The sequence below is a fragment of the Cynocephalus volans genome, chromosome 1, assembly GCF_027409185.1.
Source record: "Cynocephalus volans isolate mCynVol1 chromosome 1, mCynVol1.pri, whole genome shotgun sequence".
Taxonomy (NCBI): domain Eukaryota; kingdom Metazoa; phylum Chordata; class Mammalia; order Dermoptera; family Cynocephalidae; genus Cynocephalus; species Cynocephalus volans.
Genome location: NC_084460.1, coordinates 282,115,347 through 282,167,395, shown reverse-complemented (window position 1 = coordinate 282,167,395; position 52,049 = coordinate 282,115,347). Strand labels below are relative to the sequence as shown.

The following is a 52,049-nucleotide window of genomic DNA, read 5'->3' as shown; positions in this document are numbered from 1 at the left end:
AGTCATGATAGAGAGAAACCTGGGGTGATGTTTCAGTACTCTAATGTTCCATGGAGTGTTTGGTGCTCTTCTGAGAAAGCTCTAGAACAGGATGGTTAAAAGTGATGCAACACCTGAATAGAAGCAATCCAGCCACCTTCTTGAGAGCTCAAATTGGGACCACAGGCTCCTTGTAGAGGCATCATCTTTCTGAACAGATTAGTAAACAAAAGTGGCATTCCAACAGACTGCTGCTCACAGGTATAACTAAAATTTCACTTCAGTTGGCATAAGACTAATACCAGTAATAAAAACAAAACAACCCTGCAAGCAGAATAGGGTTCTGCTTTACAACCACAGCCACTCTTGCTTCTCAAAATAGTCCTTTTTCTTTCTTGAGGTTTTGTTGCTTCCATCGAGGCAGGGCAGAGAAGGCAGCTGGAGTCATCCCCAAGGCCTTGGTGAAATCTTCAATAGACAGGTGCTCCTAGAAGAGAGAGACCAGAGAGCAAAAGTCACATTCTTTCCCAGCATCTGATATAGATGTAGCACATAAATGAAGAGCAAAAACAAGCAATGTCATGAGATCCAAGAAAGGGATAGAGAAACAGGTGGCATTTGGGGGTTCCCATGGCTTGATCCCTGAATGTATAACAATGAAAAGGATGGTAACATGGTAAGTTAAGCTCATTTTTTCCTACTGGTGTCAAGTTCACATTAACCCTGAAATAAGAATTAGGACATTTGACTTGGTTAAGGAGTTGCTTCTCTTTCCAGGCCTTAGTTTTCCTCTATAAAATGGGAGACATTTGTAGGCCTTGGGTATATTCAGCCATAAGATGAGGGAATTGACTGAAATGACCTTTGTTCCCAGCTCTAAGATGATGTGATAGTGATACTGTTTAAGGCATGCTAAATATCCTCAATGCACACTCAATTAAGAGCCCCAAATTAAAAAGTCACTAAAAACAGTATCTTCCAGCCTTCGTCTCTGCTCCCCAAGGCAGCAAGAGGTGGCCAGAGTGGGGGTGAGAGCAGTGGGTTTCCTTTCATTAAGCTGCTCTGCTACAGAGGAATTGCCTGGGCAGAGAGCCTTGAATGGAACAGCTTCTTGGTAAACACCTGTAGGTGGATTTCAAGCTCAGGTGGCTCTGATGCTCTAGTTCCATAATCTGTCATTAGATTGCCTCTCACACCTGGGCATTCTCTCCTCAAAGCTCCTGGGAGCTGGATGCTGGGAGCCATCCCCACTCACCCAGGCAGGGCAGCAGAGTGCCTTGTTCCAGAGGAAGAGAGTAAATATAAATGGTTTGAGCATCATTGGCTGGTGCAGAGCTGCCATACACCAAGTCTGTTTATAGCATCCTCCTGTCAGGTACCTCCCATGGCTGTGGCTGCTGTGTCCTAGATCTCTGCAAGTGGCTCCACAGTGCTTTCTCTTGTCCAGTCAGTCTGATTCCTCAGTTTATCAAGACTGCTAGACCCTGACCCCGCAGGCTAGCTAGCAGAGACTGCCTATCCCAGTGGACTTATATCTTCCCACTGGTCCTGTTCTTGAACACTGCAGCCCTGCCAGCTGATTACCAGCCTCACCCATCCCACATCCACCTTCCTGTGGTTTACTCATCAGTGCTCAAGCACTTAGATTACCCTTATGCTACTGCCTACAGCCAGACCCATCATCCCACTCCTGTTACTGGCTCACCTTCCCAGTTTGGAGCATATAGGTCTGAAAACCTCACCTACCCTCCCCACTTGGCATTGAAGTCTCAGCTCTCCCGCAAGAATGTGCACTACACTAACAACAACAACAAAATCAGCAACAGAAAACTGATCTTTAAAAAGAATCTAAGCCTTACACTGCTTCTACCATGGTGGGGTTGTCTTGATTCTGTCTCTTCCATTCAAAATTAGCAATCCTTAGCCCCTATCAGTCCTCTGCTTCAATAACATTGGCTGCCCTTCCTTTTAATACTCTCTTTATGCCACATGATATGATGGTAACAGTGGGATTCAGAAGACCTGGTTCTTCTTGCTCTGGCTTTGCAAGCAGCTGCTTAAGTAACATTGAGCAAGTCACTTCTGGACCTCACTTCAGGTGAGGTGGTAACAGCTTTCAGGTGATGATGGTAACAGCTTTCACTGTAGAGTACTTTCTATGTACCAGGGTCTGGGCTAAGCTTGTCACTTGTACTGGGATCATACCAATGTTACAGTGAGGACACAGCTGCCTCCTAGCCTTCCAGCCACCTCACAGATGGGAGAATCTAGGAGAGAATCCATGCCTGCTCTAGAAGGCAGGATTGAAATGCTCTGGCAACAATATGTTTATATCAAGCTCATACCCTTAACAGACTTCAATGTTCTGGGAGAAATTAGGTATCTCTCTTCTGTAGATACCGTAATTTGTAAGACTTTTTTTTTTTTTTTTTTTGTCTTTTTCGTGACCAGTAAGGGGATCACAACCCTTGGCTTGGTGTCATCTGCACCGCACTCAGCCAGTGAGCACACCGGCCATTCCTATATAGGATCCAAACCCGTGGCCATTCCTATATAGGATCCAAACCTGAGTGCGCCACGGGGTCAGCCCAGACTTCTTTATTACTATACACAGTAAATTTTCTCTCCTCTCAATACCCCAAAGCTAGCCTATTGTGGATCTTCATGAAGTGGGAATGAATATTACAAATGTGTTTTTAACAAGCTCTTCTTGCTGTACTCTCTCCCTCCAAGTGATCCATATAGGCACCCCACTTCAGTTACCAAAGGACCATGTGCTGATGAGTCTTGGATTCGGATCTCTGCCCCAGTGTTCCTCTGAATTGCCTGCCCACCGAACATGTATCTAAACCTGGATGTCTCCCAGGTGCCTCAAACTACAGGGCAACTACTAAATTCATGCTGGCCCCACTCTAACCTCAGTCTCACCCAGGGTTTTCTATCTCACAGAATGACACAATTTCTTCTCTTTCATTCTTTATCCAGTAATTACCAAGTGTCATTGACTCCACCTCCTAAATATTTCTCTAAGCCTTCTCCTCTCCACTTCCTCAGCCACCACCTGTCCTAGGCTCCCACCTACCTCTCAGCCTGGCAGCAGCAACACTCTTCTAACTGGTCTCTTTATGGCTGCTTTTGCGACCTTCAAATGTATTCTTCACTGAGCAGCTATAGTGGTCTTTTGAAAATGTAAATCTGACCATCACTCCCCCGTTTCAACCATAATGGCTCCCCTCCAGTTTTAGGATGGACAACGTAACCCTTAATGTGGGGTAAAAGGCGCTGCCCAGTTCAGTCCCTGCCTCCCTCACCAGCTGCCTCTCCCAGCTCTCCACACAGCAGCCACTTTGGCCACCTTGCAGTTTTGCCCCACTGTACTTATTCCCTGCCTCTGGATTCCATGTTTGCTGTTCCTGTGCCAGCACTAACTCACTTTGCCTCAGTAATTCCTATTCACCTTTCAGAACAAAATCTTCTCTAACTCAAGCTCCTTTTTGTAATACTCTTCATTACACCTGTATTTCACCTTTGCATCACTTATCATCACTGAAACTAAATAATAGTGTAATCAGGCTTCTCCGATCTCTCCCCAGAATATAAGCTGCCATGAAGGTGGGACTAGGTCTGTCTTGTTCATCAGGGCATTCCCAGCACCTTATCACCTGTAGGGCACAATCTGGGGGTCAATTAGGGTTGTCCAACAAATGGGCGAGCCATATCTTCTTTGTCCTTCCAAAGTCTGACCCACCTCCTTCCTGCTAGGGTCCACACCCTGGGGGAGCTCCTCCACAGGCTTGTTCACCAGCTGCTCCAGGGGGAAGATGGGCAGAGGCCCAGAACTGAGGTTGGTGTTAGCACTGAACACATCCACTTTGGGCCTTGTGACCTCCTAGGGAAGAAAAGGAAACCACTGGCTACTTCAACAGGTATGTGGCTACTTCCAGACCACCTTTCTCTCTGAAGTCAACATTGGTTCTAGGGCACCACCTTCAAGAAGCCTTCCATGATCTGCCCCCCACCCCCACCCTGACACACACACACACACACACACACACTCATAAGGACACAACGCTCTAGACTAGACCCATGAGATAATAGCTTATCAATCTGTATCTGACCAAAGTCAATTGGTGCAAGATGACTATTTTGTTCAATAACTTATTAACTTCTCCATGGCTTCCCCCAGAGTTCAAGATCTACCATGGATATTTAACCCTCTCTCTCTTATCTGTTATGAAATTGTCATCCATGAATTCTCTTAGCCTTGACCTATCTATACTTGCCAGTCTACACTGTCAGTTCACCAAGCACCACGGGGTTCTCAACCATTGTGGCTGGAGGAGCCATGTGAGTCATCTGTTGATTACCTCAATAAGCTTGTGAAATTGCTGTTGGGTACTGGACACATTTCTGCAGTGTTAGCTCTGTCTTATTTCCCCTGTAAGCCTGTGAACTTCTAGAAGAAAAGGCTTTGATTTCATATTCTCCTGTCCTAAGCATACAGGCTAAATACATTTCTGTTAACTGATTGAAAGATAGAAGGAGTTGTAGTTATTCTACCTAGAGAAGGGATCCCATCACCTGCACTCCTATGCATGATAAAATTTGGGAAACATTTTCACTAGGAAATGGAAGAGAGAAAACAGCTACAGGCGTCGGAGTTAAACAGCAAGAACTTCCATGAGAAGTGAAGAGAAATGGGAAGGAAAGCACAGGACACTGGCATCTTCTCTGGAACATTCTCAGCTCCCATGGGTCTGACCAGCAGCTGGCTACTGGAAGGGCCAGCCATGCTGCCCTGTACTCACAGCAGTGATCTGACTCCAGTCCTCACAGCTTACAAGCTCCGCCTTCAGATCTTCATAGGATTTAGAGTTCTGCATATAAAGTAAGTAACAGATTAGACCTGGGTCTCAGTGGAGAGGACAAAAGGCCATTTTCCTTCAGGAGCTGAAAGAAGTCTGGTCTAGGACCTGGTGGGGAGAAGAGAAAGAGGAAGCTCAGGCTGAGGTTGGAGGAGGGGCCCTGAAAAAGGAGGTTAGATAGTAAGGATGGTGAGCAAAGGTGCTGCCTGATCAGAAAAGGGCAGAGTTGACTGTTTATCTGTCCCAGCATTGAAAACCCTGCTGCGCTATGTGGGCTCTGGGGAATCAGGGGTCCTGGGAAACTGGAGAGGGCTCTTCCCATGCCTGGAGGGGAGCACTGCCACAGAGGAGTGAAGGGAGCAGAAGGGACCATGGCTACCTGAGGAGACCCATCTCCATAGCCCCAGAACCTGGCACCGATCATGACACATCAGGAGCTCAATGATGTTATAATGAATGAATGAATGAGTGAATGAATAAATGGGGTTGAGAGAGAAAGCAGCACATACCTGAGGGAGGGAAGGGCTGCCAGAGTTGACTCGGGGCACTGAAGTGAATTTGAAAAGATCTGGCATCTAGATTTGCTGTCTTGAGATTAGTTTGAATCCATTCTCAAGACTAAACACAGCTCATCAACCACAGAATTTAAAAAACAACCACAACTTGAGGAAATTAATCTAAGCTCTCTGCTTCCTTATCCTCAACTGCTGTGCCCATTTAGAGCCACTAAGCCAGCCTTCACTCTACCCTGGCTTTTCTCCTTCCTGCAGAAAACCTGCACTGCAGTTCCATTCTAAGGACCTGCCCTCTGCTTCTATCGGGGCCAGTTTAGGATGCACATCCTTCAGGCAAGGACCTCATATATGACCCATTCTGCTTGCAATTTAGTGCCAGGAAGACATTTTTCTGTTCTTTAGAATTGACACGTTTCCTTTCAACTGGCCCCGAGGATTTACCAACACTGTCCTGCGGTGATGAGAATGTTCTCTGTCTGTGGTGTCCACATGTGTCTATTGAGCACTAAAATCGTGGCTAGTGAGGAACTGAATTATGAATTGTGTTTAATTAATTTAAATTTAAATAGTATAGCTCTTACCTATAATATCCTGCTTCTTCAAGCTAAATATAGCCCACAAACAAGGCACTGTAATTAGCCTTGGTTTTTGACAGACTTCCTTCCCTCTCCCTCACCAGGGACCTTAATGGTCTTACTGCAGCCTTATTTTTTATTCCAAGCCCCCTCTAACCCCTTTACAAATAAGCAGGTCATATGTCCTAAAGAAACAGAAAGGCATCTGGGAGTCAGCCCTGTCATGAAGAAGCCACACAAGGAAGGATGTACAGGGCTGTAAGGACCAGGGTGGGCTAGAGCCACTCACACTCCACTTGAAGGGGTCCCAAGCCAGGAACCAGCCTGTGAAGGTGGGAGGCTCATGTCCCTGCTTCACCACAATGATGGGAGTCTCAGGGTCACGCCCACCAGGGTGGGTCTTGAGGTATTCCTGCGCAGTGATGGCTGCAGCCTTCTTCTCCTCCTCATTGGCGTGCTTCCCAATCCAGAAGAAGACCTGTTAAGAATCCCAGGAGCTCAATCAGTCTCTCCTGTTCTCCCTGGCCTACAGAATTCTGCCTCAATGTCCAACAGTGGAGTCCTGACCCTGCACTACCCAGCCACATGATCTTGGGTAGGCCCCATCTGGCTTTGATTTTGCATCTGGGAAATGAGAAGGTTGGACAGTTGTCCTCTACTTGGAATATTCTGCAAATGTGTGACTCCCACCCTCTTCAGAGCCCAAGATTCTCAAAAACATTCCTGCTGCCACATGACATAAATAGAGAAGAATCCATCCTGCCCAGCAGCCCCTCTAAGCACATTTCTCCCACCTTCCTGTTTCTTTCCTAGGCTTCTGGTGATCATAATGCCATTCCCAGGGGGAAAGTACATGGAGGCCAAGAAAACGTTGACACTTACCTCGACCTAAAGCCACTCTTTCTTGGCCCTGGAGAGTGAGATGGGTGGGAAGGGAGTCGCCCAGGACCTTGGTCCTACCTGGTCCCAGACATCTAGCAGGAACACATCATCCTCTTCCAAGTCATCCTGAATGAAGTCGGGGATCTCTGTGGCCAGGAAGCGCCCTGTCTTGTTGGAACATTCAAAGAGCCGGGGGGCGGTGACCAGGTTTTCTTCTTGCAGTCTGCGGAAGATCACATTGGCAAGAGGAAGATGTGGGGAAAGAATTGAGGACACAGAATTTGGAGGGACTCTGACATAAAAAGCCATCTCCTAACAAAATGTCTTATCTTCTGATATACAAATGGGTCTCCCCTCATCCTGAATACTCCGAGGGAGAAATTCCCACTGCTTTTCTGGATATATAGTCCAGTGGCTCTCCCATAGCCCTGTTAGAAAGTTCTTTCTGGGCTGGCCCGGAGCTCACTTGGGAGAGCGTGGTGCTGACACCACCAAGTCAAGGGTTAAGATCCCCTTACCAGTCATCTTTCTTTTTTTCTTTTTTTCTTTTTTAAAGGATCTGAACCCGTGGCCTTGGTGTTATCAACACCGCACTCTCCCGAGTGAGCCACAGGCTGGCCCAACCAGTCATCTTTAAAAAAAAAAAAGTTCTTTCTTATATCTTCTTTCTATCCCTCCTACTGCTACTGCAGTATATGCCCTTTTGCTTTTGAACTGGGGAATAGTGGATCATGGATATTCTTTAGAAAAAAATTTGAAAGAGGGTTTGCAGCTGGTGCACCTCAGCATTCCAGGCTTATATCAGCACCTAAGCGCAGGGACTGGGCTCTGGCACCTTCATCCTGAAGGGCAAACATATAGCCCTGCCCCTCTCTTGCAGCTATGAATTCCCTTTGCCAGGCAACACCCTACCAGGCCCTGGGAATACCATAGTGAGAAGCACAGACACAGCCCCTGTGCCCAAGAGGCTCCAAGGGTACCTTCTAGGCCTGGGGGCCTGGTACATGGAGTCCTCAATCCATGCCTGCTGTAGGCTTTGGCTATGGGGGTGGAGGTACTGGGAGGCTCTCCAGCCTCAGGAGGTGAGCAGGAGGCAGAGGAACCCAATAGTTACCTCTTGGTGTTGGCATAGGGGGCCTTCCCACCCAGGGCCATCCAGAAGTTGGCTGGCTCCTGCCCTTCCACCACCACTTGCTTCTCTGTCCGGGAGATGATGTCTGCAACCGTCTTAGCCATCTCCCTCTCATCCCCACTACAGCCCTGGAAAAAAGGGAAGTAGGCCATTCTGGGCGAGACCATCTCTGGTGCCACCCCTGCCCGCACCCTTGTACTGCGTTCACCGCCCAAATCTCCAGGACCTGAGAGGGCTCTCCTGGACCAGTATTCCTTGCACACAGCCCATGCAGGGACAGTTCTCCTATCCTGTTCTCTGTCCTTGACACCCCAACAAATAGCAGAGGAGAAAAGGGAGTCTCCCCCACCCCTTAGAGGGTGGGAAAGGACTCTGAGAGGCTAAGAGTCCTGGTTACAAGGGCAGAGGCAGTGACAGGCACAGGGTAGTGAGAGAGAGCCCAAGACATAAAGACAGACCAGCATTGGGACAGACAGGGGTGGCCAGAGACAAGCAGAACGAGAAACACTGATTCAGACATAGAGGCAGAGAATCTGAGGTAGGTCAGAGATAGGGCAGAAAGACAGACCCAGGGCTATAGAGGAGGGCAGAGACTGCTACAGCTGGGAGCCAAGAGAACAAGATCTAGTTGGCTAAGGGCTCCCGCCTGAGGATGGGGGGCTCCTGGGACCCAATTGGGGATGGGGAGGGCTCTAGGTCTTGCACACACCTTTCCACACCACAGGTAGCAGCAGGACTGGGTCTTGAGGATGAAGACGTCATTGGAGTTGAGAAAGGTGGCCCGGGCTGGGACCTCAAAGGCTTTAGTGTTGTTGGCACTGGTTCCCCGGACCTGGAACAGCCGTGTGGAAGGCATAGGCTCCACGTTGTTAGCTCGGGAGGTGCCTCCCTGCAGGTGTGGAGAGAAGGCAGGGAGGGAGGGGCAGGAATAACTCAGTAAAGACAGTGTGGGAATAGAGAGGCAGACAGAGAATCAGGGAGGGAGAGGGTTGGAGTGGTGTCTGCCCCACCCCACCCCCTGGTTCCTCTGATGCACCACCACCAACCTAATCTTTCCAAAATAATGCTTTCATCATGGCACTCCTCTGCTCAAAACCTGTCAGTGGCTCCCCACTGCTTGTAGGCTAAAACCCAGCTCCTCAGAGAAGACTTTTTTTTTTTTGGTGGCTGGCTGGTATGGGGATCTGAACCCATGACCTTGGTGTTGTAAGACTGTGCACCTGGCCCTCAGCCAGGCCTTTGAAAGACCCACATGATGAAGATGCAACCTGTTTTTGCAGACTTATGCACTGCCCTCTCCAAACCCACCAGTGTAGCTTGGTGAGGCTTCTCGCTATTCCCCCAATTCTCTACCCTGGGCCTTTCTCCTTGCTGTGCCCCCTGCATTGCATGCACTCATTTAACCTCTGCTAAGCCCTTCAACTCTGACCCAAAAGGCGAGACCTCCTCCAAATCACCTTTCCACCATGAACTCTATAGGCAAGCCCAGGTGATTGTGCTCATGCTCCCCTTTGAACCTAATTTTTATTTCTGGCATTTAACCAATTGGTGCCTCAGACTGTTAGTTCACTGCTCAGGCATAATGACATGACTTTCCTTTCCCAACAAGATGGTAAACCATATTAGCATGCCATTCTTCTCCTTGCTTGGGGAATTACAGAGGACTGTGCAGATTATTCCTTAAATAATTGCATGTGATGTCTATTTCATTATGTTTAGAAGACACCAATGCTATCTGAACAGGTGCATCATTCTAGCAAATCTCGCCAAAATAACTCCCTTTTTCATGTAGAGGATTTAAGGAGTTGGGGTGTGGAGAGTAGGCAGTACTTGCACATGGCAAGTGCTCAATACATGTGTTTCTTCTTTTTTGGCAGCTGGCTACTATGGGGATCCGAACCCTTGACCTTGGTTTTATCAGCACCACCCTCTCCCAAGTGAGCTAACGGGCCATCCCTATATAGGGATCCGAACCTGTGGCCTTGGTGTTATTAGCACCACACTCTCCCAAGTGAGCCACGGGCCGGCCCCTCCAACATGAGTTTCTAAAGTGACCAAATAGTGATTTCTATGACCAGTTCCTCATAGGTGATGGAGCCCCAAACAGTCTTCTCCTGTGAAAAATGGGCTTCACCCTGAGCCCTACCTTACCCCCACAGCTCCTTCCCCATCTCCTGGACACCCACCCCACCTCAGTGGGTACTACCAGGCTCCTCAGTCCAGCAGCCGTACCTGGTAGACCACCATCTGTCCCTTGAAGATGGATAAGAGGTGGGTTGGCTCCCTGCCCATAGGGACCCGGATCTGGACCAGCTCATCATTGTACTTCTGGTCCAGGATGACAGCTTGATAGGCTGAGGCTGTGATTTCATCCTGGCTGGCCTGGCTACCCTGGGGAAAAGCAGAAGGAAAGGGGTGGGGTGGGGTGGGGTGGGGTGGGGTCAGAACTGGGGACTGACCCTATCCTCAGTCTCAGTGACAACTTCATCCCCAGTTCTCACCTAGCCCCAAACCCAACTGTCTTCCCCAACAAGCCTTACCCTGGACACAGCCAAAAACCACGCCTGACCCAGACCTCAATTCTGACCCCAGCCCCAACACTAATCCAGCCCACCCCCAACCCATCTGCAACCTCAGCCTTGATCTGAACCTCCTCTCCTTACTGCTGCACCTTGCCACTCACCCCACACGCAAGTGTTTCCCTGCTCCCTCACACCTGGACACAGAAACCCACAGGCAGAGCTGGACAGAGCAGAGGAGAGAATGTGCAGAAGGTAATAGAAATTGGAAGGGACACTTGGAGACCCAAAAGGAAAAGTATTGTGAATGGGGGTACTCAGGGGGATCTCACAGCCAAAGCAGTCCCAAGATGGAACAGGCTGCCTTTTGAAGGAGTGAGTTCCCCATCCCCAGATATTAAAATCAAGGGAGATGGCCACTTGGCAGGAGTATGGTGGCAAGGGGGAGCTGAGCTGGCTGTGCTCTGGGTGGGACGGGGCAGGCCTGACCTGCCAGATGTAGAGCAGGTAGTGCTGCTTCTCGCCGATGAGGTAGGTGTAGAGCAGCAGGTAGCAGTCGCCCCCGTAGAAGTGGCCTAGCCACTTGGAATCCACAGGCACCAGCTCAAGGTTCTCAATGCGCCACACCTGGGGCCGGTATCAGGCCAGTGTGAGGTCCAGGATGGACTTCACCATTCCTTCCATACCTGGTGCAGGCCTCCCTCCCCTCACATACCTGCACCTCCCCACTCCCGTCGTCAACCATCTTCTGCTGGGCAGCCACCTGAGGCTGGACATGCATGGACGTGGCATCAAACTTTACCTGCTCCACCTTGGCTGCAGTGGGGAGAATCATGACACAAACTGTCACCAGCTGAGGTCCACCAGGTCCTCAAAATAGCCCTGAATGGTGGCTACAACTCTGAGCCATACTTTATAGATGAGGAAACTGAAGCCAGAGGGATTCAGTAGCATGCCCAAGGTGGCACAGACAGAGAGTGGCAGAGCTGTAATACAGAATCCTATCTTCCTGTCCTAAGACTCCTGCTTCACCAATGCCTCTCAGGGAAGCCGGGAGATGAACAAGAGTGAGGCATTAGCTTTTTGGATCTACCCTGTCCTGACCCCCTGCAGTATCCAGACTTTAAGCATCAAACTTGTCTTCCGGCTCAACAGGGAGCTCTGCAATGATGGGGCTGAACGTTATCTTACTTTCTACCCAGGTGCCCAGCACCAAGCTTGCCCTCAGCAAATATTATCTGGAGACAGACCGAAGCCATTCAGTTCCCAAGGAGACCCAGCCTTATTCCAAATGAAAGGCAGGTCATTCTCAGCTCCCTTTTTGTGACCACCCTTGAATTTATCCATGTTCCCTCATGTCTCCTCCCCACCAGGGTAACCCAGAGCCAGGGTGAAAGTTCCTGAAAGAGGCAGTCAGGGAAGGAGGGTGTGAGACAGACCAAGTCATGATCCCAGCCCAGCTCCCTCACTGCCCTGGCCTGGCCCTCACCCACGGAGCCCACAGTGTGTGTTTTGCCCAGGCCTGAGGTCTGGTTGGGCACTGTCCACTTCTGGAAGAGCTGCTGAAAGACAGCTGACTCGGCCCCATCATTCTGCACCTCCACCTGTGTGCTCAGTGGGTACTGCTTGGCTTTGATAAAGTTCTGGGAAGAGAAGAGGATGGCTGATGGTTATGTCCCTATCTCAGCATCCACCCCCAATGCAAGCCAAAGACTGGTTCTGACCCCAACCTGATCCACTGTCAAACCTACCCCTGGTCCCAGACCTGAACCCAACCCCAATCCCAATACCCTAAACCTAACCCTACTCTGACCCCAACCTCAAGGTCAGTTAGGGTTACTGACTCCAGCCCCAACAATGAACCCAAACTCTACTTGGCTTATTCCCTTTTGTAGAAAGGCCAACTCCATTTCTCCCTCCCTTCTTTAAACCAAGCTTGAGTGCAGGGAGGTGAGAGCCCACATCCCAAGGAGGCCCCAGGCTTGCCTGGTGGTTGGCCACCTGGTGTGTAGAGAACCTCCAAGATATCTATAGAACGGCCCCTCAGACCCTCACAGCTGGGCTGGACTGGGATCTGCCCCTACCCAGCCCCTCCCAGAACCCTCCCTGGCCTCAGCCTGGCGCTGTGCCCTGTCTGAGTCTGCCCGCCCTCACCCCTCTGCTGTCTGTTTCTCTCACTCTCATGGCCTTGACCCTCCTCTCTGACCCCCATCCCTACCAGCGCCTGGTTCATGGCTCCTTTCTTCTCCTGTTCATTGGCATTCTTCCCCCTCCACACATAGATCCTCAAGCTCCCCTGGTCCAGGATGTAACAGTCCTAGAGTAGGAAAGAAAGATCCAGGTGAGAGCCTGGTGGTGCCAGAGGTACCAGGCTGGGGCAGCTTCAAGCACGCCCACCCCAGCATCCTATAGTTCCTCCTGTTTGGTGGGGGCTTGGGGGGAGGGAGGTGGGCCAGGCTGCAGTGGGCTGGAGACCCTCAGACCTCTCACCTCATGACTGAGCAGGTCCTGTGTGAGTGGCCGTGTGGCGACTTCCCTAACCACGAGTTTTCCCTCCAAGTCAGACACGCTGTGGGACAGAGGCAAGACACAGATGAGAAGTACTCCCTAGCCAGGGCGTCCTGCCCCCAGGAAGACCCCAGCTGGCACTCACTGGTACAACTTGAGGGCGGCCTTGAGTGCCGGCTCCACCACTGAGTCAGGTATGGCTGCCTTCAGCTCCCTGCGCTGGCCCAGCACATGGTACATCACCTGCATCAGCTGCGGGGACTCTGATTCCTTCTCCCCATCCACCACGCCCACATAGGTGCGCCCGCCCCGCTCCTGGTCTCGAATCTCCTTGGCCAGGGTCATGCCCTACAGGAAGGCCCCATGTGACCCATGAAGGCTGGCAGGGACAAGGCAGTGTCTGCCATCCCAAACCCTGCTAGGGGAGCCCCAGCCCACCCCATAGTAGCCTCAGGGGCTGAGGCACCTGCCCTGCTTTTCCCATGGAAGGGGCCAGGCTTTCTAGGGGTGTGTGATGAAACCAGGTGAGAAGCAGTTGGGAAAGCAGGTTTCCTTATTGGCAGGAGAGTGTCTGGGGTGGATTTGCTGGGCCTTCAGGTTTGACACTGAAATCTGTGGTTTGACTTCACAGTTTTGGGTAAGAGCTGAGCCCCAAGCATCCCAGGATTCAGTGTCTCTGCCCCAAAGCATGCTTGCACACTCACAGACACACACATGCAGCCTCACATGTGCTTACTCACATATGCACAAACAAGCACACGCCCAGGCAGCACAGTCTCTCAGGTGCTCACACTCAAACACACTTGCACACACTGCAGTTCACCCTTCTCAGGGCATCCTGGATTAATGTTAATCCTGGCGCCCTCTCTGCACACTCCCTCCCCGGGCATCTCTCTGAGTCCCAGCACCTTTGTAGACTGCTGACGTCCATGTTTCTGTCCCCAGCCCAGCTCTCTGCTCTCATTTATCCAACTGCCAAGAAGACAGCCCCATTTTAAGACATCTAAAATGAAGACTGGCCAATTAGAGCACAGTGTTATAACACCAAGGTCAAGGATCTGTAGCTTCCCATCCTTCCCATCTCAGGAAGCGGTACTCCACCCATTCCCATGGTTTGAGTTTTGCTTCATTCCTCTCTCCCTTCAACCCTCAGCCAACACACAAGAAGTCCAGTGGGTTCCACTGTCCAAGGCTCCTCAACGGACCTCTGCTTCCCCTGGATGGCCACAGGGGCTTCCTGCCCCATCTCCACTCAGAGGTCAGAATGACCTTCATCAGCCTCCCAGCACCCTGAGAATAAACCCCCCGACCCTCTTACACAGCCTTTTGGCCACATGACCTATGAAACCTGCCTGCGCTGCTCTCCAAGCTCCTCAGTGCCTTTTCCTCCCCACCCACACCAAGTCCCAGAAGGCTTCCCTGAGCCCCCAGCTCTGTTATTCTCTGCATGTCTGTCTCCCCCACTGGGTGGCTAGCTGGATGCCAGAGCAAGGGAGGGTTCTGCCCATTTCATACACCACTGGATCCCCAAGGCTTGGCCTGGGGTCTACACACCGCAGGGATTCAGTCCATCCTAGCAGATTAGCCACACGTATACACTCACAACTCCAAGAGGCATACCTTTCCCATACACATGGAGACTTGGATCCACCTTCAAGCCCACCATCCCCCATAGTCTGGAAAGAGAGGCCTGGGGGAACGGGAACCAGGCAGGAGGGAGGGGCAGGTGCTGGGTCTGCAGGAGCAGTGCGGGCAGGCTGGGCTTTGGGGGGAGGGGTGACACGTGGGAAGGTTTACCCTGAGTCTCTCCATGCGGTTACTCTCCGGCCCATTCCACTGGATGATAAGCTTCCCAAGGTCCAGGAGGAAAACATCCCCTAGGTTGAAACTATCCCAAGACATCTCCACCTAGGGAGCCACAAGAGAGGAACAGACCCTCTCAGAACCCAATACCTCTTGGCCACCCCACCCCTCTCTGTCCCTCACTCCTCCTCAGCCCCTGACCTCCACCCTGGGCCTCAAAGCCTTGGCCAATGTCCCAGAGGGGCCAGCCCACCTCTCCGGCCACGACATTCCTCTTGCCCTTGACGTGCAGCAGCCGCTGGATGTTATAGGAGTTGGTCTCCACCCGTTTCATGCCGGAAGCCACACCTCCTTTCTGGATCCTGAGAAGGGAGGTGAGCTGACCCAGGGAGTGAGCTGGAAGGTGTGCCAGGCCCCTGCCCTCCCATGCCCTGGGCTGCCTGGCTGCTGCTGGTCCATCTGAGGTCCAGGTTCAGACTAGGCCAGGTGATTGAGGCACTTAAAGTGCAGGCTTTAAGGAGGCACTTACTGTCAGGCTCCTGCAAGTGCAAAGTTGCCTTTGCACGACCCTGACAGGAGAGTCTCCTTAAAGTCTGCACCCTAGATGTTCACTCACCTCACGCAAGTCCCTGCCCTGCAGAGGGGACTGCATAGATGGGGGCATGGTATGTGGAAGGTAGGAAATGTGAATAAAGTCAGGGCCCGGAAAGCAGGGGATTGAAGTAGAGGAAAAAGCAGGGAGAGGTGGTGTTCAAATGCCCACAGGAGTGAACTGCAGCTGTACTGTGGGAAGAGGGGAGCAAAACAATAGGGAGGGGTGGGGATTATGGCTAACTGAAGAGCTCCTGGCCTGTCCTACAGGTCAGCAGCAACTCTACTCCAGAGTGTATGTTTCCATGAGGAAGGCCAGGAGACCAGAACTTCAGACTTTTTAAGAAAAGCTGGCAGTCTGGGGTTTTAGTGTGAAAGGCTTGCTTTAGAGAAGAGGGAGCAGCCATTTGCCCAGTGGCCAGAGTGGGGGGGCTTCATGTGATGAAAGGGGACTCCTTAGGCACTGAGCTCTCCAGGACTCACAAACAGAAGCTGGTTTACAGAAATTCAGTAGAGTTAGAGAATTTCAGAACGACCTCTGGGGACAGCCCAAGGCATACTCACAGGGACAGGACCAAGGACAGGGCAGTGGCAGAAATAAGGGTGGGGGGACTAGAAAGGTGAAGAAAAAAATCACCAAAAGCCCATGAGGGTTCCCTGTGCTCCCCCACAGCTTCACACTCTCTTCCTGGCCCCAGGTCACCCTCCACTGCCCAGGATCTTCTCCCCCACGGCAGGTCTGGGAATCTCTGCCTCTTCATCTCAGGCTTAATCCCCCCATCCCCACCTCTGATCCCCATTCTCCCTCTCCCCCAGCCAGCAGCACGCCCCTCCCTACACAAGGCCCTGCTTGAAGTAGCCTCGGAAGGTCTCGCTCTCATTGCCCTGGACCTCACGGTGCTGCACAGCCCGGCCCTTCAGGAAGTCATCCATCTGCGTGGTGTAGATGGCAGCTGCCCCCTGCTCATCCTGGGATGAGGCCTGGCCGATCCAGTAGTGGATGTCATAGGACAGGTTGCTGCCCGTCTTGTGGATCTAGGGAGAGGGGACATCCTGTGTACCCAAGGCTCTGGGCTTCCACAGTCCCCTGCCCACCTCCCCCTGCTCTGATGGTCTCCCACACACATGGGTCCTTGACCCCAGGTGAGCTTGGCACTGGGCTGGCCATCAGGGTCCCCGAGGTGTGGCCCAGCTCTGCCACTGACTCTCTGAGACATGGACAAGTGGCCTCCCCAAGGGCTCTGCTCACCTCATCTCGGCCTCATGGAGACACTGGTTGGACTGTATAGGAACGTGTCCCAAAGCAATGTGTGTGGACCATCAGAGGCCTGTGAGGTGATTAGGTGGTGTACAAACAAATGTATGATATGAAATGATTATCCAAATACTTTACAGCTACTCTCTATTTGTTACACATGATGCTGCTTTCCATTTACAGTAATGATGTAGAGTTACATTGTTAAATGTATTTAAAATTCAAAAGTGAGTCAATATAAAGAAAAATACAAATGCCTTAACAGTACCAGTGGTACCAGAGTGTTGGGAAAATCAAGAAGGCGATGTGAAGGTGACTATGGGTTTTGGAAATGTGGACCCGTTAGGATGACATCACACTAGCTTAGAAGGTCTCCCAAGACTGCAGATCCACAGAAGTTTGCCTTGGCTGGCAGCTCAGCGCTCAAGGGCAGGGAGAGCCTCTTACATTACGTCTCTGTAGAACACCATGAGGCTGGGCACCTGGGCATACCCAGCGAACACTGTCTTGGGTGAAGCCAGGCCAGCTCTCCCCACTGCCCCCGGCCTTGGTTCCTCCCTGTCACCACAGTGGCTTTGCACTCTGCTCAGCCCCCTCCCTGGCCCACCTCCCACTCACAGCCAGGACTACGTAGCAGTCACCATCAAAGAAGTTCCCAAACGTGCTGGAAGGAACAGGCACCATCTGCATGGCCTAAGGAGAGAAAAGAGGTCAGAGGGGCTGCCCCGGACCAGCCAGGGAGGAGGAAGGAGGACGTGAGGAAGCTGAGAAGTGTGAGGAGGGGTGGGAGAGAAAGAGCAGGGCCCAGGACAGAAAGGAGAGAAAAGGGAGATGGAAGAAGGAGCATCTGCATGGGGGGCAGAGGGAGGGAAAGGAAGAGACACTGGGCAGAGGAAGGGTGAAAGACAGATGAGGAAGAAATGGGGAAAGGGAAGAGGAGAGGGAGGAGCAGGGCTGAGGGGTGGGACCAGCAGGTGGGCGGCATCAAGGGCTCCAGGCACCCAGCAGGGCAGGACTGGAGGAAGATGAGGACAATCCCAGGCCTGTGAGCCCCCCACCCCCACGTCCCGGCAGGGCCTCACCTCGATCCTCCATATCTGCAGCCCCGGGGTGGTGATGTTGAGAGAGCCTTTGACTTGAGTGCTCAGATTGGTCATGGTGGATGAGCCTAGGGGAGAAGGTGCCTGGCAGCAAGGGCCAAGGAGCTAGGAGTGCCCTTCTAGCCAGGTTCTAAGGGCACCCTAATGTGCCAGGAGGAGGCAGGCTCAGGGGCCTGGGGGAAGGAAGGGGCGTGGCTCCCACTCTGGGTCCTGATGGCTGAGGACCCAGCCCCCGGCTTTCCCACCCTGACTTCCTATCACCTGCTGAGGAAAGCCCCCACTCCTTAGCCTGGCATTCAAGGCCCTTTTTTATCTTGATCCAAGCGATTTTTCTTTTTGAAAACTTTTTATTAAAGTCATGCTTGGCTAAAAAGAAATCATGCAGAGTTTTTTAAAAAATTGAAAAGAATAAAGGCTTGAAAGTGTATGCACCCAAAAGAATCGAGAACAGGTGTTCCAACAAAAACTTGCACCTGAAGTTGATTGCAGCTCTATTCACAATAGCCAAAAGGTGGAGACAACCCAAATGTCGGTCAACAGATGCATGGATGACCAGTGGAATATTATTCAGCCATAGAAAGGAATGAGGTACTGCTAAATGCTACAACGTAGATGAACCTTGAACACATGACGCTGAGTGAAAGAAGCCAGGCACAAAAGGCCACGCTATATTATGTCTCCATTTATATGAAATATCTCAAATAGGCAAATTTGTAGAGAGAAAAAGCAGATGAGTGGTTGTCAGAGGCTGGGGGAAGGGGTATGAGGAGTGGCTGCTAATGGATTTAAAGTTTCCACTTGGGATGATGAAAAGGTTCTGGAACTAGATAGTGGTGATGGTTGCACAACTTTGTGAATGTACCGAATGCCGTGGAATTGTATGCTTGAAAATGAGCTAAAAGGTAAATCTTATGTGTATTTTGCCATAATAAAGAAAAGTGTATGCAACAATTTCCTGTTCCTTCCCAGCTACTCCTAAACACCCCTCTGTCACGGTGCTGGTGGTGTACAAAATGTAGACCCCACAAGGGTGGGGATTATTTCTGCTCGTTTGGTACTGAATGCCCAGTGTCTAGCACAGTGCCAGCACTTTGCAGGATGAATGAGTGGAGGAAGAGAAGGAATGAGACAATGAGGGAGGGAGGAATGAATGAACCATTAATGAGTGAACCCTCCCGCTGTGAACCACGCTCCACCCACTGAGCTGGAAGAAATCTCCCTCCCAAGCTCCTCTTTCTGTTTGACCTGTAGCTCTATTCTTCACTGCAGCTACTCATCAGAATCACCTGGGAGACTTAAAAATACTGACGCTCCCATGCTCAGGCCTCATCCCCAGGGATTCTGATTTAATTAGGCCCGGACAGGCACGGCACTGGTATTTCATTTTCTGCCTTTTGGGAAATGGGGCATGGGTGCTTTGAAAACACTCCAGTGACTCTGATATGAGCTAAGATGGAGAGGCACTTGTCCCCAGTTATTTTCGTCCCTGATTTCGCAAACCCTCCCCACCTGGCTGGAGGCCACCCTGTTCTTCATGAGTCGCCCTCCATCAATGCTCCTTGAACTGATAAATAATGAATGAGAGGTCATGTGGCCCCCACAGATCAGGCCTCCATGCACTGACAGCTGAAATCTTTCTATCTAATCTCTCCTGGCACCTTGACTGTGAGTCACCTCTTTGAATAATTAATGACCTGGGATTTTACTACTTGGCAACTCCCTTTTCTGAGCCCTGAGGGGTGGCTGCTCTCCTTGGCACTCTGGAAACTGGAGACAAGGCCCTGCTCTACCTCTGATCAGTGCCACTTGCTGATCATTTAGCAGCTTGCTGTGTGTTTGTAGAAGCGCCTTGTGCCTGGAGCCTGTCTGATGACCCTGTTGGCCATAGCCTCCTCCATCAGGTATTTTCCAATCCACAGCGTCCCCTAGGCTCCAGGACTCCTGGTTCACCAGAACCAATGTGGGTACAAAGGAGGAGAATATTCTGTTTTATTCAATCACCACCTTTGTCTCCATCCCCCTTTCTCCAAGACAGATTCTTTGACACTCACTAGCTGTACAAATGCAGACCCCCATTCTCCATCTATGAGCTGTGGGGGTTGACTAGATAGATGATCTCTAAAGTCCCACCAAGGGACGTACTCTAATTCTAGGAGTGAACCAGCAGCAAGAGGAATCGACGGCAGACATGAGGAGGCACTTCTTGCCCGTCAGAGAGGGGATTCAGGGTTCACTCTCCCTCCCTGGAGAGAAATCAGGATTGGGGGCCTGCAGCAGCCTAAACAAGGTGGGGGCCAGCCTCCTTAGGGCCAAGGGTGGGCTAGGGGAGTCTGAGGAGGAGTGGCTCTAAGAGGGGGCCTGCCCCACCCCATGGATATCCTCCAGCTGCTCCTGCCCCCAACCCATGGTCAGAGCAGACATTTGTCCCACACCCCTCAGTGGGGACTTCTCAGCTCTCCTGTCTTCCCTAAACTGCTGAGAGGACTATGGGCCCCTCCCCTTCCTTCCCCCTGCCAGCATGGACCTTGGTTTAGATAGGTGCTGTCTTCTGCCTCAACTTAAATTCCTGGTCCCCTCCCTCCCACATCCCCAGACTGGGGAAGGGCACCATCACCCCGAAACCCCAAAGTCAGCCCTCTGGGCAACATCCTGGACTTCCCCCGCTCCTGCCCTTCTTTCCGTCTAAGCTCTCTTGAGTCTCCCCCCACACTGACACACTCCTGCCTCTTTGCTGGCACCATGCCTTCTAGAAATGCCAGACTGCTGGCTGGCCTGGCCTCCCATGCGGCCTCTCACCTGTGCCTGCCCTAGCAAGAATGCCCTTCCCGCCTGATTCAGTTGCCTAACACTTATCTGCCCTCTGGACTCAGTTTAGGTCTCCTTTCCTCCAGGATACCTTCCCAGAATCCTCAGGCTGGACGAGGGGCCCCTCCTCGGGGGCCCCAGGGCATCACAGACAGAGGCCTCTCTTGGCCCCCTAACCACATGGCAATGGGAGAACCTGTTTGTAAGTCTGAGGTCCCCGAGCTCCAAAACCTAGACATGTTTGTCATTGTAGCCCCAGCTCCTAGCTCTTAGTAGGTGCTCCACAAATACTCATGAGGCCAACAGACTGAACTATGGAGTGGCATGAGGACCTTCTCAGGGCCCTGGAGCGGGTTAGGGCTCCTGCTCTCCCAGGTCTCTTCTCACCTTTCTTATCTGCTCCCTGCTGTCCCGGGAGCAGTTCCCAGTCACCGCAGCTCTGAGCTGGACGGTGGGGCAGTGGTGAGGCAGTGGAGGCGAGGTCCCTCCCTTCAGACAAAGGACACCCTCCTGCATCCCCTGGCCTGTAATGGCACAGGGAGTGGACACCCACTCAGCCCCTCCAGCCCTGGAGGATGCCTGAGCAAATGCTTTCCTGAGAAGACAGTGGCCAGCGTGTCCCCAGACCCTGGTCTGGACTTGGCTCCCACCCCAACTTCAGCTGAACAGGGACACAGTGGCTGGGGAGGCCCAGGGGCAGGTGCTGGTGGAGTTGACGCAGTAGCGCATGCTAGGGGCGTCAGGTGTGGACCAGGACCCAAGCCCTGCCTCTGTCTCTGCCACTGTCTTTACCATTCAGTTCCTTATGGCTGTCACTCATACCCTAGGACCCAGGAGGTGAGGCCCCAAGACACAAAGAAAGAAACCATTTTCGATGAGGAAGAAATGGGCAGAGATGGGCTGGGGATTGGGGAGAGGGCAGGCGGAGTGAGGTCAACTAGTTCCAGTTTGCCCAGGACTATCTCGGTTTTAACTCTACAAGTTCTGTGTCCCAGGATCCTCCTCAGTCCAGGGAGTAGGGGATGGTTGACCCCCGAAGTTGGGTGGGGGCGAGTCACAGGTGGAGAGACTGAAGGAGCGGTTGTCCAGGGTGGGGCCTGCAAAATGCCTTGCGTGGAGGCCTAGCACAGACACACCAGCCTCCTTGCTCTTCCCAGACTCTGAGTGCCAAGCCTCTCCCCCAAGCCCTCACCAAGATGCTACAGGAGGCCCCGGGCTGCCGGCAAGAGGCAGGGGACCCTGCCCCCTCCCACCACCTATGGTCCCCATGGGTCCCCACTGGGTTGCCTTACCTGTCTAGGGGAGGCGGCTGCCACCTGGGAGATCTTGGGGAGTTGTGGCCAGCGAGCTGCCGAAGAGCGACCTTTGTCCTCACCACCAGCCCCCCCTCTAGGAACTGCCTTCACCATATAAGGGAAGATAGGGCCCCAGAGAGAGAGAGAATGGGCAAGGGGGTGGGGAGACAGGTGCCCGCCAGGTCCCTGTGAGCCCGGTGCCCAGCGACAGCCTGACAGCCGGAGCTGATGCGCCCCACCCTCGGCTCCTGAGCAAGCACCGAGGGATGGGGTGCGTTTCTGCCCAGGGCCCAGGCTCTCACTGCAGGTGGACAGCTCCAGCCAGGGAGGCTGAGGGGCACTTGGACCCTTCCTCCTAACCAGCAAAGAGGAAGAGGCCCACCTGTCCACCCTCCTCTCTGGGGAAATGGTTCATGGGGAAGGAGAGGTGGAACTCCTTGGTTCTAGGAGACCCAAACCTGGGGATGCAGTGCCAGGGATTCAAATTTGGGTCCCCCAGAACAGATGAAACACTGGCACCCCTAGAGGTCTCTTCTGCTCAGTATAACCCTCTCTAAGAGAGGGCCCCAGCAGCCAGCCACAAGTGCTCTTCCTGTCCCCACCTTCACCCCCCAAGGGCACTGGCTCCACCTGGAGTTTTATGAGTTGCCATAAACCAGTGCCCTTGGACTCTGCTCTGCCACCCTCTCCCAGAAGCCCAGCTTCCATTTCCAACCCCTGACCCTAGGGGACCATCTCCTTCAGGACAGGAAAGGAGTGCAGCCCTCTTTGGTGTGGGTGTTCCTCAGAGACTGACTCAGCACCTTGGGCAGCTGCCCTCCAGCCTGCAGAAATTCTCCTGTCACCTTCGAACCCTGGTCCTTAGGAGGGTGAGATGAAGTGGGCTGGGTGAGGGCAGCCCCTCCTCCTGTCCACACCCTCCCAAGAGTTCAAGAGATCAAGTGACTGTGGATACTTCAAAAAGTTTGAGGAAAAATAGAATTAAAAGATAATACAAATCTTTCCATGAACTTTTTGAAGTACCTTCGTATATGTGTTTGCGTGCACATGTGTGCATGTATGTGGCGTGTGTGTGTGTGAGCATGCTCTTGCATATTCTGGTAAGAGAAGTAAACCCACTGCAGACGCTATTTTGCTTTTAAAATAGTGTAACACCTTTTCTTATGAATGAAAAGGAGTATATGTTCACACAATTACACAGACAAGCAAAGAGGAAAGAAAAACTCATCTGTGATTCAAATACAGATATCATCTAAAGATAAATCACTGTGAGTGATTTATTTTGGAGTATTTCTTTTCAAGTCATTGCCCAGTACATATGCTGTGTATGTGTATTATGTGTATATAATGTCTGTCTCTCTGCTGTATATATACTTTTAACTGTCACATTTATATATTATTTTGCAACTTCATTTTCAATGGTCTCATAGTAATCCACTAGATAAATAGCACAGTTTATGTAACCAATGCTCATTATTAAACTTCCGTATTGGATCCAGTTATTTGATACTATAAAGAATGCTGTGCTAAGTATTCTCATTGCTACATAGTTGCCGTTGGATTACAATTATTATTATTTCTTTAAGATAAACTCCAAAAGGTGAGATTGCTGGGTCAAAGATGTGAGCAGAAAAACTGCCTTCCAGAAAAGTTGCATTAATTGATAGTCTCACCTGTGGTACTAACATTCATATGCCTCTTTCTCCACACTGTCCCCCAAACTGGTCTCCAGCCTTTAAGAAAATCTCCATCAGTTTGATTGTCGAAAAAGAAAATAGAAATTAATAAAGACGATTGGATGTGAAAAAAAATAAAGAAAATAGTCATTGTGTTGATTTATGTTTCTTTGACTACCAGTGAGATAGACCATTTTAAAATAGATTTACTGGCTATGTCTTCTTTTGTGAGCTTTTAATTAATTCCATTGGAATTGTTTACATATTTAATATATTGAGGTTGGTAACTTGCTGTTATTCATGTTGTGCTTCTGTCTAGTTTGTAGCTTGCCTTCTAATTTAGCCTAAGGAATTTTTTGGAAAACATATTTTTTTTTTTGTAAATTATTTCCAATTTCTTTGTTATAATAAATGTCAAACCCATAGAAAAGTAGAACTAATAGTTCAGGGACTCAAGAATTAATATTTGTCGTGTGTGTATGTGTGTATATTTGAAGTAAGCTGCAGACATCATGATACTTCAGCCCAAATATTTAATTTATTACATATCTCCTAAGACTGAGGAATTCTCCTCTATATCTATAATATCATTTTCACACCTGAGAATATTATCAATTACTTTTAATATTATCTTCTATCCAATCTATGATCAAATTTCCCCAATTATTTCCACAGCTGGTTTTACTGATATAGGACCAAAAAAAGATCATGCATTTCCTTTGACTGTTATATTTCTTCAGTTTTTTTTTTTTTTTTTTTTTTTTTACTGGTAGAGGATCTTAACCCTTGACTTGGTGTTGTCAGCACCACACTCTCCCAAGTGAGCCAGGGGCTGGTCCATATTTCCTCAGTATTTTTTAATCTAGAAAATTCCCTTCACTTTTTTTCTATGACATTCAGTTACCTGAATCAAAGTTATCTTGTAGATTGTTCTCATTGTGAATCTAAGTTTTTCCTTATGGTTGTTATTTAATTTGTTCCTCTTCTTCTGTACTTCCCACAAACTGAAAGTACATCTAGTAGGTTGAGGTTAAACACTTTTTTCAAGAATACTGTATAGGCCAGTGCTTCTCAAACTGTAATATTGTAAAAACCACCTGGGAATCTTTGTAAAGTGCAGATTCTGATTCAATAGGGCTGGGGTGGGGACTGAGATTCCACATGACTAACAAGTTCCCAGGAGATTCTGATATGCTGTCCTTGGACCATATTTTCAGTGGCATAGTCAAAAGTGATGACATTGCATTGCATCAGGAGGTATATGCAGTCGGGCCTCCATAGCCACGGGTTCCGCAACCATGGAATCAACCAACCGCAGATCGAAAATATTTGGGCAAAAGACATTGTGTCTGTATTGAACATGTGCAGACTTTTTTCCTTGTCATTGTTTCCTAACAATACAGTATAACACCTATTTACATAGCATTTACATTGTATTATAAGAAATCTAGAGATGATTTAAAGTATACAGGAGGATCGCATAGATTACATACACATACTGTGACATTTTATATCATGGACTTGAGCATTGGCAGATTTTGTTATTTGCAGAAAGTCCTGGAACCAATCCCCCACAAAGACTGAGGGATGACTATAACATGGAGTCGTCCCAGCATGAGTGATGCAAAGTTTGATCCCTTGGTTACAAAGGTGACTGCCAGATATCCCACTGTAAAAGCACATTTCCCCCTTTGCAATTAGAAATCATCTTGGGTTGACAGTTTGGCACTGGTAGCACATTTTAAAATTTTATTTTTTATTTTTGGTGGCTGACTGGTAAAGGGATCAAACTCTGGAACTCCGTGTTATCAGCACCTTGCTCTAACCAATTGAGCTAACCGGCCAACCCTAATTTTTTTTATTTACCACTTTCTACTTCTCCTTCTGTAGTACTCATTTTGTAATTACTTTTTTTAAAGTCTGTTTTCCCCCCAGTGTTTTGCTAACTGCTATACCCAAGCACTTAGTGTATAGTAGGCACGCAATGAATGCTTGGAGGAAAGAAACAGAGTTTTTGGTTTCTATCTTTGATATTTTATTTCGGAAGCTGAGTGTGTGTTTTTAATTTCAAACTGATTTTTATTTTATTTTATTTATTTTTTATTTTTTTATTTTTTATTTTACTTTATTTATTTATTTTTCTTAATTTTATTTAAACTGATTTTTATTTTAAAAAATTAATAAATGTACTTGGTAAAATAATTTAAAATACAAATAGAAGGGCCGGCCCGTGGCTCACTCGGGAGAGTGCAGTGCTGATAACACCAAGGCCACGGGTTCGGATCCCATATAGGGATGGCTGGTTCGCTCACTGGCTGAGCGTCATGCTGACAACACCAAGCCAAGGGTTGAGATCCCCTTACTGGTCATCTTTAAAAAAAAAAAAAAAAAAAATACAAATGGAGGTATAATAAAATGTGTCTCTACGATCTTAGATGACTCTCAGTTCCCCAGCCCCATTCCCCAGGATTAGCCGCAATTACTTCATCAGATTATACAAAACTATATAGGTATATTTGTGTCTATTTTTATATTTCTCCTTAGTAGGAATACACTATCACCATTGTTATGAATCTTGCTTTGTTTCATTTACCAGTATATCCTGGAGATTATTCTATATTAATTTGTATAGTTCCACCTCATTGTTTTTCATGACTACATGATATTCTCTGGTATAGCTATAACATGATTTACTTAACCAGTCCCTTATTGGTGGGCACTTAGGTTATTTCAAGTGTTTTGCTCTTAAGAACAAAGATACAATGAATATCCTTATACATACAAGTGTTAACTGGAAAAAAAAATAGAGAAAAATATCTCCAAATATATTACGTTTATTTGGGAATAGAAAATAGGATTATAATCTGCAATGCACACCATGGTAAGCCACAATGCATTTGGTGAGGGAAGGGTGAGAGAAAGCTTTTATCAACAAAAAGGGAGAGGTTCATATAAGCTGATTGGAAACAGAGTTCTTTGGTTTTGGAGGCTCAGAGCCAGATTTGTCATAAGTTCATTGGCTGAAATGCTGTTATGGGGCAAGTTTCTCTCAGAACATCCAATTACTGCAGTTGTATTGGATGACTGATGATAAACCTCGTCACAGAAATATGTGCATACATGCAAAGCAGGAGACGTGTGAAGGACGTGAAAGAATTTCTGATAGGTTTTGGAAAGTCCTTGGAAACAATTCTTATCTCAAGCCGGCAAACATGAGCCCCACTCTTGCATGTCTTTCCCAGCCCTATTTTGTCTGGGTCTGACGGAAAGCAATTTCATCAACTTTCACATTTCTGCCTTTTAATTAAGATTTTTCTCCAAAAGCATCACTGATCAATTAACCTGTTGTTAGGTTTTAAGCGTCCCTCAATGCTGCAATGGACATGTCTGGTTAGTCTGGTCCAACATCAGAAGGGAGGTGATAAAGAGCTGGAAGTCAGTGTTAAGACACGTTTAGCCACGTCTGAGCCACAGGGAGGCCGGAAGGAGAAGCTCTCAGGCATGGGTTGTCTGGTTTTCATCACTGTTTGGTTATTTTTCTGTTCCATAGGTAATGGTTATCATCTCAAAATACTGGGCCAAAAACTAAAAGAAGTCAAAATGCTGGGCCAACATTATTTTGTCAGGAGTTACATTTCTGCAGAGATTTGATAGACATCGAGTACGCAATTTAAAAAGGAAAATACAGGCAGTTCTGAGTGCAGTGGTGTTTACGACTAATTAATCACAACCAGTTACAGATTTCTTTGTTCCATTGCTTCACTTAACTAGCCTTTAAAAAGTAAAAAAAGAATTTAAAAAGAAAAGTACAAAGCACAGATAGCAGCAATATGACAATTCTAGTTTGCATGATGGTTTTAAGCAATGAAACTAGACTTAAAGGTAGCCAACTAAATAGATCAAATGACCATGGGAAACTGGGTGAGGCTTGTTGTAGCCATGTGGCTTCTTCTCTTATTTTATGCAACTGGGTCTCAACTTCCCCAGAGTAGTTTATCCAGGTACAGCAGGTACTATTAGCAATAGAACAGATACCACCTTGATCAGCCAATAGATAATTAAGAGCAATTCTATTACCTAAGACCACCTTGGCAAGAGAAGTTAACAAGTGCTATTGCACAGCAGTAGTGGACTCTGCAAGAATTCCTAGGGTAGCAGATAAATTTCTTATCATTTCTTCATTAGCTGCTATACCATACCATGGTGCAGAAGATTTGGCAGCAAACGAAGCAAATCCAGAATCCCATAATTCACCTGGTAACTCACACTTGACCCTTCGATACAGTGAGAGGGGGCTAGTCCAATGATTATTCCAATAACCAGTTTCACATCTATTATTTATTGACAACAGAGCAGTCAAATATCCACAATGGCCTCTGGTTGTCCAGGTGTCTAAACATCTGGAGGCCCAGATTGAGGTATCCCACCCACAAAAGTAAATGTATCCAATAGGAGCACAGACAATTCTTCCATCTGTGAACTTTCTGTATATAATAGAATTAAACCAGGGGTCAGTTATATTACCACATACTGCTAATGGACCTTCCTTTCAGAATCTGTCCCAATAACCCTTCTCTAAATACGTTAGGGAGACCCAAGGAACATTTTAAGATAGATGACCCATTACACATTTCTTAGATCCAACTAGGAGACCACTGTTTTGAGTAGGCAAGATAGGGGGTGGGAGTTGAAGGTGGATGGACTACAGGAGAGTCCAGGGATACAATCTGTACAGGCATTTGGACCTGAGATGTTGGCGAAGTTTTTTACAGGTGGGACTAGGGGATCACTAGAGTCATGAACAGATGAGGGTTTCTGATAAAAGATCCACCAGTCAGGGCCAGCCCGTGGCTCACTTGGGAGAGTGTGGTGCTGATAACACCGCGGGTTCAGATCCTATATAGGGATGGCTGGTTAGCTCACTGGCTGAGCGTGGTGCTGACAACACCAAGTCAAGGGTTAAGATCCCCTTACCTGTCATCTTTAAAAAAAAAAAAAAAAAGATCCACCAGTCAGTAAGGTTTCCCCCTGTGGTGACAGACGGGGAAATGAGGATAAGGCATTGTCTTTCTAGGGAAAAGAGGGAGAGAATAAAATAAAAATTAGAAGTAAAGAAAGAATATACAGGCCTGGTTCAGACATCTTGAGAAAAGGAATCTATTCAGATGCTGTCTGCTTCAAATCCTGGAAATTTTTAGTTTTAATTTCATCAACAAGAGTGCAGGTACACTCAGGAGCTAATGTTTTCTTTAGATTAGGTACATGTATTCAGGAATCAATTCCTTTAAGTTTCAAAGCACAGGGGTTAGTTAGCAGGAGCTGGTCTGGGCCTTTCCAGTGAGGGTGGAGGGAGTCCTTTTGCAAATGTCTTTTCCAATAGACAAAATCTCCTGCTGTAGTTTATGGTGCTCTGTGTCATCATCTCCCAGGAGTGCATTGTGAAAAGATTGTTCTACCAAAATACAATTTTTGTCCATAGCCCTGATTATACCTTTACAATATTGAAAAATTTCACTGTTTATTAATTTTGGTCAAAAGAAGTTGTGGCCAAATATATGGGACATCTGGTAATTATCTCAAAATGTTAGAGCTTATGCAGTCCAAACGGAACAGCCTTTAAGTTCAGGAGCACTATAGGTAGGGCTTTTGGCGACAGCAATTGTGAGGTCTCCATAAACTTTGCCAGCTGGGTCTTAAGAGTACTATTGGTGTGTTCAACTAGTCCAGAGGACTGGGGATGATAAACACAATGGAAATGCTATAAGATTGGCCATATAGCACACACTTGTTTTGTAACTTGTCCTGTAAAATGGGTTCCTCGGTCACTGTGGAGCTCGAGGGGGGTACCCCAAGAAGAGATTATCTTCTCTAATAGGACGTTAGCCACTGCTGAGGTGGTGGCTTGTCTGCAGGGGAATGCTTCAACCTAATGAGAGAACATAGAGATCAAGATAAAAACACATTTGTATACATGAGAGACGGGTAAATAGACAAAACCCATCTCCCAAACCTCGAATGGCGCATTAGGGCAGATAAAATGGCCAGGGGCTATGCACACTGACTTTGCAGGATTGAATTTAGGACAGGTGGGGCTGGCTGAATAAGTACTTTTGGCTGTTTTATTGATGTTACACCAGTATTATTTCATAAAAGCAATCATCTTTCCTGTAACCTAATGACTTAATTCATGTATAATAGTTAATAATGGAAATTTCATAGAGTCCGGCAGAAAAGGTTTTTTTAATTTTAATTTTAATTTTTTGTTTTTCTTTTAGGAAAGTTTTTTTTTTTTTATTTGACCCAAACCAGAGTTTCTTTATATGATTGAACCAGAAGCCATTATTTTTCCAGATTTGTTTTTCAGTGTCTAGTGCTCAATTTTGTGTATCTCTAATAACGGTCTTAAGATAATCTTTCAGGAACCTTTCCAGCTGGGCCACGACAGAAATTTGATCAGTAGGACTTTTAAGGGTGGCATTCTTTATTGCATTATCGGCAAGATGATTTCCTCTAGCTTCCACAGAGCCTAATTTCAAATGGCCAGAGACTTTTATAATGGCTAGAGCAGAGGTTACTATATTGCGTCTAATAATTCTTTTACATAAGTCCTATTCTTTAGTTCGTCTCCATCAGAAGTGAAGAAACTTCTTTGCTTCCACCACATTCCAAAATTATAAGCAACTCCAAAAGCATACCTACTGTCTGTATAAACATTAACAGTCTTTCCCTTACCAAGCAGATAGGCTCAAATAAAGGCAAAGGACTCTGCTTGCTGGGCTGAAATGGCTTAAGACAAAAGAGCACCTTCTGCAACCTCAAAGAAAGTGGTGACTGCATGGTATGCACAAGACTTGCCAGTGTCATTCTTTAAATATGAGCCATCAGTAAGCAAGGACAACTCAGCATTGTCCAGTGGGGTCTCTTGCAGATCCTCACAAGGAGTTAAGAGGTGGTCTGTCCAAGTTAGGCAGTCATGTGGCATTTCATTTGAAAGAGAAGGCAGGAGAATTGCAGGGTTACGGTTGCAGTGTGAGAGAGTAACAAGAGGAGCAGAAAGTAGGAGAAGCTCATAGGAAGTAAGCCTCTGGCAGAATGTGTGATGTGAGTTTAAGAGAGCTTACACGGCATGAGGTGCACGTGTAGTTAGGGGGGATCCCATGACTATCTCCTCAGTTGCCTTGACTAAAAGGGTTGCAGCAGGGACTGCTCTTAGGCAGAGAGGGAATCCACCAGTGATGGGGTCCAATTGTTGACTGTAATATCCTAGAGGATGCTGTTGACCTTCAGGCTTTTGGGTTAAAACCCTTAAAGTGTTTCTTTCCTTTTCATGTACAAAGAGGAAAAAGGGAAGTTTATAACTAGGATGACCTAGAGCTGGAGGACTTACCAACCTCTCCTTTAGTTTGTTAAAAACTTGCTCTTTAGATTCTGTCCAAATAATGGAGTTGTCTTTGGTAACCTTAAGTAAAGCATTCAGAGGTTGGGCCAGAAGAGAAAAGTTAGGGATCCAGTTACGACAGTAACCAGCAAGCCCAAGAAACCCACAGAGTTGGCATTTGGTCTGTAGCTGAAAAAATTGCAAAGCTACTTGAATACAGTCTGGGTCTAAATATAATCCATTTTCTGAAATTAAATTGCCCAAATATTTCACTTGAATGTGTACTAGCTGCAGTTTTTCTTCAGATACTTTATGACCTTTAGCAGCCAGTTGCTTTAACAGGTCTATACTGTCCTTTTCACAGGCTGCCTCTGAGGAGAGCAAAGAAGGATGTCATCCACTTATTGTAGTAAAGTGGAGCCTTGGGGAAAAGTTCTCCAAATCTGCTTTTAATATTTGAGAAAAATAAGAAGGGCTTTCAGTAAAACCCTGGGGCATTGCTGTCCAGGTGAATTGTTGGTCTTTCCAGGTAAAGGCAAAAAGATACTAGCTGACTTGACCACTGTAATACTGAAGAATGCACTACTTAGATCATTGACTATGAAAAGCCTGCTATTAATGGATATTGAGTTTTAAAAGTTATGAGGATTTGGAATCACTGGATGCCATGGAACAATATTCTTTATTACTCTGAGGTCCCAAATAAATCTCTACCCACAGTTATTTAGTGTTTTAATAAGTGGAATCGGGGTAGTACAAGAACTAGTACATGAAATAATAAGTCCCTTTTTAAATATTCTTCTATAATAGGTTTGATACTCTGTAAGGCAATCTGGCCTAATGGATATTGTTTAATATTAGGCAGGGGTTTTGATGAATCAATTTGGATTTTAATAGGAGGTACACAGTAAAATTTGCCAATATCAGTAGATGATTATGCCTGTAAAGAGACAGGTATTTGATTTAGAAGTGAAAGGGTGGCATTGCTTTTGTTCTCCGAACAGGGAATGACATAACAAGTGAAGGAATTCAGAGTTAGAGAACTCCAAGATCAAGTTGGCACAGTTTGGTGTGTCAAATTTTAACATTACTTCCCCCTTTCCAGAAAAAAGAAATTCCTCTTGGTGGACAGGAGCAGAATTAACAAGCAAAAGGGGTGCTTGTCTTGGAGAGGGCCAAAGCAGAAAAGAATGGGCTGTGAGAGAAAAGCAGTTAATGGCTTATTTTAAACTCCCACCATTTGTATCTTTTTATTACTCTGAGGCAGGGGCTGATTGAGGCTGGTGGTGTTAAGGACTGAGAGTGTTGTTCAGGTGTCTATGATCATGGTTGAAACCTCATTCCCAATCTGAAGGATCATTTTTACACAGATGAGTAAATGGGAGAATTGGGAAAAGCCCCTGTAGGTCCTTGGAACCCCTTCACTGAGATTGGTCACCAGATGGGGGAGGAGGAAAGGAAAGCTGAGAAAGAGAATTCCTCTTTCTTTTGAGGCAATCTCTTTTCCTATGACTCAGTTTCTTAGAGTAGTAGCACAGGCCAGGAAGTTTCTGTTTAGAGTTATGCCTGGTAGTCTCCATCTGTTGTAATTGGAGATCAAGAATCTTAGCGGGTTTCTTCTTAGTGGTGCCCTCATGGGTGTGGGAAAGCTGACTTGCCAGATTAACTAGATCAAAAGTGGGCATAGGGCTGGCTGGTTACCTTAGCTGATTAGGGAGCTGCCTTGTAACTCTAAGGTCAAGGGTTCAGATCCCAATACCAGCCATTCTCTACAGGGTAAATTCCCAAAAGTAGAATTACTAAATCAAAGGGTGTCTGCACTTTAAAATATTTTTGATGGGGCCGGCCCGTGGCTCACTTGGGAGAGTGCGGTGCTGATAACACCAAGGCCCCGGGTTCGGATCTCATATACGGATGGCCGGTTCGCTCACTGGCTGAGTGTGGTGCTGACAACACCAAGTCAAGGGTTAAGATCCCCTTACCGGTCATCTTTAAAAAAAATAAAAATAAAAATAATAAAATATTTTTGATGGATATTGTCAAACCACTCCTCAAAGAGGTTGCACAGGTTTACACTACTGCCAGCATCACAGTATCAGGTGCCTGTTTCCCTGAATCCACCCGTGTGTGTGTGTGTGTGTGTGTTTGTGTGTGTGTGTGTGTGTGTGTGTGTGTGTGAAATAAGGAAGTAGTGAATCTCTGATCCATACCAGGCTCAGAGACATTTTCATAGCGGACATCTCCAAAGCCAGATGTTAGGGCATATTCCTCCCTCTCCTCTCCCCAGAGCCAAACAGCCACCGCTTCTGCCAAGTTTATCTCCTTTCTCACATCCATCACTCTTTCCTTCTTCTCTCTTCACTCTGCCTCTGCCCCAGTTCAGCCTTCATCCTCCATCTTTGGGAACATGGTTGTGGTCTTTCAATAGGGTCTCATGTCCCTCTATCCAATTCAGCTTCCAGCATGCAGTTGCCAGGTTTGAACATGTCCCTCTTCCTCTGTGCATCACTCAGGATCCCTCAGTGGTACCCACTGCCTGCAAGGAAAAGGCTACTCCCTTGGTCTGGCTATACAACTGCATTATCTGTCCCCTCCTGTTTCTGCAGCCTCATTTTCCATGAAATGTGTGCCATTCCACAATTTTTGTCACTTCCTACACTTCCTGCTGTGGCTGTCACTCAGGCTCTGCTCATACGGCTTCCCCTCCTGGTGCGACCTCCTTACTCAGGCCACCTTTGTTTGACTCCTCCTTTCCAAACTCTTCTGAGCGTCCCTCCTGCAGGGAGTGTTTTCCAGTCCCCCCAGGGCTGCCCAGGAGGGGTTAGGTATTCCCTGCACTCTCACCTTAATTTCCACTTTCTTTCCTGCACTGCATTTGCAGCATTGCAGTCTTTACTTATTCACATTTCCTTCTCCACATCAGGGTGTGAGTTCCTTGAGAGCAGAGGCATGGCCTGGTCCTGGCACGGTGCCTGGAGCATAGTAAGCACCGAAACATGTGGTTGAGTTGAACTCTGTGTGGGTGGAGGGTATGTAGGCTGTGGGGAAGCCTCACTGTGGTCTCATTCAAAGTTGGGAACCCTGGCGGCTCCTCTGGGTCTGGCTTCCGGGATGCAAATCTGGGGGGTGCCAGTGTTTGCATGGAGAGCAGGAAATGGAGCAGGACCTGGAGGACAAGGACAGAGACCAGGGAATGCTGGGTATTTATCTCGCTATGGGCTTCCATCGCCCAGCTCAGACCAGAGCTGAATCCAGAGTACTGCAGGCTTCTCCAGGTGAGTACTTCCTGGCTCTTTCCTACCAGGGGAGAGTGTGTGTGTGACGCTGAGGGGAGCTTCACACACAATTACAATCCCTGACACAGACATAGGAAGCCGATCGTCACCCGGGGCACCAGGAGGCAGGCTTGGTGCTGGATTCAGGAGGTGATGAGGGGTGGGTGGGATCGAGGGGCAGCTGAGGGGACAGGGACCAACATTTGGGAGTGCACACCCCCTTTTCCCCACTACGTGTGTGTTGGGGGGCGCCAGAAGCTCCCCACTCCTGAGAGGGGTGAATGACGCGGGCCCCCAGCTTCCCCGCGCCCCCCGGGTGGAGGAGGGAGCAGGCCGAGGAGGGGCAGGCACTGGAGAGCGCAGGCGTCTGCGAGGACAGGGAGGCCCCTAGTGGCCAGCGTGGGAAGCAGGCGGGGGAGAGCACTTCCTGGCCCGGCCCGGGGCTGCCCAGTTTCGCAAAGGAAGTGCGGCCGGGGCCGGAGGGGCGCGGGCAGGAAGCGGGACCCGGGCGCGGGCCCGGGGGGGTGCGGAGGTGGGCCGAGCCCTGACTCCGGCCCCACCCAGTCTCCGCGACAGTCCCTGATGCCACAGCCCGCCGATCACACTGGCCGACAACCTCGCAGCCGGCCTACGTCAGCCGGGTTAAGTTCTGTCCTCGGCTCCACTCGGCTTCCCCGCGCCCCGCCCACCTCTGCCCACGGGAGCCCCGCCCCCGCTCGCTTCGGGGCGGAGGCCACGCCCCCGTCCCCAATGCGTTCCAGGGGCCGCCTCTACCGAGGCATTTTAGTTTTGCTTTATAGCTTATAGTACTGAGTCATCAGTGTCTAGGACTTTGATCAAGTCTGCAAAGAAAGTTTATACCCATTTCGCAGATCAGATCACCGAGGCTAAGGTGGAATGATTAAATAGTACAGCCCAGATCCAATTCAAAGCTCGGTTCTTAACCCTGCCCTATTCACACTGGAAGCTCTAAGCCCCTCTACTACCCCTCTCCAAACGACTTGCTGAAGTAGGGTCACACTGCAGTCACAGGCATAAGACACAATCACTAATCCCACTTCAACCCCCTTCCCCAATAACCACAGAAGCAGGATGGGGGGCTCTGGCTTTCTCTTTAGTTCTCATCACACAGTCAGGGAGAAGGCACTTAAACGGGAAGGTCACCGATTCAAGCCAACCATATCCTTCTTCCCCCCACCAGCTCTGCAGGGTGGGGAACAATGACATCTCCACCTGACATCCCCCTTGGCACTGGTATGTGGGTCCCCTTAACTGTTAGACCCTGGGGAGAGCCCAAGGCCTACACCTCCAGACTCGGCATGTACAGGGAGGGGGTTCTGAAACAGGAGTCAGAGTTGGAAGGCAGGATGTCCTGGGAGCTGCCCCCAGCCAGCAGGGGGCAAGGCAAGGTGCTACAGGGGGTGGGTTGGCACAGGGGAGGGGGACAGCTTGGCCAGGCTTCCTGGAGACCCCCAAACCCCACAAGAACGTCCCACCTCCTATAGATCCCCAAAAGGCACTGGTGAAGTCTGAGGGTGGGTGGGGGAGGCACCAATTCAGTGGTGTACAGACCTCCCCCCCACACACTTAGCTGGTAGGCCTAGCACAGTGCTGGGCACAGAAGGTGCTCAATAAATGTTTTCTGAATGAATGAGTAGAGAAAAGGGGGAATGAAGGACAGAAGACAGGGCCTGGGGCCCCTTGGCCCAGCTTGTTCCATTCAGAAAATAGCAGTTTAAAAAATGTAAAAATTCTTTCCCTCCCTCCCCCCAATATCTGGGCCCAGGACAGGGGCAAGGGAGGGGTGTCTCCACCCCAACCTTTCCCTCTCCCCTTCCCCTAAAAATCTATATACACATATACATATTTATATGGCACCACAAGAGGGTCCTGCCTATACCCCCACACTCAGAGCTGGGGGAGCCAAGCCCCAGGGCCTTGGGGTGATTAAGGCAGTTGTTAGGGGTCGGGGCTTGGGTGATACAGGGAGCAGCCCTCAGCTCTGGAAAAGCCGGACTGTGGGGTCATGAAGGATGGACCCCTGTTCACCTCACAAGTGGTGACAGACCTTCTCCCCTCCCCTCCCTTGGAGGCAGAGATTGGTGGAGGCTCTATCAGTCCCAAGTAAGGGACTGATAGAGCCTGACCAGCTTAGACTACAGCAACCTGTGGGCTGTTTCAGGCAAGAGCTGACCTGGATTCGTGGCCCCATGGCCCTGGGAAAGCTGGGCAGGGAAGAGGGGGCTCTATGCAAGGCACTTAGTATCCACAGTTCCCAGGCTAGGGGTCCAAGGCATGGGCAACAGAATGGACCCGACCCCCCCCAAAAAAGCAGAACTGGAAGGGGCCAAGGGGCCCAATTTGGCAGCAGAGAAACATGGCAGTGCAGAGAGAGGAGACAGAAAGGAGGAGCAGCAGGCAGGGTCTCCCAGATCCCCCAAGAAGGGAGAAGAGGTTCAAAGGCACTCGGTGCAGTCTGCTGCCCCTACGCAGCCTGGCGAGGCTGGAGAGGGAGATGCCTGCTTCCCCATGGCAATGAGTGTGGTGGCAGCTCATGGGTTTTCTTAATAAAGAGCATGGGCGCCGCACAGAGTCTGCGTGTGAGGAGGTACAGGCGTCGGCTAGGGCAGGTCCAGGCCCCATCAGCCTCACTAGCTCCCCGGCCGCGGCTGCCTGAGCACTGAGTAGACGTCGTCCACACGGCTGAGTTGCTCAAAGAAGGGCAGGAGGTCATGGAGCTCTGTGTCACTCATGTTGTCAAACCACGAGGCCACGGGTACCTGAGGGAGATGGGAGCAGGAAAGTGAGGGGCAGGTGGCCCTGGGTGCAGAATGTCCAGGCAGCCCTAAGCACCCACTGCTCAGGTCATCTAGTTCCTGGAAACCCCTCAGCAACCCTCAGTAAAACACACTTATATGTATATGACAAATCAAAAGTTCCATGAAACAACATTAACCGCACTGTGTGCAAAGCACTCTGATGTTTTTTATGCCATTTCATTTTGTTAAAAACACTCATCAGGACCCACTAAATTAGTTCTGTGGCCCACTAATAGGTCACAACTGGTAATCTGTAAAATTGAAATGGCTCCACTGTGTGACAGGGACCCCAGCCTGTGGCAAGTGCCCTCTATGCACATACAGGTTGGGCCCAGTGATCGATAAAGTGCAGCAGAGGATGGACCAGGTGAGTGGGTGGCAGGCAGTTAATGGGTGTGGGAAAAAGGGATGGGAGGGCACTAGTCCCCAGACTGTCCAGCTTGGGATTGGGCATGCTGAGGCGGCCTGAGCTGACTCCATTCCTGGGTCTCAGACCCCTGCCCGGGTCCCACCATACTCACGGCGTTGTCTGGATGGAAGACATAGGAGGCAGGTGAGTTGTCCAGGATGAGCACTCGCCGGAGGTCTCGGCCCAGCCGGCTCAGGTCCTTCACGTAGTTCCCCCGGTGGAAGACGCAGGACTCTCGAAACAGCCGGGCCCGGAAGGCCCCCCACTTGTCCAGCAGGTCAGCTACTGGGTCTGCGTACTGGGGGTGGGAGGTGGGTCATCCTGGGGCTCAGAGGTCCATCCGGCTGCATGCTGGAGGCGGTGGGAGGGCAGGGTTGCCCCAGGATCCCTTCAGTGGGGAGGGGCTCACCTTGGCAAGGCTGGCAGTGAACAGCACACACTCAAAAAGTTCGCCCATTCGCTGCAGGAACTCATCCACGTGGGGCCGCTTCAGCACGTAGACCTGGGGGGTGGGCCAGTGAGGGGACTGCTGGCCCACAGGCCGGGTGGGGTGGGGGGTGGCTAAGGGCTGGGAGGGCATGAGCGGAGAGAGCAGAGGAGTATAGGAGGGAGGCTGGCCCCGGGGCCTGCAGGCTCCATCTGGCCAGCTGCTCCAACCCCTGCTGGGGAAACCACCCACCCTCCCAGAAGAGGATCAGAATGAACTTCCGACTCCACTGGCTTCATGTCCTACCTCACAGGGTATTGCTAATTCCCAGTTCCTGCCCTCCCTTCAACCTCAGCCAAATGCAGGAGCCCAGGGGCAGCCCCCTCACCCCAAGGCTGCAGGGCACTGGCCCCCGAGCCAAGTAATGGAGAACAGGCTGGACAGCACACAACCTATCCTGAATTACTTGAACTGGGTCCCAGGCAGGGTGGGGCAAGGGGGCATGGCAAGGGGGGCCGAGAAGGGGAACCACTCTCTGCGGGCCTGGAGTCAGGCCAAGCCCTGGAGGTTCTGTGTGACTTTGGGCAAGTCTCTGAGCCTCTGACATTCCACCTCTATCAAAGTCCCATCTGGGGCTCTTCAGGTTGGTGGGAGGAGCCTGGGGTCTGGAGGGCAGATGCCAAGCCCACCACCTCCTCCCCCTGCCCCTCACCTGGTGGACCACCCCATCAATCTCCACAGGGATGATGAAGTCAGCGTTGTTCACTGGCTGTAGGGGGAAAAGAGCTGCTGCAGCTGGGGCAGGGACCCCAGGGATGGAGCAGCAGAGACCTCCCTCCCAGGCCAGGGCAGGCCCCCCTCCGAGACCCGGGGCTGATGGCTGCTGGGCAGGGCCCACCTTGAAGGAGCTGTGCACCAGGGTCTCGTCCAGGTCGATGACTACGCAGATCTTGTCCAGGTCCTGGGCCTTGGCCTCGGGGAGCAGGTACTGGACCGGGGTCTGCTGTGGGTAGGGGTGGGGATGGCTCGGGGTTCCTCTCTCAAGTCCCTGTCATTCCTCCTTCACAGACTTCCTTCCCCCAGCCTCTCCCTGAGGAGCCACAGGGACAGTGGGACATACCAACTCTTCCCCACTTTGCCCCTGCCAACTCTGGGGCTGGGGCAGGCTGCCTGGTTCTCTGGACCTTGCTTCCCCACTTGAGCCAACTCAGAGAAAAGCTTCCATCTATAAGGGGAATTCAGGATTCCCTCAGCTGGGAGGCCAGTTTGGGGGCAGATGGAGCCAGGCAGGTGGGGCCTGGTGGGGAGGCTGTAGGGCTTAGCAGGGGAGGCCCCCACCCCCTCCTCTGTACCTTCCAGGGTCTGCAAGTGTGTCAGGAAAGCTCGGTCTGGCACACCTTTCCCGTAAGCCCCCCTGGGCTGAGCCCACGTGCCCCTGCAGGCCCCTGCTGGCCACCACACACCTTGGGGATGGCGCCATTCTCCTCCACAAGTAGAGGTGCCCCGCTGTGGGCGGGCAGGGCCTCCCCGTCATCATGGCACACGCAGCAGAAGAGTGAGTGGAGGATGCCCCGGCTCCGGGGCTTCTGGGAAGCTGGCTTCTGGTCACCTGAAACAGCCAGGCCCAAGTTGGGGGTGTGTGCACACTGTCCTGCAGAGGTGTGCGTTTGTGCCCCGGTGCCAGCCTGTGCCCTGGTGCCAGCCTGAGCTGGGAGGATCTGGCCGTGCCCCTTTTCACCAAGGGAGACCCATTAGGGTGGCTCCTGCCTCTCGGTGAGACATCCCTGCCAGGGACCCCACCAGTCTTGGCTCCAGGTCCCCTGCAACCCCCACAAGCAGGTCTAGTGGGGATACAGAGGGACCCACATTAGGGAGTGGGTTGCTGCAGGAGGGGCACCAGGTGCCCTTTCTCCCTCACAGCCTCGGTCACTGCTGACAGATCAGCTCCCCTACGGCTGCCTCCTGCCCCCACCTTACCTGGCCAGCTCATGCTCAGGAGAGTCAGGGCCTGGGGCCTGGGCGTCCATTCCCAGCCTCCCTCCATTCTCTCTGCCCCCGTGGGTCCAAAGTCCTCACTGAGGCTAGGCCCAGAGGCAGGGGGTGCAGCCCCGCGGCCTGGGGCCAGTGTCCCGCGGCTAAGTGTCGCCCCGCCTCCTCCGCACCGCCCAGCCCAGACCTCAGACCCGGAGCCCCGCAGCGGCCGACTGATTGACAGGCCCATCCTCCACCCATGCCCCCTGCCCAAGGCGAAGCAAGACCCAGGCTGGAGGTGGGCAGACGTGGGGGAAACTTCCAAGCCCTTAAGTCCACGAGGGGGAGAGCAGGGACAGACCCCCACAGCGGCCCGGCCAGCCCCTCGGGCGCAGCCTCAGCAGAGCGGCGCGGCTTCGCGGGTCTGTGCGTGTGTGCACAGGCCGGGCGCCCACGGGCCTGCTGCCTGGGCGCCTCGTGCCAGGCTGGGCGCACGTTCGCCGCGCGGGCGACTCTTGGAAGCGCTGCACCCTCTCCGAGCCTGAGGGGCTCGGCACCTCCACGCGTGACGCGGAAGTTTGTGCGGAACGTGGCCGAGTGTTGGCGGGAGATCCCATCAAGCCTCCCCAGCCCGCTGTCACCTCGGCGCCCCCTCCCCAGACCAGACCCGACCGCAGCCCAGAGGAGGCGGAGTCTCGGCGGGTGGCCTGGAAGCGCCCTCCCCAACCCCCCATCTCCCAGTCCCATTGGCGCCAATCGGGGGGGAGGGGGCGACGCCCGGGCACCGCGCACTGCCAGCCGGGGAACCCCTGGAGGCGCCCCCCTTGCCTCAGTTTCCCTACCTCAAGCCGACCGGAGCGCCTACAAGGCGCCAGGCCCCGCCCCGCGTCTCTGAGCCTCCGCGAGTTCAGACTCTCCCCGTTCCCTCCCGGGCTGGGAGCTCAGGGCCCGGCCAAAGCGGGCGCCCGGGATGGCGGCGGCAGCTGCCCGGGGTAAGACCCCGGCGCCCTCGTCCTCCCCTCCCGCGGCCCCTGTACCTTTGCCCCGCAGCGGGCCCCGCGCCTCCTCCTTGCTGATCTGAGTAATGACGGCCGAGCTGTCCATGGGGCCGGGCGCGCTCCGCTCCGGCCGGACTCTGGCCCGGGAGCCCGGCCTCCCCCCCGGCTCGGGCCGGAATCGGGGCGCGGGGGGGAGGGGAGGGATGGGAGGGAGGGATCCCCGCGAGCTTCTAAGGGGAGGGGAGCCAGGTTCTAGGGGGGAGGGGGAGGGAGGGGGCACGGAGGAAACTTTGTTACAACATGGAGTTTCCTCCCCGCGAGGCGGATGCAAACATGGAACCCGGGCGCCGTTTCAAGGCTCCCCCTTAAAAGGGCAACGGCTTCGGCGTGACCTGGACTCGGCCGCGGCTTTCACCACTTCTGGGACCGACTCCGCTCGGCGGGCGGGGAGGCGGGCCGGGCCGGGTTCCTGCCGCGCTCCAGGGGGCGTCGCCTCCCTTCCTGACGCCCGCCGGCGGGGCTGAGCCTCTGCGGCTGCGTGGCAGGGCTGGCACCCGGCTCACCGTTCCAGGCTGCCAAGCGCCCGGGGCCAAGGCCCTGCCGGCCCGCCCTGAGTGCCTGGGGGCGGCGCGGCTCCACCTCCGCGCCTTCCGAGGGCCGGGGACTAGCCGCTTCTCGGTTTCCTCATCTGGGAAGACGGGATGATGCTTTCTGATCTGCAAAATGGGTCTTCTCCTGTGTGGGGATGATCGCAGGGGCCCCTTCGCAGCGACGTCGTGAGCGAGCAGAAGCTCTGCTAGCGCGAAACATCTGTGCAAATCCACAGCGTTACGCTCTTTACGGGTGACCGTCGCCACCCACCGGTCTCTAGACGAGGTGCCCCGGCTCTGTGGGGCGTGAAAGTTCCGAATCCCTGCACGGGAAGCTACCTGCCGACCCCTCCCAACTGCCCCACCTGGAGCCCGCTCGTCCCCCCGCCGCGCCCGCGCCACCTCGCGTTCCCGCCGGCAGGAGCCGAGTGCCTCCCCGACTCAGGGCTTCCACGGGCAATGTCCCCTCGGCCTGGAATGCGCTTCCTCCTCTGCGGAGCCAAGTCCCACCGACCTTGAGGAAATGCCACCTTCTCCAGAGCGCTTCCCAGACGCCCCCCTCCACCCCCGCACGCTGGGCACGCTGATTACAGGGGCCGGGGTGGGAGATAGCTGGGACCTGGCTCTGTTCCCAAGCACGGCGCCCGCACACAGGGGGCCCGGAGCTCGGTCGTGGGGCCTCGGACACCAGCTGTCTAGGAGATTGCAAACACCCTCTCCACCCGGGCCGGTGGGGACCCCTCCACCCAACTAGGGGGCCGTGTTCTCGTGCGGACTCTTCACGCGGGAAAGTCCCGCCCGCGTTGTGCGCCCCGTGGGGTCTGCGGGTTGTTGTTTCCCGTTCATAAAGTTCCTTCCCATTCATCGTTTCTATCTCGTGTTCACAATTTAAAAAATAATAACGCCAAGTCTGGACACACACGCCTCTGCACTTCCTTCCCCCGGGGCCCCGCGGCGGGGCGGGGCGGGACGGGCGCGTCCTGTCCCGTCCGGCCGCCGGGTGCGAGCCCTGCGCACGTTCGCCGGGCACGCCGAGGGCAGCGGGGAGGCGGAGGCCCCGCGCGGGGCAGGGGGACCGCGGGACCGGGGGGACGGGGCGGGATGGGGAGGAGCCGGGGAGCGGGGCGGGATGGGGAGGGGCCGGGGGGCAGGGCAGGCTGGGGAGGGGCCAGGGAGGGCTGGGGGCCCGGGGGCGGGGAGTCTCCTGGACATGCGCCAGGGCGTGCCCTGCGGCGGGGGGCGGGGCGTGTGTGTCAGGGACCGAGCCCCCCGGGCTGGACCCCACGACCCTCCTCCCGCTCCTAGGGCGCCCTCAGGGCCGCCATCACTGCACTTCGTCTTAATCGTCAACGTGTTGCCAGCGCTTCGTCTGGGTCCCGCTCTGGCTGCGCCCCCTAATCCCCCTATTCCTCAGAACGACCCCCTTCTCATCCCTTTTGACAGATAAGGACACTGAGCTCCGAGAAGCGAAGTGATGTGCCCAGGTCCTCCAGCAAGGGCAGAGGCGAGATTCCGGCCCCAGAGCGGAGCGTCCCCCTTCGGTCCCGCCCCGGGGTGGGGTCTCAGCTTTATCTCCGGATGCCGGGCCCACGCTGACCCCAAAAGGAAGTGTGTGGCGAGGGACTGAGTGGACCCTGGCCTGGGTAGCGTGGCTTGTCTTCTCCCTCCGCTTCTCCCTCTATGAAGGGGACTGGAACCTGGCCGGCTGTCCCCGTAACGGTCACAGGAGCTGATGCAGGGACAAGGCACCAGACAGGGCTGGGACGCTGTCCCCCACCTGCCATTCCCAAACGGTATCCTGAGCCCACAGGATTCCTCGGGGATCCCGACCCCAACACACACCCTATTGCCCCCAAGCCTTTCTGGTGGGGTGTCTTCCCCGGGGACCTCCCCCTCCCACGCTCCCAGGCAGCGAGGCAGGCGCACCTCCTTTCCGGAGCTTTCTAGAGTTCTGTCTCCTCACGCCGGGGAGGGGGTCGCTGGGGAGGACGTGCGCACCCAGCTGCTGTCCTCCTCTGCCCCAGCAGCTGGGGTCACTTTACCCACATTGTTTTTATCTGCTTTGTCGGTTTGCATCCTCAGGAACAACAAAGTCATGGGGCTGCGAGAAGGAAACGGAGGGCGGGGGACGGGACTCACCGGGGTCCTATCTGGCAACTGTGAAAAAGTGTCTTCTTTGGGGCCGGCCTGTGGCTCACTCGGGAGAGTGTGGTGCTGATAACACCAAGGCCACGGGTTCGGATCCCATATAGGGATGGCCGGTTAGCTCACTGGGTGAGCGTGGTACTGACAACACCAAGTCAAGGGTTAAGATCCCCTTACCCGTCATCTTTAAAAAAAAAAAAAAGTGTCTTCTCCATCCAGCACCTCAGCTTCCCCATCTGCCAAATGGGGTTTGCAAAGAGCCGGCCCAGGGGGATAGGGGATGGGGGGACAGGGCTGAAAGACAGGGTGCCCTCAGCGGGCTCCCGGGGATTGTCAAGGTGCGGCTACTCCCACCCTAAGGGGCCCGATGGAGCAGCGGGAAGGGAAACCGGTCATCCCCAGTTAGATGTTAGCCTGGGCTAGGAGGACCAAAGCTACTATGGGGGCGGGGGCAGGCCCAAGTAGGGGCCTCCCTGTCCCCAGGTGACTGACCTCATCACTCACCCTTTAGCTGGCCCTCTTAGGCTTAACTATTCATATAACCAGCCTGCCCGTCCCTCTGGGTCCCCCCAGTCCTGCTCCACAAGATCTAGGAACACCCAGAGGTTTCATGTCTCCGCACTGATGCACACACCAGACCCTCATTCCTGGCGCACCTCCCCTCCAGCTTTCAACATCCTAACACCCTATGCAGGAGTCACTTTCTCTGGCCCTGGCCCAGCCCGTCACCTCACGCTGCTGCGGAGTCACCTGTCGCTACTTACTTAGCTGTCTCTCGCCACTGGAGTGTGAGCACCTCGAGTGCTGCCGTTTTCTTTAATTCAGGAGTTTGTCTCTTCTCCCCCCACCCCACCCCACCCCACGTCCCAGCATAGAACTGGCACCCAATCAATAACCAAGAGAATTTTCCACTGGGGTGTGCAGGGGGTACAGCTGGGGGCACTTCCGGGAAGCTAGAGAAGCATCTGGGAAATGCCTTTCTTCACCCCCCACCCCCCCATCCTTCAGCTCGCATGGGCCCCATCTTCTCCAGGGACAAGCCTGGAGAAGGAGTGGGGGGAGGCCCTCTTGCCTAGGTACCCCCTCCGGCAGCAGCTGCCCTGGTTGTGCTAGACCTGTCCTGTTCCTTCTTTCCTTGAGGGCCCCACCCGCATCATTGCCCTTTTAAGAAAGAGGAAATTCTTCTCATAAACAAGCGCCCCAACCTGAGTGTGGAACTGGGCCGCCTGCCTCACCGGGTCCCCGGGAAATCGGGGGTACTTCCAGGCGCAGCACCCGCACCAGACTCAACTTGGGGGAAAGGCCCAGCGGTCCCTCCTGGCTACGACTGTCCCCAGCCCCTGGACTGGGGTCTGAGGGACTGGCGGCGGCTGGAGGAGGGACTTGGGGGAGCCTAGAAACAGCCTAGGGAGCGTCCATAAAGTGCAGCCCATGCACGGGGCGAAGGGGTGCCCCGCCGCTCCCTGCGCCAGAGAGGGGGTTCCCCGCCCATATAGCGACCCGCACCTTCTCGCCCGAGCGGATTCCGGGGCCCCAGGGCGCAAGACCTCCCCGCGTCGTTCCGCTTGGCCGGGAGGGGTAAGGTTGAGATGGGAGTGTCAGCGCCCGAGACCGTCCCTGCCCCTAGGGGGAGCTGGGAGTCAGCGCAGAAGGAGCTTTAACAGCACGGCGTGGGAGTCGGGGCCGCCTGGTCCCCTGGCCCCCTGGGGAGATGGCGAATGAATTGGGCCTCCGAGGCTTGGACTCTTGGATTCCTCAAGACCTGGCGCCTGAAGGAGAGAGAAACTCGCCTCCGTTTTACTGCCCAGAAAATGGGTTGCAGGCAGAACAGAAAGGCTGCAGAGAGTAGGCGTGAACCATACATTTGGGTAGGGTGGTCTTGGTGCTCTAGAGATTTTGTCCTTCCGAGGTTCCATTCCCAGCTCTTTTGCATGAGAAGTGAACTAGTATTTATTTAGCATTCATCAGACTGTATTTTAGGTGCTAGTTTGGAGCCTGTTTTCTCCTTCCTCCCCCTCTCCCCCCATCTGTCAGGTCACTCCTGTAGGTGCTCAATAAATATTTCTGGATTTTTTTTTTTTAAGTCCCAAATGCCAGGCATTATGTTAAAGTGCTTTACATCCATGGCAAGGTTGGTGTCTTCCCTATTTTACAGATGATGACACTGAGAACCAAAGGCTAATCATTCATCTAAGCTAGGAAACAGTAGGTCCCTAAGGACCCCAGTTGGCCTGCCTCCAAAACTCTCCCACTCTGTCTTGCTGCCTGCGCCCCCTCCATGTCCAGCAGCGCAGTCTGCCCCACTCAGTCCATCTGCCAGCCAGGCTCTGGGTGGGAGCTCATCCAGAGGTCTCCCACTTCTGCTCCTCTTCAGGGAGCCCATACAGGAAGTGTTGGTGGGAGCAGTGGGCCAGAAAGGTAGCTCCGTGGGCAATGCAACAGGTCCAGACCTGGGGAGGGACGACTCTGAGTGGGGGACAGGCTGAGACCTCAGGGAAAGCCCCAGTGTGTCCCCCACCCCATACCCTCCCCATCTGTTGCCTCCTCTCCTTGGCTCCCCATCCCCAAGGCACCCATTGGCCCTACAGTACCAGGTAGATAGTGAGACCCAAGTAGACGACAGCCAGCAGAGCTACAAGGCCGAAGTAGGCAGGGTGGGGGAGGCTGGGCAGGTAGCTAACCACAAAGTAGAGGTTGATGGTGCAGATGAGGGCCATGATGGAGGATGTGATGACCTTGCTCAGCCTGGGGACACAAGGGAGGCTCAGGACTGGCTGGATGCAGCTGAACCACCTGCATCTCCTCCTCCAGTGCCCACAGCCAGTCAGGAGCTGGTTGTGGGTAAGGGACAGGAGATACACAAAACCAGCGGCTGTGGGCTGTGGGGCCTGAAGCAAACAGACCCTTTATCCACCTCCCACCTCCTGGGCCCTCCAGGCTTCACAGTGGCAGGATTGGCAAGAACAGAGTCTGAGGGAGAGTGAGAAGCTCAGGAAACAGCCTCCAACCCCGGATTCCAGTCCTGGCTCCCCTGCTTGGTAGCTGTGTGACCCTGGACAAGTTTGTTAACCTCTCTGAGCCACAGATACTTCATCTAAATAATGGGGATAATGATCGTTCCTACATCCGGGTGGTGGTGAGGATCAAATGTAGATCAAGTATAGTGCTTGGGATGGGGAGTACTCACAGGCCATTGGCAAACTCTTGCATGAGGGCGGGCATGCTGGTGAACGTGAGGATGGGAAGCACAGCAAAGGGCAGCTGGGGAGAGTGGCAGGAGGAGGAGGCTGAGGGACCTTGCCCTCAAGACACAGCAAGGAGAGGAGGATGGGGCTGGCACAGTCCTCCGCGTGGCTGTGAGCCGTTGGGCAAGTGCCCTAACCACTTTGAGCCTCAGCCTCCCCATCTCTGTGCCCTCCCAGGTTGCAAGGCTCCAAAGCAGGAGCAAGTGTTTGGGGGTTCTGGCACCAGGCTGCCTGAGTTTGAACCCCAGCTATTCCACTAGAGTCCCTTAAATTCGTGCATCTATTTTCCCATCGGTAAAATAGGGATATGGAGATTCCTACCCGCTGTGGTGGCTATGGGGATTCTGTGAGCCTTGTAGGCAAGGGACGTTTTGGATAGAGTCTGACGGGTTCAGGTCCCCATATTGGCCAGCCACCAAAATAAATAAATAAATAAATAAATAAATAAATAAATAAATAAATGAAATAAAATACAGCAGGATAGAATCTGGCAGACCCGGGGTAGGCTCAAAATGGGGGATTTCTATGGTTCCTGTTTAGCCTGGCACCGGGCAGGGGTGGTAGAGACCGCCTGTCTCACCAGCAAGCTCTGCAGCACGTTGAGCAGGTCATTGAGACCTGACAGGTCCTTCAGATCCCGGAAGATGGCCACGAGCACAGTGGGCAGGATGGCGCAGGAGCGGGTAAGGAGGACACGGGCGAAGCGTGACCACCGCAGCTTCAGGAAGCCCTGGGATGGGGTGTGAGGACCTTAGTGGTGGTAGTGGCAGGACTGGGGATTCCAGAGGAGGGATCCTCTGTCGTCCCTCAGCCCACCTCCTGCCTCGGGGGATGCTCTGTTTTTTCATTGCTGCATTGGGGGCACCTCTATCCCTAGGCGGCAAAGAAGGGATGCGGTGGGGAGAAAAAGGGTGGGGTGGGGTGGGGGCCCTCCCATAGCTGGTTGCTGAAGACTAAACAGTTTTTGCACAAAGGCTCCTGTTAGTCCTGGGTCCTGAGTCTGCAGCTTCCGGCAAGTCACCTCACCTCTCTGACTGTTTTCTCATCTGTAGAGTAGGGCTTATAGTGGCACCCTCTGGGCTGCTTTAAGGATCAGCAAGGCCAAGTGTCACAGGCCTCAAGTAGTGTGCCGGTGGTCCTTGGACCCCAGACCTTCCCTGCCCGCCCCTGCCCCACCTCCATCACGAACTGTCCCGCGTAGGTGCCCGTCATGGTGGAGCTCTGCCCCGCTGCCAGGAGACCCACGGCCCAGATGTAGAGGGCCGCGGGGCCGAAGAGGCAGCCCAGAATCAAGCCCTGGAGGGACGAGGCGTGGTCAGCCCGTGGCCCCACCCCTCCCCGCAGGCCCCGCCCGTGTGGTGGGCGGGGCGAGGAGCCTCGCTGAATCCCCCCTCCCCCGGCCACCTCTGCCGCGGGCTTACTCCTTGGTAAATGTCCACGGCCACGGTCTGGTTTTTCTTGGAGAAGATCTTGGGGAAGATGTCGGCGTAGTCGTGAAGGCTGCTGTTGGCACAGACGTTAAGCTGCGGGCACCGGGGCAGTAGGGGGAAGATGTGAAGCGCACACTCAGTCTTGGATCATCAGACGGTCAGGCCTTGACCAGGGGTCAAAACCTGGTGGCCCGCAGGCTGAATGTGGCCAGACATATTTTGTTTGGCTAACGAAGTCGGTTTTTTTTTTCCTCTTTCATGTGCATTTGTTGCCAACATTTAAAATCTAGAAGAATTCATATGAGAACCCGGCTTCCGGCTTCTCTTGGATTTGTAAGAGCTGGCATTACCACAGAGAGACAATTGGCCGGCAGTGACCGGGATACCCCGCCGTACCCTTTCCTTACAGCGACCCACTGCCCACAGTTCCGCAGCCCGCCTGGTCTTGAAGACAAGGGATTGCAATCCTTATTTAGACATGTCTCCTTGTGAGACCCAGGGAGGTGTGTGACATCCCAAGGTCACATAGCAAGGCAGTGGCAGTGCTTAGATCCCTGGAGGCCTGGCCCCTCTCCCCCGCACAGTTCTCACAATTCAGTAAGCACCCAGCACTAGCTAGCAGTTGTTAGAGCCTCGTGACAGAGCTGCTCAAAAAGGGAGACAGACACGGGTCCCAAATCTCAGAGCCAGGGAGGAGCTGGCCGGATCCTTCCTTTTCAGAGTCAGCACAAATATCACTTCTTTTTTTTTTTCTTTTAAATGATGACCGGTAAGGGGATCTTAACCCTTGACTTGGTGTTGTCAGCACCACGGTCGCCCAATGAACTAACCGGCCATCCCTATATGGGATCCAAACCCACGGCCTTGGTGTCATCAGCACCACACTCTCCCAAATGAGCCACAGGCTGGCCCACTAATGTCAGTTCTTGCAAGCCTGACCGGCGGGGCTAATGTAGCTCCCCCCCACCACCATACTCTCAATTATGCTTCATCACCCCCTTTTGTCTTTCACAGCAGTGTTCACACTCTGTACTTCACCTGGTTATTTATTTGTTAACTTGCCTCCTGTCTACTCACCCCCTCTCTATTGAAGCTGCAAGAGGGCAGGGTCTTTATATCATTTACTGCGGTATCCCCAGTGTCTAGGACACTGCTTGGTGCAGAACAAATACTCAATTATTATTTGTGGAATGAATGACAGTTTATCTGCCCACAATGAAGATTATCAGGAGAGAGGACTCTGGTGCCTGGAGTCCAGGGCAGAGACTCAGCAGGGCTTTGCTGCACTGCCTGCAGTCGCCAGCAAAGCTTGCAGGGCATGTGTGTAGGGGGCGTGGCCACGGGTGCATGGGAAGGTGTGCCTCACCGCATCCTGGTTGGTTTGCTGGTAGAAGGCCTGCCCAAAGACAGCCATGACAAAGAGGTTGATGATGAAGGAGACAGACAGGGCAATGGTGGCCTCAATCAGGAAGTACATGTTGGCTTCTCGGATGTCCACCCGGCGGGCCCGGTCTATCTCTCGAGACTGTGAAGGTCAAAGGGGGAGGGAAGGGCCAAAGTCCCTCAGAGCCATTGCAATATCCCCCACCCTCGCACTTCCACCTATGTTCTCACCAAACCCAGTTCCTCCTAAAGTGTCCTACGTGTCAGTCTAGGGTAGGCCCTGATCAGCTAACCCCCTTACTATATCTCTGCCCTTGCCACAGAGGCCTGAACCATAGTGACCAACTATGTGAATGAAGAGGCCCCTCTCTACCTCAGCCCCTGTCCAACTCCCCTTCATTCACTATGCTCCATCCTCAGACATGTCCAGTTTATTTCTGCCTCAGGGCCTTTGCACGTGCTGTTCCCTCTGCTTGTAATACCTTCTCCCCAATTTCCTCCTCATCCTTCAGTCATTCTCTATCATACTTCTCTGTTTTGTTGCCTTCAGAGTACCTTTCACAATCCATAATTCTTTCCTTTATCTGTTTACCCAGTCATCGTCTTCCCCCACTAGCATGTAAGCTCTAGTAGGGCAGGGGCCTTGACTGTCTTTTTATCTTTTTTTTTTTTGACAGCCTGCAGATATGGGGATCCAAACCCTTGACCTTGATGTCACAACACCCCCTCTAACCAACTGAGCTAACTGGCCAGCCTTATTTATCCATTCTATCTTTTCATCATTGACTTCCAGCTTATAGCTTGAATGAACAGAGAATGATTCACTTCCCACCCAAAATCCTGAAGGAAGAAGCTAGGGGGCGGGGCTCCAGGCTTGGAGGCGGGGCCAGCAGGGCTGCAAGGAAGGGGCGTCTCTTCCTCCCCACCCTCCTGCTCACCTTGACCAGGGCCGAATGCAGGTAGATGTTGTGGGGCATGATGATGGCGCCAACAATGCCCACAGCCTGCAGCAGCTCGGGGTGGCCGCAGCCGGGACACGAGGGCAGGAACAGGCCCCGAAGGAGCGCTCCCTGTGCAGGACGTGCCACCACATACTGCGGGGAGGAGACTGGTCAGTCCCCCCGCGCAGCCTCCACCTCGACCCCAGCAGCTAGGGGGCGGGGCTAAGGGCCGCTTCCCCCACCCTTCAGGCTTTGCGGGGGGGGGCGGGGGGCGGGGAGGAGTGACCTTGGAGGGGATTACGGCTCTGGCTTCCTACCTCATAGCCGAAGGTCAAGGCCATAATGGTAATAAGGAATCCAAAAAAGGCTTCCAGCTTCCGCAAACCTAGGGGCAGGGCAAAGGGGCAGAACAAACAAACAAACCAAAACAACTTGTAGCATAAACAGTTATTAATGGCCAATATTTTCAGCACTTTGTTCCAGGCACTGTGCCAAGTACTTAACATACATTACTTCACTGAGTCCTCCCAGCAGCCCTGTGATGTCGTTTCCCCCAGTTACAGATGAAGAAACAGAAGTCTAAGTAACTTGCTCCATGCCACGCAGCTAGAGTGGGGAGCTCAGATGTGCTCCCAGCAGCTCTGGCTTGAGAGCTTCTTTCAGTAGGCACCCTCACCACCCTTATTCTGCTCCAAGGTGCACACCCACCGTAGTTATCGAGGAAGAGGAAGAAGAAGGTGTCCACGATGGTGATGAGGACACCACCCCAGAGCGGGATTCTGAAACCAGAGTGGCCTGGGTCAGCCCAGCCTGGTCCTGGAGTCTGCAGCTCCCACCTTCAGGGCTGGGGACTGTGGAATCTGACCTCCAGGGAACAGGAACCCAAGGGGCCCCAGAGAGCTAGAGCAAGAGGAGTGGGAGTGTGCTGGAGATGGAAAAATAGCATAGGTCCTCTAGGAAGGGCAGAGCTGGTTGGGGGACCAAGCGTGCCAGGCAGCTTGGGATGCAGTCTTGAAGTCTGCATGACTCACATCAGTGTGGCTTTAGACAAGTCTCTCTACGTTTCTATGAAGTAGAGCAACAGCCCTACGTCAGAGGGGAAAGCAGCATAAAACAGACTCAGGGAGCTATGAGGCCTGGGGAAAATTAGCAGCTGTTGCCAACCCTGGCCTGAAAAGCTGCGCCCGCTGGGTCAGTACCGTCCAGCCGAGAGCAGGTTGAATGCAATGGCCGTGCCAATGACCTCCTGCATGTCTGAGCCCACGATGGCTAGCTCGATGGTCAGCCAGAGGAGGGTGCGGGGCACCTATGGGGAGGAGACAACCCCCTCATTAAGGGTGGGCCAGTGATTTGCCTGTCGTCTCAGTCCTACACTCACATTTCCATACTTTGCACTGTGCTGCTGGGCTGGAAGACTGCAAATTACATTTGTAAGACATTCTTGCCAGCTGGCTTCCAATTAGTTTTGTAGGAAATACTTATAGGTGATTGAAAGGCAGAGAGAAACGATTCATTCCATGCTTCTGGTAGCTTTCTGG

At 52.2% G+C, this 52,049-nt stretch overlaps 3 protein-coding genes across 5 annotated transcripts in view; all 3 read right to left on the bottom strand.

Annotated features, from left to right (window-relative positions):
- Positions 1-352: 352 nt before the first annotated feature.
- On the bottom strand, positions 353-17,781 carry VIL1 (villin 1). The gene is made up of 19 exons (XM_063113232.1): positions 17,707-17,781; positions 17,243-17,317; positions 16,208-16,404; positions 15,032-15,140; positions 14,773-14,883; positions 13,121-13,323; positions 12,958-13,036; positions 12,686-12,784; positions 11,957-12,110; positions 11,183-11,283; positions 10,957-11,094; positions 10,181-10,339; positions 8,658-8,837; positions 7,931-8,076; positions 6,895-7,039; positions 6,224-6,412; positions 4,788-4,856; positions 3,728-3,868; positions 353-466 (listed from the first exon to the last, which is right to left on the bottom strand). Exons 1-19 carry the CDS (start codon positions 17,779-17,781, stop codon positions 353-355), a joined length of 2,484 nt encoding a protein of 827 aa, XP_062969302.1.
- Positions 17,782-35,246: 17,465 nt separating this feature from the next.
- CTDSP1 (CTD small phosphatase 1) lies at positions 35,247-41,112 on the bottom strand. Of its 2 annotated transcripts, none has more exons than XM_063108891.1 (7): positions 40,817-41,112; positions 39,272-39,417; positions 38,707-38,811; positions 38,521-38,577; positions 37,791-37,883; positions 37,494-37,679; positions 35,247-36,933 (listed from the first exon to the last, which is right to left on the bottom strand). In XM_063108891.1, exons 1-7 carry the CDS (start codon positions 40,881-40,883, stop codon positions 36,805-36,807), a joined length of 783 nt encoding a protein of 260 aa, XP_062964961.1. In that variant the 5' UTR covers positions 40,884-41,112; the 3' UTR covers positions 35,247-36,804. The 2 variants fall into 2 exon arrangements, with proteins under 2 accessions (XP_062964961.1, XP_062964969.1); XM_063108899.1 differs by having other exon boundaries at positions 38,707-38,808.
- Positions 41,113-45,437: 4,325 nt separating this feature from the next.
- Positions 45,438-52,049, bottom strand: part of SLC11A1 (solute carrier family 11 member 1) — a 9,442-nt gene continuing 2,830 nt past the window's right edge. For both annotated transcript variants that reach the window (XM_063088602.1, XM_063088612.1), the window contains exons 5-15: positions 51,711-51,817; positions 51,220-51,290; positions 50,829-50,896; positions 50,509-50,664; positions 49,554-49,712; positions 48,179-48,280; positions 47,934-48,053; positions 47,338-47,487; positions 46,700-46,773; positions 46,104-46,257; positions 45,438-45,962 (exon numbers count right to left, since the gene is read on the bottom strand). In XM_063088602.1, the coding sequence (XP_062944672.1) occupies positions 45,852-45,962; positions 46,104-46,257; positions 46,700-46,773; positions 47,338-47,487; positions 47,934-48,053; positions 48,179-48,280; positions 49,554-49,712; positions 50,509-50,664; positions 50,829-50,896; positions 51,220-51,290; positions 51,711-51,817 (1,272 nt within the window). In that variant the 3' untranslated portion in view covers positions 45,438-45,851. The remainder of the gene's footprint in view (positions 45,963-46,103; positions 46,258-46,699; positions 46,774-47,337; positions 47,488-47,933; positions 48,054-48,178; positions 48,281-49,553; positions 49,713-50,508; positions 50,665-50,828; positions 50,897-51,219; positions 51,291-51,710; positions 51,818-52,049) is intronic.

What these genes read in the sequence shown, in the direction of transcription:
- CTDSP1 (XM_063108891.1), bottom strand. Translation starts at nt 40,883, where the DNA reads ATGGACAGCTCGGCCGTCATTACTCAGATCAGCAAGGAGGAGGCGCGG. An exon ending in GGGCCCGCTGCGGGGCAAAG is followed by an intron (nt 39,418 to 40,816) that starts GTACAGGGGCCG and finishes TGGCTGTTTCAG; the next exon opens with GTGACCAGAAGCCAGCTTCC. An exon ending in AGAATGGCGCCATCCCCAAG is followed by an intron (nt 38,812 to 39,271) that starts GTGTGTGGTGGC and finishes CCCTACCCACAG; the next exon opens with CAGACCCCGGTCCAGTACCT.
- VIL1 (XM_063113232.1), bottom strand. Translation starts at nt 17,781, where the DNA reads ATGACCAATCTGAGCACTCAAGTCAAAGGCTCTCTCAACATCACCACC. An exon ending in CCCTATGCCAACACCAAGAG is followed by an intron (nt 7,040 to 7,930) that starts GTAACTATTGGG and finishes GATCTTCCGCAG; the next exon opens with ACTGCAAGAAGAAAACCTGG. An exon ending in ACTGGAGTCAGATCACTGCT is followed by an intron (nt 3,869 to 4,787) that starts GTGAGTACAGGG and finishes TTTCTTCCCTAG; the next exon opens with GAGGTCACAAGGCCCAAAGT.